The following is a 72089-nucleotide window of genomic DNA, read 5'->3' as shown; positions in this document are numbered from 1 at the left end:
AAGGTTGATAACAATCAATCCAAATATTTGTTATTTGCGACGTAGTCCGAAAACCATTATATAGTATGTATATTATATACATATAGCCAAACAAAATTTTCTGAATTGATTCTCAAAAGATTCTCTAACATAAATTAATCAAGCTAGCTTACGGACCACACTAAATAAGTGGTGGATAAAATCAGCATTGCTGATCAAGACAATACAAAAACATTAGTTTTCTTTCAAGTTTGTTTACCCGAATTGTTTTTACTACTGATAACAGTATTTAAATCAGGGTGGACTCATCGACATTGGCTTCACTGGTGCTTAGTTCTATCATCAACAACACCCGGCACGTTTTCTATATCAAAAAATAGAGTTTCTTGAATAAGGACACTCATAGAAAGCCGCACGTCATACACAATTCCACAACAATCTTTACTCGACGCACTCTTTGGATTGACGTCACAATTTCCTATATTGATTCACAAACGATTTGCTGATATACATAACTTTATCGAGCTAAATGTGGCTTTCTGACCGCACTAAACTCATGGCAGACCAAATCAACATGGCTGATCAAGGCAGTAACAAAGCAGTCGTTATCCAAAAATGGCAAATAGTTTAGAAAAGTTATCACTCCTTAGATGAAATGAGCCAACACAGCGACGGAAGAACCAAATGACTCAGCTTTTCCGAAAGACATATTCTTGTGAATCCGAGAACGTGCACGGCTAACACTGTTATATTCCCTGCACTGTACTAAAATCAGAGTATAGAAGGACTTAGAAGGACATGTTGACTTACCGTTTGTTTAAATCTCATCAGGATATTTTTACTTTAAAGACCAATTGAATTCAAGTAGCTGATTACCAAATGAAATAATTATATAATAAAGTGTTTTTAAAGTACCATTTCAAATTTCACAGATTACAGAGTAGACTCGGTAGACTCAAAATTTTAACAATCGGCTCTCGACAACCTCTTACTCTAGTTAGGAAAGTATTTACATTGCAAGAAAACATTGAGAAGGATTCATTAGCTCTTCCAAGACGCATGAACAGAATTTGAAGAAGAAAAAGAGATTTAAGACTTTATTATTCAGTTATCTTAATTTTATATATAGATTTACAAACGAATTGCGTTGAATATATGTAGATACCAAATTTCGTGAGGGGAATCGTTACGAATATTGGAAATGTCTTACAGTGATTCAGTTTTACCACAAACACAAGCCTACGAGTAGAACAAAGCCTTGAAAGACGGTTGAGAGATCGTTGATGACATGCCTCGTTCTGGACGACCTTCGACCTCTTCAACTAAGGTGAAGGAATTGGTGCTTAAAATCGTCAGACAAATGTTAAAGAGGTGACAAGATAGCTCGACATCTCTCGCGAGTCCGTTCAATTGATTTTGTTGGATATTTTGGGTATAAAGCTGAATCGTCGTGATAAAGCTGAATTGTTTTCAAAAATAGTACCGTACACAGGTCTCTTTGGACATGATGTATCGTGCGAACTCCGATCACACATTCATGGAGAACAATTAGGGGTTTCACATAGTCTCATAAGTTATAAGTTATAACCAACCGAAAACATAGCGTTCAGAGTTGTATTTACGTAAACTTATTTTAGTATGCAATCCAACAACAAATTTTTTAAACTAGTATAAAAATTTATGATCTTACGATGCTTAATGACAAGTTGTGAGTACCCCAAAAATTACTTCCGATTAGATATAGGGTTATGAGTTTTACTTGCAAACAAGTCAACAATCAACGGAATGGAGGGAAAAATAGGCAACACCAAACAAAACCACTCAAAAATCCAACCAACCAAACAAAACCACTCAAAAATCAAGGTGATGCTCATTCTTTTTGTCGATATTCGTTGTTTTGGTATATCTTAAATTTATTTATTCCGGAAGGACAGACGGTCAATAAGAAGTTCTATTTAGCCCTATTGAGGCGTTTACATGAGAACATCCGTTGAAAACTGTAGGAATTGTGATATCCAATATTTGGATTTTACGACATGATAATGCGCCATCGCATCGAGCGACTATTGTTACCGAATTTAAGGCCAAAAGCGCTATGAGGACTATCAGTCAACCACCGTATCACCAGATTTGGCGCCGTGTGAAATTTTCTTGTTCCCCAAACTAATATCGTGGTTCGTGGAACGAGTTTTCAGTCGATAGAAGAGATAAAACGAAATTCAGTGAAGCAGCCGAAGCCCATCCCAAAATGAGCTTATTAAAAGTGTTTCGAGGACTGGAAGAATCGTTGGCATACACATCTGGTTGGGATTACTTTGAAAGCGACAAGTTAAATATTGATGAATAATTAAATATTTTCCGTTTTATTTACAATTTCTGGGTACATTTGTAAGTCTCAAGTTTTAGCATAGACTGTACCGATGTCATTCGAAACTCCTACTCAAGCTGAGTGGCAACACCACACGCGACCAACTGCCGGCGAGGCAAGCAAACAACCTATGCACGCGATTAATTTACGCGCACTTGTTGTTGCTTGTTGATGCTCCATTTATTATTATTATATAACTTTTTTTCCTCACTGTTGTTTGCAATTTATCATAGTTGCAATGGCTATTTACTCGCAGCAATAATTCCTCATCTTGCTTGCTCCAATATGACATAGAATTGCTGCCGCTTAAGAAAACAGCAACAACCTTAAATGACGAGTTGTAAATAAATTAGTTAGTAAAGTTTGAATTGGACTCGTAGTAGCCTGAAACTCCAATTTAATTCATGTCGCATTTATTTATTAGTTTTATTAATAAAATGCTTTAGTGCAAATGTGCAACAATGGATAATTGTGTCAACGGCAGCCCGCAAGGAGATGCAAATGCATATAGACGACAAGCCACGTAGCGCTGAAGCGCGTGTCTGCAATTTGCGCGCCAATTATGTGTCTCTTACAATTACAACTAACGGGTGATTCAAGGAGAGGTACTTTTTTCAATTTTTATGACAGAGCACGCGTAAGTTATGTCAAGTTGTCATGTTATTTTTGTTCAGTATTGTTTGGCATTTATTGATGTAAAACTTACAGCTGAACAACGTTTACGTTTTACGTATTACGAAAATTCGCGTTCTGTAAATAATGTATTTCGCGCGCTTCGCTGAATTTATGTTCAACATAATCGGCCTACTGTGCGTACTATTTCATCTTGAGACGCAGCATTCATTATTAAATAATAGTCGACCGAATAGACCACGGCCGGCACGCAATGAAGAAAATATAGCAGCCACAGCTATGGAACATAATGTATGATGGGGTGCTAAGGAGACACCGCCCGAAAGCTATTAAATTAGTTGCATACGCAGACGACCTTATTGTGGTAGCAGTGGCTAAACACCTCGACGACCTCCGGAGCAAATGCAATGAGTGCATAAACGGTCTGCGCCAATGGTTCTCCTCAATGAGTTTAGAACTGGCTGAGCAAAAGACAGAGAAGTCTTGCTCATAAGTACAAGAAAAGTAAAGGAAAGCATATCTCTCACCATAGGGGAGTGTGAGATTCACTCATAGCCACACCTAAAATATCTGGGAGTAATAGTGGACTCAAGGCACAAATTTAAGGATCACCTAGAGTACACTGCAGGTAAAGCGAATAAAATCCCGAATGCCTTATCAAGAATGATGGCAAATAAAGGCTGCGTGCGTTCCAACCGGCGTTTTTCACTCGCAAAGGTAATGAGATGGGTTATGTTATATGCGGCTCCAATATAGATCCAGGCGCTAGGCATCAAAGCATATGCCAGAGAAATAAACACAGTGCACAGGCTGCGGAGTTATCAGCGCTTTCCGAACAATTTCAAGTAATGCTGCTGAAGTAATAGCCAGTATGATGCCCATTGACATCCAGGGTGCCGAATACGAACGAGTTTACAAATTGCCAGAGTCATCTATAGGAGCCAAAAGAGAAGAGAAAGTGAAAAGCTTAAAGCCGCGGTGGCAAACCTCACTTAGGACGGTGGACCTACAGACTAATACCGGAGATCCATTCCTGGATCGACAGACGACATGGGGACCTGGATTTCCACCTGACCCAAATACTAAGTGGGCATGGGTGCTTTGGCTGCTTTAGAAGCTACCTATACAGATTCCAGCACGACTTTAGTCCGAATTGTCCGACGTATTCAGAGTGCTTAGAAGACTCCGAGCATGTATTCTTTTATTGCCCTCGCTTTTTAGTAGGCTAGGTTTAGCGGATTAAAGTTCCGCACTTCAGCTTTTGATGCTTCCTCCTACTTAAAAAAAAACGAGTGTACACGAAGACCGTGAAGAGTCTATTCGGCGCTCGGGCCTATTAACAGCTCGGGCTGACGTTTGAAACAACTTGCCGTGTTTTACGTCGAGATCTTAAATTGAAAGTGTACAAAATACAGATCGACCTCTTCAAGCGACATCGCATCGCTCTTGAAAAGTTCCAAGAAGTTCCGACGTTTTCGCGCCAAATTTTGTCTAGCGATGAGGTCCATTTCTGACTCAAAAGGTATGTAAAGTAAATAAGCAAAATTGCCACATTTTGGACGAAGAGCGACCTAAAGAGATTCAAGATCTGCCATTTCGTCCGAAAAAAAGGTTTGTTGTGCATTGTAGGTCGGTGGAATCATTGGTCCATATCCATATATTTTAACAAGACGGCGCCAGTTACCACATATCACACAATCAGTAGATTTATTGAGAGAGCACTTTGGTGAGCAGATAATTTCAAGTTTTGGGCCGGTCGATTGGCCACCATCATCGTATGTTATCACAACGTTAGACTTTTTCTTGTGGGGATATGTAAAATCTAAAGTCTATGCGGACAATCTCGATTCGATTCACGCCTTGGAACAAAACATCACTCGTGTCACACAAGTCATCGAAAAGTGAACTCAACGGATGGACCATCTGAGACTTAGCTGCAGCCAACATTTGAGATGATTTTCAAAAAATAAATGCTAAGGAATGTTCATTGTAACAATAATCAACATTCCCCATTAACTTTCAAGTTTCTGTGTTAAAAAAATAGGGAACCTCGAAATAGATCACCCTTTAGATGAGCTATGCACGAAAAACTTCCCAGTTGGAGGTAATTAGACGTGTATATGTCTATTTCTTTTATTTACTACTTTACTCTTTTATTTATTACCTTTGTGGGGTTATACCCACACATTTTTTGGCGAAAGTCTCGCTTTGGATTCACTCACCGAAAGTAGTAAATCTGTCTATAATGAGATGACAAGCCAAACTGAACAAAAGTCAAGCAAACCCACTCCGAAATAAGTATTGCCTCATTGGAAACCACATGTCTTAAAAATCACCCGTTAGTTAAAGATTTTCATATTTCTGGTTAAAGGCTGGACAGTTCAAAATTTTTTCAAGTTATGGAAGCCTTCTGACAATCATTGCGTCAGACAAAATCATTCAAGTATTTATCTCAAACAATAAGCAACCTAACTTACTCCAAACTCTTGAAAAGTTACTAGAATATCACCCAATTTGAGCTTATTGCTCTTCTAGTTAGTACAATTAATAAACAATTTTCTTATTTTTTGCTCAAATGTTGAAATTTCTGCACTTCCTTGCACTTTCCCTCTGCAAAAACAGCATGTTTCTACATGTGCGCAGTGACTATCCTGCCATTGTATGCACCTTTAGAGTAAAAATGCAAATAAAAATCAAAAATCAGCAAACTACCCACTGCATTTGCAAGACACCCCAATTGATTTGTTGCCAGCAAACGACAACCGCAACAACTACAACAACACTAACAAGCTGAAGGCTGCAAATGGGACACCAGCCCAAGCAACATAACCTGATGCTGCCTGTGGACTGCAAACGCTGAGCTTGCGCGTGCAGCCACCAATTTGATCTGGTACCTTTTCATTATGAGTAAAATGTGTGTGAATGTGTGTCGACGGACTATTGCCTTTGTTTTTGCTTTTATAAAAAATAAATACGTGTTGCTAGCGAATTCAGAATCAAGTAGGCCTTGCAATTTTTTGCATTCACTTAATTTCGTTTGATTTTCTTACATTTTTAACCCTTTTTTGAGGTTATGCACGTTTTTTTTGACAATTGTGCATGTTTAAACATGTTTTATTTCTACTTTTTTACAAACTTTTATTTTAATTTTTTTAGTTGTTATGATGTTTGTTGTTTTTATGTTTTGTACGCTTTTTTATTTTTATGATTTTTTGTTATGTTTTTGTGTTTCTTTTATATTTTTTATGTTGCCCTTAACCAAAATGATTTCACAACCTGACGCAATTATTGCATCAGCCCGAAGAAAGGCAACTGCTGACAGCATAAACGTACGATAAGATGGGCATAAGTCTTGCAAGTAGTTATGTGTGTAGATTAATAAACTGCCCAGTAGAGATTTGTGTACGTAATATTAAGAAATCGTCGTGCATAAAAGAATAACTTGTATACACTTGCAACCAGTTGCTACAGAGTATTATAGTTTTGTTCATCTAACGGTTGTACATATCACCTAAAAGTAATCAAGATAGATGTAGGGTTATATATATATAAATGACCAGAGTGACGAGAAAAGTTGAAATCCGATTGACCGTCTGTCCCTCCATCCGTCCGTACAAGCTGTAACTTGAGTAAAAATTGAGATATATTGATGAAACTTGGTATGTAGCCTAGGGCCACATGTGGGAAAAAATTTTGCAAAAGTGGGCATGGCCCCGCCATCTAATAAGCTAATTGTATATATCTCTTAAACCACTAAAGCTACAACAACCAAATTCGCTCAGCACAAATATTACTAGAACTGCTATCCATAGTATGAGAGGATGAAAATCCCGTTCACTCCCCATATAACGGTACAGTTCAAATCTACTAAAGCGCGATAAATCAATAACTAAATGCGCCAGAGACGCAAAAATTTGCCGCCAGGGTGGTAAGACAAGGCTTTATAGGGACCGGGGTAAGACTTGGACGATGGACGGAGCACCGCCCACTTGTTTGTGAAATTTCTTATCTCAGGATTCGACTGACTGATTTCGACAAAATTTGGTATGTGGTATTTTTTTCACATCTTTATGTCACGTTAGGAAAATCAGCGTAATCGGACAACAACCACAGCTATTTCCCATATAGCACACTTTTTAATTCCACCTGATTCGTTCCGTTTCCTGTACACAAATCAAGAAGCAATTAATGTAAGGGGATAAAACTTTGCACGACAAATGTCTTTAGTGTATGCCACCTTAAGATCAAAAATTATTTTAATCCAAAAAAAACTGTTCAAGCCCCTAGGTGCCGAATATTTGGACCTATAGTTGACTTTTGATAGAAAATATCGGTCAATGTGTAAGATGCATAATTGAAATTCTGGGATAGTACTTCTCTGTATGTTAAAAACGGCTTGAATCAGCTCAATACTTCCCTGGGTATATCGACCAATATTTGAGATATCTCAATAAAAATTACAGAGCGTGTTTTACTCACAACAGTGTATATTTGTGCCTAAAATAGATAAATTTTAACGAAAACTTGACTTAACCTCATATAACTAATATCAGGATTTTCAAACATCCGGCTGACTTTACTCTATATGATTAGTTTTGTAGTATCTGAAATGTTAAATCGGCTCGATACTACCCCAACTTCCATATTCTATATTTAATGGTTTTCGTGTTTCTAACAAACCTTATGGGTCTGTCGGTATAGGAGTTATATACTCAGATTGACGTTTTTATTTCCCTGGCTTTGTTTCCTGTAAATTGCAAGAGTATAATACATATCTTCGGTTGCAGCCCAACTTAGCTCTTCATAACTTGTTAAATAATGTATACCAACCTACCATGAACATAGTCTTTAATTTCTCGAAGCGAATTTCGGTTTTTCCAATACTAATTTTCTCTACTAAATTTTTACATTGGAAAATTTCTTTTGGAGATTGCAAGACTTCTTCTTTCAGCAAGTAATATTCAGTCGAAAATATTTATACGAAGTGAGAGTTATAGGCAAAGAAAATATATTTTATGTCTACAGTTTGCAAATTTCTAAGCTTGCGCACCATAAAATGTGAATGATAAACATACTATTTTTTTATCAGTACCTAGTTTGCCTTTTCTATTTGGGATTTGACAGCACTAGTGTTGCAATCTGGAACTTACAATTTTATGGAAAATTTTGACATTTACGATGGTATGCATGCTCAGAACGTTTTGACATACGAGCGCTATTTGCGTCATTTACAGTAATTTAAAATATTCTTTTCGACGAAAAACTGGATTTTTTTTATTAGGGATTTTTTGTTCATAGAAATAGTGTTGTTGTCCGTAGACAAATGCCACCCACACGAAAAAGCTTAAAATCAGAAATGTCAGATTATTCTTAGCAAAGATTTTTAAAGGAAGAATAATCGATAGGTACTAAATAGTCCCTATCAATTCACTCTAGGATATTCCATAAATCCGAAAATACTATCGATTTAACATTATTTGCCTAAGGCGAAATCGGCTGACTAACTATTATACGCTATATTAAAGGAAATATTTTCTCCGTCAGATGATAAAAACATATATTTCTGGATTGAGTTGTTTGCATTTATAAAAAATTTAAAATCTAAACTGCCCAGTTATAATTTTATAAGTCAAAATTTGAGTGAGCTACAATTATTTTTGCACTTTTGTGTATTTATTATAGTTTTATTCTCAGTCAATATGGTTTTGACCAAAGCCAATTGAAACAAGGTATGTTCATTTGAAGTTATTTGTATTTCCTACAGGGCATATTACTAACCAAAAACGAAGGCATGTATAAATTTATGTGTTTGCTTTACTCATATTACTAAATAAATACATTTTTAGCTTAACTTGAAGAAAAGCAAGTCGAGCCTCCTGCGAAAAGTAGCAAGCTATGTTTGCGATTCAATACAAACACACATAGATATATTTGTATACGAAATATAGATGTAATTTATATTGTATTTACTGCCAACTTTGATTTATATATACTTATTTATGTGCATATTATAAAAGAGTCATGAGGAAGTTTAATAGATAAAGGTACATACGCAAATATACTTTTGTAAATTGTTAAAAAATCATACGATCTTGATGATCAATCGACCGGCCAAAACGTGAAATTATGTGCTCAGCGAAGTGTTCTCTCAATAAATCCATTGATTCATACGATGTGCATCAATCAATACGTATTTTCAAGAGCACATGGAGCGAAACGATGTCGCTTGGGTAGGTCGAGCGGTTCCAGTTTTTGCTCAAGCTGTATTCCGTACACTTTCAATTTAAGAACTCGATTTAAAATACGGCAAGTCGTTCCATACGTCAGTCCGAGTTGCTGCGAATGGCGCCGAATCCACTCTCCACGGTCTTCGTGTACACTCTCAGCTTCAGCTGCTATATTTTCTACACTACGTGCTAGATGTGGTCTATTTAGTCGAATAGTATCCAATAATGAATGCTGGATCACAAGATGGGTGATGGTGTTGCGAATAGTACGCTCAGAGACCGATTATGTTGACCATTAGTTGAGAGAAACGTGCAGAAAGTGAATTTTCGTAATAAAGTTGAACGATTTGTAAACTGAACCAAAATAACATGACAGCTTGACACAACTCATGCGTGGTCTGACAAAAAAAGGCTATATAAAAAGGATCTCTATAATGACTTTATGTAAAATAAAGGCTGGAAAATTGCGACTGTATAATACCAAAAAAAGAAACTCACTTGATCAACAATGGCTTGAAAAGAAATTATCAATTTAACAAGTGGATTACAAAGCTTAACCAAAAGTCAAAAACTCTTTCTTTATTAATGTTTGCCGAAGACGCGGGAGACCAGCCAACACCCTGAGTCGAAGCAGAAGCACAGAGAAATGGTTATTCTTGGAGAGAAATTAAATTCATAGCTTTAAATAAAATTTATTACAATTTGTTGATTGAGGCCCTATGTTCCACCTAGGAACTGCTAGAAAATATATATTTAATGAAATTGAGTCTTTCGTTGGTTTCCAACTTGCATCAGCAAATTTAATTGAAGTATTCCGTGAACTTAACAACGAAAACCTGCATATACAGTGTAATAAGGTAGTAATTAGCCATATGTATATGCATGTACATTATGTATTATGTATATCAACAAATTTTGCTTTAGAATATTTTCATTTAAGTTAAGGTTCTTGCATTAACAACAAAATATATTAGTTTCCATATTATTTTAATTATTTCCTGCAGGGTAAGCTATATGTCCACATATGTATTTCTATGCAGAACATACCACCGCATAAACATTTCCATCATATATATCTGATAGATATAAAAATATATATGAGAGTATCATACGACTCGTCGACAGAACGGAAAAATCATATGCGAAAAATATCATTGTCTGCCTGCCCACCTTTTTGCTTACAAAGAAACAAGAAGATACATATATACATCTACATACATACATATATAAATATGTCTATATAATAACACATTCATATACATATATAAATATATCAGTATGTACAACTTCAAGTTGCTTCCCGCCATTTTTGTTCCCAAATCACTGTGATTGCCCTGGCAAGGAACTGGTCTTCCAATAAAATACATATATTTTATCTCTTTTCAACATCTTCCACTCTCTTATAAACATTGAAAAATCTCTTAATTTATGCATTTTTACTCTTTTTTATATTTCACTTTTTATTTTGCTTTTAAAACAACTCTTTGGCACCCACTTATACACCGCAATTCTATGCTCACAAATTGTACTGAGTAGGCAACCCGGTGAGTTGCCCCTACATAGGCGACGGTAGCAAAACAAAACAGGGAAAATAAAAGCAAATTGTGAGAAAAATATAAAAATTAAGAAAAAACAATCAAAAGCAAATAAAAAAAAAAAAGATTTATAAAAAGTAGCAACGCTCACTTCTCCGTTTTGTTTTGCTTCGACATTCGCCACAAGACGACTCGTTTACTTGGACACATATCGACAAAAACTGCCAAGAATTATTTGCTGCCGCTTGGCATATAAATATATACTGTGAAATAGAATAATTATATTTTCAACTTTGGGCTTTCGAGCTCTTTTTAGGGATATTGTTCGAGGCTTATCCCATTTAGACCTCGTTTATTATTATTATTATTATTATTATTTCTCAAAAATGTCTACTTTGCCTACCTTTTTATACGGTACTTATTCTTACTTCTAACTTATTGAAAACTATTTGTTAGGTTATGTAAGCTAATTTCAGCAAAACCACCAACTTGTCCAGCCAGAAACGCTGATCCGTTGTGCCAAAGCTCCTAAATGCTCCACAAAATGCTTTGAACCACAAATTCCTTTTAATTTAAAAACATACTTGTACTTCATCTCTTATTTTCAAACATATTTATTAGATGATCAAATTTTTATTTTTGTACCATGTTCAGACCGAAAATTTAAAAGATTAGATTATATTTAAGCATTTCATAACCCAACAGTGTTCTCACTGCCGTTAGGAAGATCAAAAACAGCTGTTATTGTCATTCAAGAATTCACATCGCTTAATATTTATCAAAAGAAATGATTGTCATATAGTATTTTGAAATAAAAAAACGGTTTTTTTTAATATTTTCCATATAATATAAATAATGGCTGCATTTTTTCATTTGTTAAGTCGATTTTCAGATGAAATTAGATTCATTGCTTTAAAAAAAAATTGTTTGTTTACATTTTTTTGCACTAAATCAGCTTGATAATGTAACAGATTTAAAGTGCTGACAAATTCGCAAAATCAGAGTCGCACAGAGAGATTTAAAAACATTTCAATGAAGTGATTTGGAACTGTCATTTTTGTATGGCGAAATTTTGATAAATTTTTAAGATTAGTGGGATAATCCAAACAGCTTATTTGATTAATGATCAAATTTGGTATTTTAGATTGGTGTTTTCAAATAATGGCTGTGAGAAGTTTTCAAGTTTCAGAACTTATCACGCAAATTTCTTTGTTTTTTTTTTGTGGCAGACAACATCTCTGAAGTGATTTCGAGGCATACTGAAGAGTTGATAGCTCTTAACAAGATGAAAATCTGAGAACCGTTCCGGTTACGCAGACCACACCATCGTGTTTTTTGTCCTCTAATGTCTTCTAATAATGCTTAGAGCTTTTGTATCTCCTTAAAATATATTTAGTCTATATTTAATAATTTATAATAATAATTTATAAATTAATTTTTAAACTTCTGCGCACACTAGACGGTTTAATTTTAAAGTGGTTTCGTCTAAGTTTCTGTAACATTTTTTTTGGAAAAAAACGAAGCGAATATTTTGTGAACCTTAACACTATAGATACAACTTTTGAAGAGCTAAATAAATCTAACCTTTCCTATAATCCCTTCTGACCAGAAATTGCGTTGGGTTTTTTCACAGAAACTTTCATAGTTCAAAAATTCCTAACCTAGATGTATCTGATTCATAAAAAACCCTTTATATAGGGATAAAGATTGAATAAGGATCTAATGTATTATCAGATCAATGTTCGAGTTTCCCAAAAGATAAATATTAGTAAATAATTATCTAACATCTAGTACGATCATAGGCCCGATCGCTCAAAGCGTCAGTCCTTCGAAATAACAATATTTCAACTCGAGAAGTCAATGATACATCCAGAAGTCTCTAACAATCTTCAAAATCATTTCAAGAAATGTTTTTCCAACCCAAAATTGTGAAATATACTATTTTCTTGGCTGGACAAATCCAACTCTCTTTCATTTATATATTTGAATCTTTCCTGCCACCTTTAGAGTTTAATTCCGCGCACTGTATACAAAAGAGCTTTCTTTCGGTATTAAGAAACAAAATCTCAACCAACACTTTTTAAAGAAACAGACAGCAAGAATATGATTCCTTTGCTGCTTTTTACTCTTCTTTCGAGAATATATCGTGATCTTCTGAGCGTGAGCGTACAACTTCTTGAAGAGCGCGGCACAGAAGCAAGAGCGTAGATACCATATATCAGTGCATGGTGTCTTGCATCCTCTTCTAGCATCTTATATATACTGCAAGCGCTTGATGAGCAGGTCTTTGTCATGCTAGCTGCTGAGTGGCTCTTCTAGTTGGCTGATGGCTCAGCTAAATCATCAGCGCTGCAAGTGCATATTTACCTATACATACATGTAGTTTGGTATGTATGCTTGTTTGTATATGTGCTGACAATTACGTGTGTTTGGTTCTGCATTTTCCACCACTGCAGCACACAGATACTAACACTAAACAGCACACGCATTAACGGCCTACCTGTTCGTAGGTGTGTGTGTGTGTGTAGCCTCTTGTTAAACGCACACAAACACCCATGCAGCTATTGCACTTGCGTGTGTGCGTTACTGAGCTGCTGTTCTGGTTTCTAATTGTCGCGCTTACTGCTGCCGCTACGCTCACGCTGCACAAGACTCGTTGCATGCAACTGCAGCCTGCCACTGACTCTTTGATTTCGCTGCTTTATTTACCTTTTTTCGTCGCGCTCTATGCTTTTTTCCATATTTTTTCTTTTGCTTTTTCAATTTTTATTTCAACGTGCGTTTTTTTTTCCTTTGCCTCCAATCGGCTCGTATTGTTGTTGCGCGCGCTCGACTCCCCGCTGTTGTTGTTACTCTCAGCTGCATTATGATTGCGCTGTCGTGCTGTTGCCTGCATCTCTCATTGTTGTTGTTGTTGGTATTTGTTGCTGCTGCGTCAGTGTGTTGTTGTTACACTGACTCTGTGCACTCGCTAATTGTTGTCGTTGTTGCTGGCTGCGTTGGTTCACCAGCTCGCTGGCTGACTGCCTGCTTCTGACTGAATAGCTGGTGTTTTTCGAGCGTTCTGACTGTCTGCATTGGTATGAGTGACAAATGCCGTCGGTCAGATTTGCTCGTGTGTCTGTGAGTAGTTGACGACGTCAACGTCGCCGCTTCGCCGCCGCTAGGAGGAGGTGGCAGAACCTACACTGCGCGCCGACTAAAACAGAAGCACAGTTGATTGAGAACAACGAAGCAAGTAAGACGTGTTTGTTGGTTGGTGGTTAACACTTTAACGCTGGTTTTGTTTTTTGGGAACACTCTGCTGTACGCCAAAACGCCAACCCAACAACGCAACACCAAACGACAATTCACAGTGCAGACGTACGCTCGCGTGGGTGTGTGTGTGTGTTCGTATGTGCGTGTGGTTCAGCAAATAGACGCGAACTTGCAAAAGTTGATTAGTGCCAAAACAACAATAACATTAAAAAAAGTAATAAGTAACACAAAACCAATTGAAAACGTGCTAAATACTTCCAGTTAATTGAACGTAATAACAAAAACCGTTAGAAAATATTGTTTAAAAAATTGTTCGAATTTCGTAATGTTCGAAAAAATTGTAAACAAAACGATTTGTAAGTGACTAAAACTTTTTAAGTGTCAAATTTGCCTGTTGCAGTAAATTTCAAAATACAAAAAGCGAAAAATACCAACAAAGTGCTGTGAAAATTGTAAGTCTAATAGCAAATTAAAATTAAGGAATATATTTAAATACTAAAAGTGCAGAAATAATAAAACACAAACTGCAAAAAATGTTACTTTGCATTTTATGACGAAATTTTCATAAATACTTGGTGAGAAATATAAAAAGTGGCTGTGTTTTGAATTTTAAATTTGTGAAAACTAAAACTATGCAGAAATGAATACAAGAAAAAATTATAATATTGAAAAAAAAAATAAAAAAAGTAATGACGAAAATTCACAGAAAAAATTAAATATTTTTTTTTGCTTACAATTATGTAACATAATATTTTGAAATCTGTTTTATTATTTAAAAAGAAACTGAACTAAAATAAAACTTTTGTTTTTGTAAATTTTAAGCATAAGTATGCAAATAGAAAATTATGATTGAATATAATAATAATAATTTCGAAAAATTATTTGCCCTAAAATTTAAAATTATGTATTGTTTTAATTTTGTTAAGTAATATGAAAAATTATAAAATAATAATAAACTTTCCATTTGAAATTTTCTTTAATAAAAACATATTAAAACAAATTTATTAAAAACATTTGATTGAAAAACAAAATTTTGAATTTCAATTCTCAACTCAACTTAAATATTAAATAAAATTTAACAATTGTTTAAAAAAAAGCTTGCCACAAACTAAGAAATATTGAGTTTTAATTTTTTTTTTAACATTATCTTAAATTATGATAAAAAAAAAAATATTTAAAAAAATAAATTATTTAAAAAAATTATTATTTTTTTTTCATGAATAATAATTTTTTTAACATTCCATAACTTAAATTATGATAAAAAAAATTATTTAAAAAAATTCATTTTTAATTATTTAAAAAAATTAATTTTTAATTTTTTTATAAATAATACTTTTTTTCATTAAAATTTTTTTTTCATTAAAAATGTTTTTTTTTTCATAAATAACAATTTTTTTTCATTAATAATAATCATTTCTTTTTATAAAATAGAAAATATATAATGTTTTTTATTAAATCTGTATCTGAATCAATTTACAACAACCATAAATTAAAAATGGAATTTTAAAAATATATGTATGTATGTATGTATACCTAAAATTTTTTTAACTTTTTAAAATTATTCAATATTTTTGGATATTTCTTTTAATAAAGCTTAATTCAATATATTTGGTTATTTTTTTAATAAAGTAAATATTTCAAATTTGGCAGTAAATCGCAAAAAAAAGGAAAATTTATTAGCAGAAAATAGTTTGTTTAAAAATATGAGGAGTTGTTATTTTTATATAACATTAAATCAATAATATTAAAAAATATAACTTTAATTTTAAAAATATTTGCTTGAATAAAATTTTGGAAAATCAAAAAAAATTGCACACAGTCAAAAATAATTCCTTTGATTTCGCTAAACTTTCCATAACCGAAATTTAGAAGAAATTTTAGAAGAAAATAACGTAAAAATTTGCGCTGATTTTTAATAAAAATATATGTGTTATATTTCGAAAATTATTTAATTAAATTTTACAATTTTTGTAAAATTTTATTTATTATTTTAATATTTTCAAGAGTTAAAAATATTACATTTTGCCAATTCACAAAAAAATTATTATATTTTGCCGCAATTATAAGCAACAAATAAAAAGTAAGTTAGTAATTTAAAGTTTATATAATTTTAGAGTAAAAACGACTTTTTGAGTTCAAGTTTGAGAGCAAAAGGAATTTCACAACTGCACGCAACAATTTCAAACAATTTGCCATAAAGTGTGAGAACGGTGAAAATCATTTCGATTGCAGACAAGTATTAACAAAAGTGCTGAATTATTCAAAATATCAAAATATAAATCTAAAAGTGCTAGAAAAATTATAAAAAATCATAAAACATCGAAACACTGAAACATTGAAAACGCAACATAACTTCACAACAAATACTAAATTGCAAATATAACTAACTGTAAGAGACAATTCTGTTGCGTGCAAGAATAATCCTGTGCGAACGCGATCTCCACACTGCCGCCCACATTGCTGCGCAGGTACGCCGAACAGCAGCAGCAGCAGGTGTGTGTGCGCACTTATGCAAAAACAACAGTAACAACAAAGCGTGAAGAGAGAAAAGTAGCAATAATAGCAAACAAACTCACAACCACAAATCTAAAAAAACAAAACTCAGCCGCAAAAGCGTGCAGCAAAAATCAGGGAAATAAAAAACAAAACAAAAACACGAAATTAAATCACAAAAACTGAAACGATGGCTGTTGTCTTTTATATGCCCGAGGGCGGCGGCGATGACTCTGCATCGTCATCGAGTGGCGGTCACGGCAGTGCGGGCAGCGGCAGCGCTGCTTCGTCGACATCACAATCGCCCAACACAACCACGTCGGCCACACAAACGCCCATGCAGAGTCCGCTACCGCCGCATTTTATGATGGCCTTCTACCAGTATATGAGTAAGTTGCATTTATTTCCTTTTATATCGCATATATCATATTTTTTCTATATTGCAATGAAACATTCTTTATGGAATTGAGGTATTATACTTTTGCTATTACTTATTATTGTTATCAAATATTTGCGCATATACCTAGTATGAATATATAGCACCTAGTAAATGATATGCCTATATATTTATATTTCTGCATATATGCAAAAACTTGCCTGCAGGGTGGGTGTGTCATCAGTTTTATCGATTTTTCTTTCAAATTTACCATTCAAAATAATTCTTCCCATATTTCCTTTTTTTGAAATTATTGCTGTCAACCCCTTCACGGCATAAATAATAACTGAGGCGTTTTACTTAGAAAATTTATTATGGAATTTTCCTTTTGCATAAGTTTGCACAAAGTAGTGATGAAGGAGTCGCATAAAGGACAAAGGCGAACTGATTATATTCAATAACAATTCCTAGAACTTCAGAATTTCCATTTGCATACGTATATTAAATCAGACAGGAGTCGATAGACGGACATTTCCGAGAAACTCAGAATTTCCGTTTCGCTCGAAAAAACCAGTGTTGAAATAGTACATGATATGGCCATTTTTCTGCACCCTAGCTACCGCGCAGTAAGCCTTAAAATAGTGCATCCTTACCATATAGCATAATTTTTGGAAATTACACATAAATAATAGTCTACTTATTGGAGTGAGGTTTTCAAAGCTATGCCAAAGTACAAAAAGTCAAGTTCAAAGAGAGTAGCCTTATAAAAACAATTATTTTTAAGAGCCGTCCTTTAGACTGTCCAACAAAAGGATGTTTGAAAATCGATATTACAAAATTTATACATAAGCACTTTAACAGAATTTTAGGCGTTAACAAAAAGTATCTAAAATATAGGCGCAAAAACCCGAAAGACACCCATTTTCAGGTGCCCTATAGCATACTTTCAGGCTGTTAAACAATAAGATGTTTCTAAAATATAGCTTTTAGCATACTTTTAGGCTGTTAACCAAAAATATTTAAATACTGGACGCCATACACCAAAAAGATGCAAAGTTCGTTTATTTTTACTAAATTTTTTGCACTCAAAATATTTTTAAATAAATGACTAAATTAGATTAAGGCTAATATCATTTGATTTCTATTGCATATATTGAGCAAAGCTTATCTTGATCTTTTCTGGGTATAAACTCTGCTGAGTTTTCCTTCATTTTACAATACAGAAATGTGCCGCCTTGAGATATGCAACGGATTTTTATAAATATTGCATACTTTTACGCGCTCAATATATAAATTAGTTGATATCTTCTGTTGCGAAAGATAAATCTTTGATTAAATTTCTTTCCTCCAGGACTTTCCAGTAAATAATTTTTAATAGCTTTAAAACAGGAAAGTTTGTTTGTTATTTTAGCAGTTTCTTCAATACTATTAACTAAGAAAGGAAAAAATTATTATTTTTTAAATTAAGGCTATAAGAGTTCATATTTTCTTTTTTAGCAATAGGCTCATAGCAAATTTTCGACAAAACGACCGCTTACAGCCCAAAAGTATGCAACAGTACAAAAGTTAAGATATTTAGTTGCATACTTTTAGGATGTTGAAACTTTATTTTACTTATATTTTTGGATTATAGGTAGATTTTTTTTATAAAAATATAATATATGACTATATATTCATATAAACAATCATACCTTTTCTTCAAAAAAAAAGTCCTTGAATTCATTCACTTAGCAAGATTGCAAATATTGCCACCAAACTCTTGAACTGAACAAATATTAACAGAACGCGTTATTAAGAATAGTTACATATGCTTGTATATTTATCGCTCATATGTAACAAATCGTTAAAGTAAATAATTAAACAATAGTAAGCATCGCTGGGCCGTAAGAAATAAATCAATGAGTCATTGCCATTTATTACTTTATTGTTATTGTTATGAGTAGTTACAATGCAGCAATTCAGTCAAGTAGTCGACAAGCGAAAGGTAAATAATAACTACTGCTGTATGTACATGTGTGTACATATGTAGTATGTATGTATGTGTACGAATGATATGAAGTGTAAAACAATGGCAATATTTGAAGTGCTTGAGTGCTTAGCTTTATTGGCAACTTTATTGGAACAGTATCACTTTGCTATAAATTACAACAAATACAGCGCAATTAAATGGATTAAAATTTAATGCAAAGGTACATTATAGCATGAAAGTTAAATGAATGTAGTGCCAGAAACACTTGAGTTTATATGGATCTTTCTTATATAAACTCGGCCTTGAGGAAGTCATAAAATCGTCAAAAAATAGATAATGTTTGTCACAGAATTTCAATTATAGCAAAATTTGCAGCTATAATTAATTTTGTATGGGCTTATGAGTATTTTTTAAATACTTATTGGTAGAAAAATATATATTTTAAGTATATAGGATTATATTTACATAACCACTAATACATGGCAACATCTCAAAATGTACAGCATATTCATACCCAAATCGCAGTCGCAAAAAGCGAATTCAAGCCGCAACGGCTGTTATTGCATAACAAAAATATAAAAGTTATTTCGGCATAGTATTAAGTATGTGTATGCCACATTATGTGTGTTTGAATGCAAATAAGCCAACTCGCGGCTATTAGCCGCTTATGAGCAATTTAACACAATGGGTAGGTCAGCTGGGCGTTGAAATGCTTTCAACTGTCAAACGGTCAATAAACTGTAAATAGTATAAATATATATAAATATATATATGTATAAACGCAGTATATGCATATGGGGTATTCCATACCAAATCGACCACTTTTGAACCCGACCCCATTAGATTTTGCTGAAACTTATCCATCCTTTTCTACCCTTTGAAAAACATTTTTGAGAATTTTTTCAAAATTTTTTGTCCAACTTCAAAAAAAGTTATGAATTTTTCAAAAAAAGGCTTTTTAATTTTCAAATAGCCATAACTTTTGTAGAAATTGACTTTTGGAGACCTTTTTTTTAAATTTTTGTTTTTGAATGAACTTTTTGAAAAAATACAGGAAAAAAATTTAACACACAATAAAAAATAATCGTGTTTTTTTAAGTAAAATCGTCATTTTTTGAACCTCGCCATTTTTTGAAAGTTCGCCATTTTTTTTTGGTTTTTCCTCAAAAAAAACTTCAATTAATTTGACAACTATCCTTGTTAATCCCGGAGTGGGCCGATTTTTTTTATTTTTTTTATTTTTTTCATTTTTGAAAATTTGACAATTTTTTTTAAATAAAATAATAAACTGATTATAAAATTAAAATTTTTTAAATTAAATTTAATTATTCATTAATTTTTTTAAATTTAGTATACTACTTTTTTTAATTTTGTTTTTGATATTTTTAATATTTAATAGCAATTTTTATATATTTTGTTTGTTACGTAAGTAATTTTTATGTACAATATTTTAATTTTATTAAAAATTTTTCTATTAATTTTGTTATAAAAACAATTACTGATATTTATTAACAATTTTTTAATTTTTTTTTATTAAATTTTTTAATTATTTAATTAAAAATTTCCCTCTTAATTTTTTTTATAAAAAATAGTTTATTTCATATATTATATTTAATAACAATTTTTATAATTTTTTTATACGTGAAAAATTTATATATATATATATACGTCTATATTTTCGTATATTATTTTTTATCCTTTTAATTCTAAAAAGTGTTTTTTATTTAACTAAAAATTATTATTTCTTATTGTTCTAACTGCTAAAAGCAGGTTATATTATATTAATAAAAAACCCAAAACAAATTTTCACAAAAATAAACAATGAATATAATAAATAAATGCAATAAACTCAAATGCCTGCATAAAATACATAAGAAACACGCCCAATTTTGCTGTCCGCTTGACCAAGTGACCAGCGTTTTGGCATTATTTCGGCCACAGCAAACGCCCCAAATGTCTGCTGCTGCCACAAACGTTAACGAGATACTGCTTATTTAGACATTTATTACCACACCCGTGCTTTGCATGTGAACAATTTCAATACAGAAAAAATAAACAAAAAATTAAAATAAAAAAAAAGAGAAGACAAAACAACAATACAAAATGAAAGCAAAAAGCATAAAAGCTGAACGATAATTGAAAACGCACAAAAAACGGTAACACAATAATGCCACAGAAAACACGAAATCCAGTTTGGCGCGTGCCACACCGACTCGACCCATAAGTAAAACTTCAAGCGATCGAGTCAATGCAATTGCGCGCAGGCGCATATTTATGCTGTAATATGCGCATACTTATGGGCTTGTATGTGTGCTTATGTGCATATATACTATATACATATATACATATATGAGCTATAGCATAAAATTGACGTTAACGGCGCGCTGCTGAACTTGTTGCACGTTAATGTGGCTGCAGCTAATGATGTTGACTTGGCACGCCCTTGTTTTTTGTTGACCATTTTGGCTTGTTGTGCATAAGGAATTGGGTGGAAGGTTTTAGGCATTAATATTTAAATAAAGTTATGAAAGTAAGACACAAAGAGAAAAAAACATAAAAAAAATATTAAAAACAGAATCAAAAAAATTTTTAATAGCCAATTGAAAATTAAAAAACAACTTTGAGAAATTAAAAAAAAAAAAAATAATATATAAAAAAAAATTTACAAATAAAAAAAAAAAAAAAAAAATTTAAACTTAAAATAATTTAAAAAAAAAAATATTTAAAAAAAAAAAAATAGAATAGAAAGAAAAATATAAAAAAATATAAAAAACAAAAATTTTTTTAATAAACAATTGTAATTGTTCAAAATTAAAATCAACTTTGAGAAATTTAAAAAAAAAATAATATTTAAAAAAATATAAAAAAAAAAAAAAAATTTTAAAACTTAAAATAATTTAAAAAAAAAATTAAAAATTGTCTTAAACAAAAATATTATTAAATTTTTTGATCAATTCCAAACCTAACATTTATTTTCATAACCGCTTCAGCTCATAACCTACAGCTGGTTCGCAAATAATAAAAAAAAAAACACATTTAAACTGCTTACTACAAATAGTTTATATATGCAAAACGCGCACGCGATCACTGCTCTTGTCGCTGTTATAGCCACATTAGTTATCTCCAAGCACATGCACATACATACTTACATATATAAAGCGCTCAAAAGCCAAAGAACTCAACAGACAACATAACTGGTTGCTGAGCTGCCGCTTAAACTGCATTCGATATAAAAAAGACGGTATGAAAAAGTAAAAAAACCACAACAACTACAACAAAAAATTATAAATTTGCGCTAAAAAAATCACAGCAGCACCACATAGTAGAAATGCTTGTGGAAGAGGAAGCTCTGCAACTGCATGCAAGCTGAAACTGGATAAACGGGTTCTTTTACTACGATTGTTTGCAAACCAGCTAAGCGGAGCTTACAGAAATATAGAAACCAAAAAAATAAAAAACTCTACGCTTGTAGCTTGTCACCATCTAGGTGTGCAGTATGTGCGGCTTTTGAAGGTTTTGCATGAGGTAGGTTGGTTATTGATCACAGGATATAGTATATTGAATTATTTGAACTTTATAAAAATCAAACATTTTTCTCTTAAAGATGTAAGTGCGTATAAAAATATTTTGTTGAAAATAACTTTCTTATTTAATAGTTTTTAATGTTTCGTCAAAAAAATAATTTTTGAGTTATGTCACCCTTAGTGAAAGCACTTATCAGATTTTTTTTTAACTTGAACGGCTTTGTGTTAGCAGGCATACATTTCAAGCAATCTATTTTAAACCATAAATGTTTATTCTTAGCACTTTTTGTTAGTATTTATATAAGTTTTCTAAGTAATACTTTTTTCGGGTCATCTTGAAGTCAATGTTGCTCATACGTCATGTAGAGTTCAAATTAGTAAATTTAATTAACCATACAAATGTATGTATGTGTGTTTGAAAATCTAGGTTTTAGATAAACAAAGTAGCTTTGAATATAAATTGGCACTATCTTTGAATTTAAGAAATATTTTTAAATTGTACTTTACTGAATTTTTTAGAGTTTTGTTTAGAATCAGACGTGTTTTTGAAATTTTTTACGGAAAGAAAATTTTTTAAAAATATCAGTTCACACACTTTTTCATTTTTAAATATCAACATTGTTATAGAATGCAGTTTTTGATGGTTTTGAGGAGAATTAAAAAATTATTTCAAAATATAAATTCACATATTTTTCAATTTTAAATACCTACAGCCTGCCTTAAAGCCCAAGCACCAACTAAGCACATACATATTCCCATATAATTTATGTGCACACATATATACATATATTTCCACGCCCGTTGCTAGCAATGCTGAGTCATCAAAGTCAACACCACCAACAAAAAAGGCTAGCATACATAAAAATAGAAATAAAGCAAACACCTATCAAACCACCAAAGGCTCCACCCATCGTCGGGGAGTTGAAACAAAATGCATACGCATACAAAAGCAGCACATACAGTTCATAAACACATAAACTAACACAGACTGAGATTGCGCAAGGGTGGTTACAGCTGCCACCTACCATTGTGTTCACCAACATAATCCCTACATTCCCTCGCTCGAGCAATTCCAGCAAATACTTGCACACAGCTAAGCCTATTCATCCCTAACTCTGCCTTTTTTCATTCCTTTTACTCACCAGCTTGTCTGCTTTGTTTATTTCTTTCTCACTCTCAACTGGTGGCTTTGCTCCACAATTTTTATCTCTAATGGGCTTTGGTGCCCATATTCATAACTCAGCTTAAATGTTTTATGCATCACTCTCACATTGCTGGTATCCCAACTTTTTGCTCCTCTCTGTTTTTAAATGTTTTTATCAGCTTCTACCGGGTAATATGTAGGCCTGCTGGAAACAACCCTTTTTACATGTTTTTGACTTTTGTAATTTTTTGTAGAATTGCGATTTCATTGCTCTTTTTTAGTTTCTCTCATTTTATTATTGCTCTTTACACCTTGTTGTTTGTTTTGTTATTGCTTGTTTTTTACCTAGCAACTATATATATTTTGGGCTTTCCCGCCAGAAACCACAGTCTCAAATATATTTATTTACCATTTGGTATTCCCTTGTGTAGCGCTCGTTATTTTATATGTTCTTCGCTACCAGGTTCGCTCTCTCTCTCCTTTTGTTTACCTAGATGACGCATCACGGCATACCAACCATGCCACAACTTTATAACTTTTGAGTTTAAATACTTGGCTTCGGATAAGGCCCAAGGTTATTTGAAGAAGTACAGACCTAGCGTATAAAGTTAATCATACAATCAGCTGATTAAAGCTTTCATTTCGCGCCGTTTAAGTGCTATCCAAGCTGACATATTTTTTAAGTAACATTTAGGAATTTTATAAGCTTTATTTGAGAGACCCTTTTTTGACTGCATATCCTCAACTTTTCAATCATCTAGTCCTTATGCTAGAGTTCTGTATTTATAAAGAACTTTTGAGTGATTTCTAGCAACCCGACGCCAATCTTCATATGATATGTAGTAGCCATAGAGGCTCTCATGATGCTCCAGAACAGTATTTCATATAAGCTGAGTAAGATCTTCGTATCTCTCCTTGAGTTGGGTTCTCAGTGACATAGGTTACATATAAACTTGAGTAGTATCTTCCCACCTCTCCTTGAGTTAGGTTCTCAGTGAGCCCTAAGGAACCTATAAAGATAAAGAATGTTACTTAATTTCTAGAGAGTTTTTTTTTAAACAAACACATTATTTCGAGACAAATGTTAACATTTTTTCTCTTCTCTAAATATGGAAGCAGGAAGCAAGTTTGCCACATCCGTCATATCTTCCTTAATCCTTACCCATAACTTCAGAGTTTTATAGGAAAACAAAGAAATACATTACCACCCATATATAGACTCCTTTTTTGTTCCACGTTATTACACCAACTCAACTACTAGTTAACGCCCAATTCAGCTAACGGTACTTCAAATTTATTACATACCCTGCCACAATTTGTAAGTCATTTACTAATTCGCAGAGAAATGCTTGACTTTAAGCTTTACTTCCTCACTTATCAAGCTCCCAACATGCGGTATGCATAAATTCTTAGAAATCTTAAAACGTATGCGTGTGAATAACGGTATTTGTAAGTACGTGCCGCATACACATTGTACCGAAACTTCAACTCAAAGTCACACATACTCAGAAACCACTGCGGGCAATTCTTCATACACAGCATTGTTCTTTAAGGATGCTGGCACTTACAACATGCGCCTAGCATATATGCTTCCGTGTTAATGATTCACACATTTACAAGAAATATATATATATACATACAAATATCTATATGTATTTGTAAAGATGACAGGCATCATGTAAAAATTTGCTGCAATCCCAAGCATTGTTACCGGGCAGTGCCGTTGGGGCGCCTAAAACACTCACACATATATTTGGCCCAGCCACCCGCCAACATGCGCTCAACCCCTAAAAGCGCACACCTACTGCGAAAGCCTGACGCTTGACTGTTGTCAGGCGTTCGTTTTGCGGCTGAAAAGTAGGCAGCAAATAATAATAATAAAAAATTTTCTCTACACCTAAAATTTCACTGCCTACATTCCGGCGTGCAAGCACGCTTTCACCGTATTTTGTTTTGCTTTGCACTTTCTTAACATTGCACACCTCGCCAGCGCGCCGCCTGCAGAAGCCGACGCCCCGCATATCGATCCGCCAGGCGTTCGTTTTCTTTCATTTGGCTGTTGCCAACAGCTGTTTTGCCGCGTCCATAATTGCGCCTAAAAGTCTGCAAAGCTGCTTGGCATGCGTGTGTGCGCGCGCGTTATTTTCGCCGGTTTTGTTTTGCTCAGCAACTTCGTCTGCGCTGTTTGGCAAACGGCCGTGAACCTGGTCGACAGGTCGTCGTGTTGCTTGCTGGGTGTGTATCTGGGCGAGCGAAAGCAGGGCGTGCAGCAGCAAGGAGCGCTGACTTATTGCTGTTTCTCTTGCCTCTTTGCTGTCGATGTTGCTGTTTGCTGATTGCCGTTGCTTTTGCGCTGGCTTTTGGCTGTTTGGCTGCTTGCCAGGCGAAAAATGGGCGCGTCAGCAACGAACCGTACAACAAATATGGCGGTCGCGCTGTGCTGCTTAGAAACAGCTGTGCGCCGCTGGTTAGCTGATAAGTGGGCCTTGCCGCAAATGTTTTCAAAACAAATTTGCACTTATTTTTTTTAGCTTTTTGCCTTTCATATTCTTGCGCTCAAAACGCCTATGGCTATACGGCTGTAACTTTTGTAAATACACAACTTTGTTGCTAAACTTTTGTTGCCAAGCTGCCGGCTGCTAGCGTTCTCCACTTCGGCCGCCCGCTTACGCCGCGCCACATCAAAGGCTGTTACAGTTACTGTCTACAGTTCTGCGCTTGTTTGCCAGCAGCTTTTGTGTTGTTGGTTTTGTTGCTTCTGTCGCATTGTTGTTGCAGCGGCTTTGTGTCATTGCCATTGCCATTGAATTTTCTACATGAAAAGCTACGCTGCTGCTGCTGCTGCCGCTACGGCTCTTGTTACCGCTGTATTATATTCCAGTTATACTGCTTTTCACTTGGTTTGTTTTTATACCTTTCCATTTTATGCCTCATTTTCTATTATCGCATCGGCTGGCAACTGCTGTCGTCAACAACTGCGCCTACAGTCCATTGGTGGCAGCCGCAGCAGCATATTATATCACGCCATTTTTTGTTCACTTTGCAATTTTTTATTCTTGGCTGTTTGTTGTTGGCGTTGCAGCTTCATATTCGTTGCGCTTTGCATGTATAATGTGAAATTTGCATTCAGCTGCGCCACAAAATGCGGCAAGTCAACAAGCCGGCAAACTGCAGCAATATATAGATAGTGGTATGTATGTGAGTACATATGTACATATATAAATATTTCAGGTATAAACGTATAAGTATAATGAGACTTTACAGCTAGTGAACGTTGTTACCAAGTACAGCAATTTGTTAGTGCTTTTGTTGTCATCTTGCAGTTTATTCATTACTTTTTGCCGCGCTTGTTACCGTGTTATCGTTCGTGCTTTCCGCTCCCTTTCTTATATATGATTCTCTCTATTTATTGCGTAGTGCATATCAGTAAAGCAATATATACAAAAATATATTATAAATATGTATATGTATATATATGCTTACATACATACATACATACTTATAATAAAAAAAAAAAAAACATTTTTTTAGTCCACAACCATTCATACTTTTATGCACATCGCGACTTAAAAAAATGTTACTTTTATAATATTCATTTTTGTTCCTTAAAAAAAAAAAAAACAAAATGAATTGTTCGGTGAATAGCCCTTTATTGTTGTTGCTAATATAAGCACTTTTTAAGTAGCTTTTATTTTATGAGCTCCCGTCTTGGTAAGAGCTTTGAAATAAATACAAAATAATAGCAAAAAAAAATTAGGAAAATGTAGAAGGCAGGGAATTCCTTAAATAGAAAAAACAAAATTATACGGAAAATTGTATCTAAAATTCTTCAAGGTTAAGCGAAAATGAGTACATTGACCACAAAAAGTTCAACATTTGAAATCTGCCTTTTTGTTTGTTTTCTATACGCTACTTTCATAGAAAAGCAAAATTGCTTTGGAGTTAAACGTATGTTGTCATGATATCGTATAAAAGCTCTGAAAAAGCTTAGAGCACTTATTTTTTTACCACTTTGGTGCTTAAATTAAAATTAAAATTTCAAGAAAGAATAATTTGGTTTAAGGTCACTTAGTATGATAGTTAAAAAAAAGCTTGGCAAAAGCTCTACATATGTTGAAAGTGCTATGAATTTGTGGCAACTTTTTTTCAAAATTTACACTTTCCTCTCAATTTAATTTTTTATGATTTTAAGTATTAATAATCCTATATAAGTTTAGACAGTTAAAAAGTATTGAAAAGCTCTAAAAAGCTCTAGAAAGCTTCCCCACCAGCTTTTTTTCAAAATTTACACTTTCCCTCTATTTAATTTCTTATGATTTTAAGTATTGAAAAGCTCTAAAAAGCTTCTCTACCTGCCTTAGTCCTTATTTCAGTTTCACTTTTGTTTCAATGTTTGGTTTATATGCATCTAACTTTCTTCTAAAATTCGTAAAGACATGTAAATTGTAACTTTATGATAGCTTTACTTGCTTTGGTCTTTCAGATTAAATCAATATTTCTCATTTGTTTTAGATCATCTGAAAATTCTTGAAGAAAGACATTTTATTTTAAATATAGTGCCATTAAAAAACGTTTAAGGAGCTCCGACATTCTTTAAAACCTTTTAGAAATCGTAGAGCTTTCTATGTATTTTTATTCTTAAAACTTTAAGACACCGTAGAGCTTTCTTTGTATTTAAATTTTTCTAGTTTTCTATAAAAGTTTTTTAAACCAAGTTTATATGTGTAACCATTCCGAAAATTAAATAAACAGAAATAAAAAAAATTCTCGGCTAAAGAATAACCCGAGCGACATAAACAGCTTGCAAAAAGCTCAATCGTAATTACTTCGTTATACAAACTTCCTTTAAAAAATTATCTTCAGAGAAATATCTCCTTTGCTAAATTTTTTGTTTCTAACAGCATAAGTACAATTATAAAGGGTGCTTCGTTATAAGCTTTTTTTTTAATTTAATTTGTATACTTATATACATATGTATATAACACTTAAGAGTTATGCTAATATATTACTTAAGAGCACTTTTCAAAGCAGACATGTGTCTATGAATATATGGATGGGTGTGTATACTTTTCAATATAAGTACATACATATATAAAAACCACACCGTAGACATGCCGGCAACACTGCACGAAACCAAACTGTCTACCAAGCAGCCCGTGCAATGTCTTCCACTAGCTAGTGTTTTTGCTGTTATTGTTGGTGTAGCTAAGTCAAGTTGATGACACATGCCACTGGTATTTTTATAAGTTGCACGTGAAGTTGCAAAAGCGCGGCAACTACCGGCATTCCACGGCATTGATGTCACACACTTATACACCTTCACATATATAAATAAACAATGTGTACATAAGTAATTAAGTGTGCACATATGCCCATCAGCAAGTCAGTTGTTGTGCATAGCAGACAACACATGTTTCTTCTGCAGTTTCAAGGGCGCTGCTCCACACTTTTTGATTGCACTGTACCAACATTTGTGCAAAGAATGAATTTAGTTGTGCGAATAAATTAGTCAGCGTGGCATGCTTTTTACTTTGATGTATGCATTGTTATATAATAAATGTAAACAATTAATTATTAATTACACTCATTAATTGTTAATTACAATAATTAATTACAACAATAATTAAATAAAAATTACAATAATTGGAAGAAATTATTTCACAACTTTTTGTTTAAGTTTCTAAGATCTTTTGCTACTTTAATATCTCAAGTGTGGCCTATCTTTGCATATTTAGCGGAACATACCCTGTTTTATTCTATTTTATCTATCAAGTGGCCACTCATTTTTTACTTACCGTTAGTATTATATTTATTTAGTTGTAAAATCTGCAAGTTCGTTATCTCTAAGTTGTAAACATTGACTCATAAACCGCAATAATGCAAGAAATTAAATGCGGAAGGCAAGTTCTCTAAATCCGAAAATAATTAGTCATTTACTATACAAAGCAAAATTGAACAAATTATATACCTATTCGAAATTACAAGGGAAAATAATTTTTTTTCCAAAATTGAAAATTATTTGTAAACAATTTTTGAAAATTCTATAAAAAAATAAGATATTGATCTAAAATTAAAAAAAAAACCATATAAAATACATAAATAAAATTTGTAATATTTCGAAAAAAAATTCCCAACAAATCTTGAGAATTGGTAAAATTTTTGAAATTCTACAAAAATTAGTTCTTTTCAAAACTGAAGATCATTTAAAAAAAATTTTGATCTAAAATTAAACTATATAACATATGCATTTTTGTATATAAAATAAACTTTCAAGTAATTCCAAAACTTAAAATATATAACATAACATTTTTGTACATAAAATAAACTTTCAAGTAATCCGAAAATTCAGCGAAAAAGTTACAAAATATTTTCCAAACACAATTTAGAAAAAAAAATATATTTTTTTTTCAAAACTATGAAAAAAATGTCTTTTGCAAACAAATTTTTGAAAATTTTTGACAATAAAACAAAAATATTTTTTTTAAAACTGAAAATCATTTTAAATACTATAAAAAAGAAATTGAATAAAAAAGATTTTGATCTAAAATTAAACTATATAACATAACATTTTTGTATATGAAATAAACTTTCAAGTAATTCGAAAATTCAGCGAAAAAGTTACAAAATATTTTCCAAACACAATTTAGAAAAAAAAAATATTTTTTTTCAAAACTATGAATCTTTTGCAAACAAATTTTGAAATTCTACAATGAAACAAAAATCTTTTTTTTAACTAAGAATCTTTTTTAAATACTATAAAAAAGAAATTCCATAAAAAAAGATTTTAGTCTAAAATGTAATTATATAACATAACATTTTCATGTATAAAATAAATTTTGCAGTATTTAGAAAATTCTTATTATTTTTAAAGTAAATGTTTTTATTAAAATGTTAAAATTAAGAATTAGTAATGAAAACATAAGCAATTCTTTAAATGTTACTTATTTAAAAAAATTAAGCACGAAAATAAAATTAATAAAAGTAATATAAATAACCAAAATCGCACTAAACTCAGCGCACGTACCAAGCTATATGCATTGAAAAGCCACAAGCTACGCGAAAATTTGCGAATGTTCTCGTATGAATGACTACAAATGGTACCAACAAGTCATATGCTAGATCTCTACTTTGATATATATTTATTTATAAATAATACTATCTATACGATGTATGTGCGTGCTGACTAAACTGCAGCACAATGTAATTGATTCCGCTTTAGCTGGCTTTGATTATCGGCTGTCTGTGGGCGCTGGAAGTTATAAATGCGCCACTACATTGAACTTGACCTTACCCATGGTGGTGTTACGCATCGGCGCTTTGCGACAAAAATAATAATTACAAATATGATTACCAATACGCATAAAGATATGTATGTGTAGAGATAATGCGAAAATAGTTGGTGCTTAATAATAATAATAATTCAATATACACTCGTCTGTATATAAGTCTGTTTGTATTATCGTTCGATCATCGCTAAAATGAAACTGCAACTGCATTGCGGTAGCTGCAACTAATCGCATTATCGCGCGCAAAATGAAGGTGCTAAGCGGCTTACGAACACCATCGCCAACTAGCAGACGAACTAAGCGTTCATAAGCGATAGCAGCCGCGCGCTGCTCATAATTCTATCAAACAGTTTAATATACTATATAATACATATACTAGACGCTTGGCAGTTAGGCGAAATGAACAGCGCGTCAATAGCACAACCGCGCTTCAGCACTCGCCGCCGCTGGGTATAAGCTTGCACTGGGTGCTGCGCTTCTCACGTTTCGCGCGCGCAAAAGTAGCTCATAATGTTTAGCGCATCTAAACGAAGCGTGAATTATATTCAATTAGCTTCTCAGCTTTGTGCCGATTTTTTTTAATTATTTATTTTTTTTATTTCTATTGCTTTGTGTTGTATTATTGCTGTGTGTAGTCGATTTAGTTGTTTTCTTTGGCTCAACGCTTGGCGCGCCATTCAATCAATTATTTGCCGCATTGGCGATCCGCGGATGGATGACTAATGGACAGCAGATAAGACATGATTTATATTAATGAATTGAATTGCAGCGTAAATACTCGTAGACGTGAATAGGCGACGACGCGCGTGTAATTAAAGTTTATATAGTAGCGAGCAGCGCTGATAATAAAAATGTGTCTTTATTAAATAGGTCTTTATTTGAAAGTTTACTCAAAAAATAAAATAAAAGGACTAAAATTATATATATATATTAAGATTCTTAGAAAAATTTAATAATATACGTAATTTTACAATATACGTGAAAATATTTTTTTTTTTTAATTTTTTGAAAAACTTCTAATACTTTCTATTATTAAAAAAATACTTAAATCATTAATTAAATAAATGAAAAAAAATTTATAAGCAATTAGGTAAAGAATAAATCTAAAAATAAGTACTGATCGCCTTATGAATATTAAATAACATTAAACGAATTGAAAAAAAAACCAAAAACATAAATAAAAAATAAAAATATGAACACTGTGAAATTAATATTTCTAACTGTAAACAATAAGTAACGTGAATTGTAAAGAAAACAAAAATTTTTTTTAATTTTTTTTTTAATTAAAAAATAATATATTTAATTATATATTAATATGCGTTTTTTTGGTAAAAAAAACAAATTATATCAAAAAACTATAAATTTTAAAATAATTGCGCATGTTTTGCTAATACATTTTCCACCATTGCTGTCAGCATTCAAACTTCTCGATATCAAATAAAAAAATAAAATTTTTGCCTACATTGGGGCGAAATGAATTTTTTAAAGCAGATACCATAAACTTAAAAATGCTTACATAATACAACACCTCATAGTCTTACTGTTTTAAACCACAATCCAAAATTTATATAGTAAATTCTAAATTTTTGATTTACTCGAATATATTGCACTGCTATTTAAAGGTTTGCCTACATTTTGGCGCAAATTGATAAACTGCTCACTATTTCAACTAAAACAAGTCAAAATATATCTCCTGATGACTGTACGCTATCCATCACTATCAAATCTTGGAAATATCTAACAAGGTGTAATATATTTTAGATTTAAGATGAAAGAGATACCCACTATCTCATTAGAAAATGATAGATATCAGAGGGTGAGGAGCAAAGTAATTTTATGAGCCCGCTTACTTCCACTTTATACTTAACAACCACCAAATACCGCATCTGCTAAACACAAAAACTTAAAAACTACAAAAAATTTTAGAATCCCAACAATTATTTTTTCTATAACCCTCAACGTTAAGGTCATTAGAACACTTACCATCGCACATATTTTTTATAATTTTTGCAATTCTTGTTTATTTTTGTTTCAGTTTTATATATATATTTTTTAATATTTTTATATTTTTTTAAAAAACTTTTATACGCAATTTTGCTCCAACGCACCTAAAGTATTTATGATTTTTTAATTAACTTCTTAATTGTTGCAATTAAAGATCATTTAGTAACAATTTACAGCAAACAAAACGTTGCAAGCAAAAAGCATGTTACCTCTGGGAGTTGAATAAAATGCATAGAAATAAAAAAAGTAGTAAAATAAAAACTTTGAAACTTCATCACATAATTTACAACGCATCTTCGCAATATGAAGTGCAGAAACAAAGCAAAACTGTTATTCTAACAACTTGCAACAATGTTGCTGTTGTTGTTACGACACTCGTCAAGGTTGCAACTTGAAAAAAACAGTACTTAAAATACTTGAGGCTAATAAGTAAGCACAATAGCTACTTACGCATATGTGGAAGACCATATACTCACTTGTACTACAAATACGTGTATATCTGTATATAAAAGAATATTTTATGAACTCATCACATAAGTTCATAATTCTTCACAAGTATTGTATGACTGCACTGACGCATGTGGCAAATGTTTGCCAGTATTTTTTACAAGCTGCAGCGGCTTGTAATTCGCAATTTCTTAGGAAGAATATTATTTCTTATACATAAATACATACATATATGCTTACATATTTTTTATATATAAACATTTATGTACTTCTATATGTCTTCACTGCATTTTCAGCTCTGTAAAATTATCTGCATACCTACATATATGGATCTCTTTATTGCAACTCGGTAGGCGGTACATGCAACCCGTATATTTTTTCGCTTTGTTCTACTCCTTAAATGCTAATTATAGTCGCTTATTATATGCAATGTCATTAATTTTATGAATTTCGTTCTTTTGTGGCAACTGTAGCAATCATATATTTATTAATGTATTGAGCAATAATATATTTATTTCCTTTGTAGCAAGCAACTTAAAGGTAAACAATAAGACAAAATTAGGGCTGCATTACCCCTAGAAAGATAATGCTACTTTACACCAGTAAAAGAATAGCGATACTTTGATGATGTATCCTTTTTTAAATGATTTTAAGAATATCTAAGATTTTAAAATTTTTTAGTTTTTTGACTGAGATCACATATGTATATCAATCATTTTCAGTCTTATGAGGTACGCGTAAAGACTTAAAGACAGACTATAGTTGGTCGCGTTTGAAGTAGCTCAAAATTCAATAAAAATCTAAAAGCGTAAAATAATTAGTACGCCATTTTGACATTATCTTTCTGGAATCATGGACTCATATATGAATAAACGAAGAAAAAACTAAATTTCTTTGATCTTGTTACATTAGCAATGTTGAATTGTATCCAACATATTAATTTTTAGTTAATTAAAAATACTATACAGTAGCAAATATTTTTTCCACCTCATTTTAACAGCAAACAGTACAGCAGAAGTAACTAAAACTACCCAATTTTGTATGATATGTGTATTTGAATTTGGAAAACGTTGCCTACATTTAGGCAAAGTGTTAATAATATTCTCGTACCCACTGAAAATCCAAAATGTCAAATTTTTGGTTTTGCAAATTAAAACAAAATTATTCAAATATTAGTAAGAATATTATACAGCGAACAATTTTTCAAAAAGTGTGGCTTCTATTTTAGCGCACTGAGTTGTATGATTTTCTAAGCTCTATATATTGCTCAGAGAGAGATCTATATAGAGATCAGATCATTGGGTTGCAACTACAAGACAAGATACCTTAAAAATACTAAAATTCAAAACTCAAATTTCAGTAAAAAAGTTTTCTTCTTTATAAAATAATAAATTTTAAAAACTATTTAGCCTGCATTTTTAATTTATTTTATTATATTATGCATATTCTATTTAATATTACTTTGTAGCTAATGTTTTTTTTTAGTAATTTTTTATAAATTTCACACATCTCTGTGCGAAAAACTTTACGTGTGCCATAAAAATCAATGTTTCCTCGAGAAAAAAATTTCTCTCTTTCGATAAGTACATATAAATTTTCGACTATCTTTGTTTTCAGATATTTGTGTGTACATATGTAATTTCATTCTAATAATGAAAGTCGTTAAGATCTCAGAGTTTGAAAAATTTTAGAAAAATTTACATTTTTTTGTGGTTTTAAGCACAAATAATGGTTTAAGACTTAAAATAAGAAATCATGATGATTGCATACAATAAACGTGATCTTTCATAAAAATTACTTATTTTTATATTATACTATATTTTTAATATTTTTATATTATTTACACAAATTTTGAAATTGCTAATTATTTTCTTGCCAAATATTTCTGAAACAATCAAACTCCTTGATTGATAGCAGTGAGTCAGTTGATCGTGCAAATTCAATAAAACTTTCTCTTTTGCTGCCCACACTTCAATTATTGTGAAATGTTTACACCATGTTTAATCATCTGAGCAGAAATATTTACAAACACATTATAGTTACTTAACTTTTCACTTCCTTTGGTAAATAATTTATTCATACACAAGTTCATTTAACTCGGCCTCATAAACACTCATATATGTACATATGTGTATATACGCACTTACTACATATACTTATATATGCAAATTTCACGAAAACTTGTGCCTACCTCAACAGAAAACAAAATATTCCACATATTTTCGTTTTTTATTTCGTGCGCTCATACACACACACATACATGTTTGTATGCTAATTAGCAGTTGTTGCGCAACTGCTTTGCTCGCGTCAGCTGTCTGTAGCGCCAAATCAGCCAAAAATTTGTCATTCATTGTGACGTCACAAGCAAGCGCGATTTAATTGAGTTTATCGACTTTTCAAAGAACCGCACGTTCATGAAACATTTACATGTATGTATGTGCCAGCGCTGACTTGTTCCGTTTTTTACTTGTGATACAAAGCATGACTGCACAAAAAGTATATTGTGAGCAAAATTTTGCATATGAATACATATGAGTGATAAACAAATAAGTGTTTTATAGAACAGCATCAATGTAAGGAATTTAAATAACAGCAATAAATAACACGAAATGTGTAGCGAACAGCAGAAGTGATGTGTATATTTAAATATATATTTGTTGTTGCATATAATTTAAGAGATGAAATTGATGGCTTAGTTTAAAATTTGTTAGATCGGAAAAATATAAATATTATCATTAAACATGTAGCAATAATTTAACAAAAATCTTTTTTACAAATATTTTTTTAAGAAAATTAAGTTTTAAATGTATTTAAATTTTTAACAGAAATATTTATATTTTCATTTTGAAACCCGAATTTTTTTTCTTTATTTATTTAGAAATATATATTTTTAACATTTAACACTTTATGTTTTTTATATTAATATTAAAATATTCATATTAAATTTTGAAATTGAAGAAAAATATATAGAAATTTTATAATTATTAAAAAGTAGATTTTCGAATTTTTGCTTATAAAATAAAGTATATATAAATATTTTTAAAAATTAAATTATTTATATTTTTTCAGAAAAAAATAACATTTTTTTTTAAATATGTGTTAATGCTTCCTAAACTTACAAAATTCAAACATAATTTATATCCAATTTATTATGGTTAAAAAATTAAAAACAAAAATTAAAATGATAAACCAAGTAATTTATATTTAATTTTCATAAAATATTTTTTTCTTTTTAATTTTTTATTAATAAAAATATTTTTTTTTCGTCTTGGAGCATTTTTAAATTGACACAACTTTCTCCTATTAATTTATTTTTCAGTAATAATCGGCCAAATTAGAAAAAATAAATAATTTTAATAAATTAAATATTTATTATATATATGATATAATTTTTAAATTTTTTCTAAATTTAAAACTAATAATTTTTTTTATTTCAAAATGATCAAAAACTTTTTTTTTGCAGAATTTTTTTTTTTTATAAATTTTTAATTAATTTTTAAAAATTTTTAATTAAAATGATTGGAAAATTTTTAATAATTTTTTTTTAATTAAAAACTTATATTGTTTTTTTTTGCAAAATATTACTTTTATAAATATCAATTTAAAAACTATAAAAATAAATTATTTAAATAAAAAAATTATTAAAAATTTTTGAAATAAAAAAAATATTAAAATTAATTATTTATTAAAAAATTTTTAATAGTGTTTTTTTAATTAAAAATTTTAAGCTCTTCTAAGTTTGCGCATCGAAAATTTTAATAATGTTTTTTTAATTAAAAATTTTTTAATAATTAATTAATTTTAATATTTTTTTTATTTCAAAAATTTTTAATAATTTTTCTATTTAAATAATTTATTTTTATAGTTTTTAAATTAATATTTATAAAAATAATATTTTTTTTAATTAAAAATTTTTTAATAAAATTAAATTTTAATAAACAATTTTTTAATAAAATTAAATTTTTAAGACTTTTTTTATTACAAATTTATAAAAACAAATTTTTTTACAAAATTTTAAATTAACAAAATTATGCCACACACAAAAATATAAGTAACAATCATTTCTTTCGCTTTTATAACGCCTTTATTTTATTTCGCAACATGCCTTCATTGCGACTTTTAATTAGCTCACTTTTTCATCCTACACGCCTTTGTAATTAATTAACCGTTATGTGGCGTTAAAGACACTTGTACATCCGGTTTTCAGCGCATTCAGCGTAAGAACGGCTGAGTGCGATGAAAGTTCTTTGTCGCCTTACAACGAAAAACAATGATGAACAGACAGTGGCAACAAGTTGCTGTGCGTAAAACAACAAAAAATTTGCAAGAAAAATCGATTAATAATTAGTTTTTTTATTTTTCTGTGGGAAAGTGACAATTTACAAGGTATTGCGAAATATGGCGAAAGATTCATTGTAATTTTGCTAATGAGAAAAGATTTATTGGGGAACAAGAAGAAGAAAATTTAAAGGAAATGCCTGATGGATTACTAAATGCACAATGTTGCTTAATTTAAAATTTTTTGTAAACATATATATGTACATATGTACGAGTATATTAGAGTGATTAAAAAAAAAAATTTTTTTTTTTCGTTTGGTACTCGGAAAAATAGGTTCCTAGACACCTCTAAGAAAGCCTCTCCAAATATGAGTTTTTAATTGTAACGGGAAGGTCCTCCTACATACAGTTTTCTATTTTTTCTTACTATCAGATAGAAAAATTTATATCTCGCTTCCAACTACTTGAAAAAATATCTTGTCCTTAGATTTTGTTGGAAATGTAATGCTATACAAAAGGACTATTATGATTTTTTCGTAAACCCAAACGTTTAAAAGATATTAACAGTTAAAGTTTGATTATTTTTGGAAAAAGTTTTTTATACTTATGAATTTTATAACTCAATGAAAAAAAATATTATGAATGATGAAAACTTTATTACAGAAAGATAGATACTAAAACTAACGGTAGCTTGATTCAAACTAAATAATTTTTCACAAACTTTTTTGTTGAAAAAATGTACATGTTCATCAAAAATATCATATCCGAAAAATATATTCTTCACTATTATTATTAAAAAAAGTAAAATGTCTAAGCTAACGATATCTTAAATCAAACTAAATGTGTTTTCTTATCTTTATTTTTGTTTAAAAACTTAAAATGTTCGTAAAAATAATGTTTCAAAAACAATCATTAAAAATATAATATTATTTCAAAAAGTAAAATATCAAAACTAACGGTCTTTACATTAGAAATTTTGAAATTTCTCGGAAATTAAATTAACACTTTTCCTGCATTTTAACCTTCGCATTGCGCTACGGCAAACACAACAGTCATTTCCTTGCAACATAACCGTTAGCTTGTAATTAATGCCACACATTTGGCAACGTCCTTGCAACACTTGCTTTGCGCATTTGGACACACATTGAACTTGACGTCTGCCAAAATTGGCAAAAAGTCTATAAAAGTGCTAAAAAATATATATACATATGTATATGATACATCATACATAACTGACCGTTATGGCTATTCGTGGCTGCCTGTTTTACACATTGAAGCGCTTTGTTCTGTATCAAATGATTTTTAGACGCCAATGACCAGCGCCAGAAATGGACAATAGACATGTGTAAATCTGCCTTATATATTATATTTATACATGTGATCTATTATATATATATATATATATATATATATACATATATATATATATATATATATATATATATATATATATATATATATATATATAAAGTCAAACGCTTATTTGTTTGTATCTGTGTGCATCATTTGCGCATGTGGCATTCAGAGTATGCATGCCACACCATAAATGCCAATTTTTGCGATCTTTTCGCACATTCAATTAATACCAAATTTAGTTTGGCGGCAGCGTTTATGACCGTTTAAGCGGTCAATTAACGGTGTCTAATTACATATCAGCGAAAAAAATGTTTTTCCTATATAAAAATCTGAGAACAGCGTCCTTAAGACAGCTTATATAGCAGTTGAAATATATATTCCTATATATCTACTAAAAAAAAACTATATATATAGTATATTATATATATATATATATATATATATATATATACATTTATGTTTCTACATCCATACATACATATATATCTGTATATATACATACATATATCAATATCATTCTAATTCTAATTTGCCACGACATTTTTCTGTTTCAAATATTCTCAGTCCATTTCCCGCATTTCTAAAAATTTACTTGACACCTCCGTATCTGTCTGTCTGTCATTCAGTAGCTAACATAACATGTATCGATCAAGCGCACGCATATCAGTCCGTAGTCGATCTATATGGCAATCACATTGCATCACAGTGTTTTTTGCGCATTTTTTGTTGCAATATCTATGTAGTTATTATTTTATTGTGGTACGAGTATGCTTCATTGTTTTGCCATTTTTGGCTGTGCTACTTTTTAATTTTTCATTTATCGCTGCATACGTTTTTTTCTGCTTTGCCACATTGTTTGTCTGTTTGACACTTAAATGGCAACACTTTTGCTTACTGGCTTGCGGTCATAGTACTTAGTGCCGGCATGCAATCAGTCTGCCTGACCAGTCTACTCACTCGCTCATTCATGCATATAAGTATACATTGAATTGATGTATTGCTTTTGTTGTTTGCTGTCGTAATTTGTCATTTATAGTTATGATCTTGTGGCCAGCTGTGCGCCAAAATCTGTGCGACTGTCCAGCAATACACTGAGATACAAATGTATATATTTCGTTGCATATAGACGATATTTTTTGTCTTCTTTCATTTAATATTTTCGTTGATTTTTAATACACAGTTATACTCGTATGGCTACACTGCTGTCATATGTCATAACTGTACTGTTGGTTGGTTTGACAGTTGACAATTGTGACAGCGTTAGTTGAAGTGGTAACAATACAACACTTGGTGAACTGCAACTGCAACTAACGGTGTATAATTTATTACAATCGCTTGCATGATGGTTGTCATGAAAATTTTCGGGAAAATATAGAGCAAACGCAAATTTTGATTAAAAAATATTTCTCATCGTCATTTACTGTAATTTATTTTTGAATCTATTGCCATACTTTATTCTCGAATTTATTCTGAAGTGAGTTTGAAAAATTCTAGTTTTTTAAAGCATCACGATATTTTTATTTTTAAATTTCTTTCTAACAATATATTTGATATCCGTTAAAACCTTCAACCAAAGCTTGTGAAGTAATGTAACTCACACTATTTTCTCTTATAAATACTGACTCCACTCGGATCCGCGTTTTTATATAGCTTTTATATAGTATATTGATACGCTTTTAACACGATTTGTGAAACTTTCATAATTATGATGAGCTTTCATGTTTAAGAACTTTCATAATTTTGCCAAGCTTTCACTATTTATATCGTCGGGCTTATATATAGCAATGAGGAAGGTAAGGTGGAAAAATATTGACACTTTCTTCTCCACTACTCGGCTTTCACCGCATTAAGGTTGGAACAACTCGGTTCCCGTACTTTTTACGAACCCAATGAATTGGCTGGGACTGATATTATGATAAAATTGTGGCAGCCTCTAGTTTTGTTGCCGATATTTGAAGGACTTTTCGTTTCAAACATAGGGGTTTTGGGCATCATAACAGACGAGCGTCCCTAGCAGTCCAAGTGGTGTTATGCCTTGCTTCACGATAAATCAGCCTATTTATCTAAAATTAGTACATGTATGTATATGCAACTCATAGTAAAATTATTAAATGAGTTTAGCTTACGAGCTCCTTAGCTTATGCAATAAACAAGCTTGGCTTTTGCTGATTTTGTGGAGCTTTTAGAATAATGTTAAGTCTACATAGCTTACAGCTTTCACGTTAATGTTGAAGTTTGAAAGCTTTCATATTTCGATGCACAAACTTAGATGAGCTTTCACGCGTAATGGATTTTTAAACATTTGTAATATATACATACATATGTATATAATATTGAAAATTAAATATTTCTGTGGGATGGCTTATTAAGAAAAATTACCACCTTTACAGTAATAATTATGATAATATCATTGGAAATCTATTGAAAATTAATTAAAACTACTGACAAGCTTTTGTTAAGCACTTCATATGTGCTGTTATAATTTGTATTATGCCTCATAAATATTAATTTTATGATATATTTACTAAACACCAGCGGAAATTATGCAAATTTCGTAGTAAATACTTAATTAAAAATTAAAAAGGCACGTGCCACTTTAAAGGTAATTAATTTAACCAGTTTAAGCTTTATATTATTACTATTACATGTATATTTACTTGAGAGGAAACAATTAATTAAGCAATTAAATAAAATTGTATTCAGCGAGAGCGCAGAATGGTATAAAAAAGAAAAAGACGCGAAGAAAAATTGTTTTAGTTGTAAATTTTAAGAAGAATTAGAAGCAAAACAGAAATTAAATAGTTAAAATTATGAAGATAATAATAAAAAATTAGAACTTGCATTGGTTTTGTTAGAAAAAAAATTTAAGGGCACACCTGCTGTGAAAAACTAAAAAAGTTGAATTTATGAATAAAAAATAAAACTAAAATATCTTCATTTTTCATCTAAGAATATATTTACTCAAATTTTAAATATCCAATAATAAAGTTTCTGAAGAAACTAATTATATATTTTTCGAGTTATACGTGATCTTTGGCTGCGGTATAACAAGGTTCTCCATTGCAGCAACAACCCCAGGCTTCGCCGTAGAAAGAAACTGGCGACATATCTTAAAAAAAGTGAATTTGACCAAATTTTAGTCGATTTTTGACTAGTTGGTTTTTGCAGAAAAACTACGAAAGTGATCAGTTTATTTGTTTGCGAGTAATTCCTTAAGCAGATTTGAAAAATGTCGTTTTGAAAAAAGCGCGTCTGAAGTTAAACTGTTGATGCTATTGAACTGTATGGCCTAACTTTAGAAGGCTTGAAATCAAAATTTATTTCAGATAACGATTTAAAATTGTATTATGTTATTTTCAAAGGAATAACTTGTGAATTTTCATATTTTGTTCATATTTTGTTCTATTTTTTATTTTACACTAGGTGCAAATAATTTTAACTTGTTTAAAATGTGTGAGATATATCAAAACAATATTACCTGGATGTTTGTGCAAGTACATATGTTTGTGCATATAACTAAAGATTAACAGCAAATCGGCTGCCATTAACATGCAGCCACACCTTTATTATTGTACGAGTTCAAAATATGTTTAAAATTGCACCATTTAACCCGCTTCCTCAGTCAGTTATAAAAAGCAGTAAAGCACACTTGCAGCTTTAATCTTCGGTGACACTATTTGACATAAATTTGCTGTTTTTTTTCATAAGCAATATTATATTCTATGGCAATTACCATAAGACTTCACAACATATTCACATATACCACTTATACACTAATATATGTGTACTTATTAATTACTTCATTACAACTTTTTCTTAAATGCGGGTATATTTAAACCAGTATCTTACAGTTGCCGCTCATTATCGTAAGCTTAGCACCACCCGCTTGGCAATTTAAAATGACGCAAAATGCGCTTTTTGCCTTTTTTCTGTTTTCTTACATATTCACAACTATATAATTTATGCTTGCTGTCTTTTGCATTTATTGCTGCAAAGGAACTTACAAGCGCATTGTAACAAAAAAAAAATCGCGCGAAAAAAATATAAATAACACATTTAAGTATAAAAAGCAAAAAAGATTATTGCAAAACTTCAAGGCCAAGCTGTTGCGTCGCAGCTTAGCTTAGCTAGCAGCGCATAACCTCAACGCCAACTGCTGGCTTGGCTGATTACAACTGCTGGCCTGTACGTCTGTCTCGTTACTTTGTCATTCACATGCTCTTTATATTATTTATGCATATGTAAATGTGTGTGTATTTGCAATAAATATTGCAGCGGGTAATTCTTATGCCATAATATGCATTAGCATAAGTATAAAATGATGATAAATTTTAAAGATCGCCGCGCATTTGTAGCATTCATTCGCATCTGCCATGAGCAGTCGTGAAGATAGTAGTTATATGTGTTAATGCAGGTACATACATGGCGTATGCGCAACTATTATTAGATTAAAGTTGTGATGGCGCATGAAGCGGAACATTGCATTAAATTTATAATTGTTTCAATGTGAGTGTGTGTGTGTGTGTGTGTGCGCGCGTACGTGATTACTTGATTAAAGTTTTGCATGAGAAAATGCGTCTTATAATTTCTGCTGATATTTAACTGTCATTCATTTAGTCATAAATGTAGGAGTGACTTACCAAAGGAGTTAATTAAATTGGAAAATTAATAAAGGATAATCTCAATAAAGTTTCAACAATATAAATGATATTGCTAATTGTCGACTACCTTTACGCTTATGCTCACTGTAAGTCTTATCTAGCTGCAGTTTCTATAAATTAATTTTAGTCATTAATTATAATTAAATCTAAATGATTTATCAACTGAATATCAGACTTAATCGGTGACTAAATAATCAAATAATCATCTTTGAAAGTTTGTTTTCATAAACCAAATATTTTTATACGTAAAAAATAAATTTTACGAATTTTATTTTTACTCAACTGATCATAGCTGAACTAATCAATCGATTATAATTCAAATAATTCACTGTTTTTACATTTTTAAGAGTTTAATTGACTATTTTTAAAATCATAATTTTTTTAAATTTCTTAGCATGCAAGTTCCAAACATCTATTAATCAACTGGCACCCGTGTAAGCAAATATTCAAACTCAAAGCATTGATTGGTGAAATAAAATAAAAATTAAATTAATTTGAATTAATCAATGACTTAATTTAAATATAACTAACATTCAAGATGAATGTAGGCAATTACATTAGTATAAAATTAATAAAAAATACTCAAAGTTTTGGTTAGTACTATTTAATTTATAGTAAGTCACTTCACTTTAACGTAGCTCAATTAAACAAATGATTTTGATTCTTTTTAATTCTTTTGGAATTTATATCTATTCAATTCACGTCTAAAATATGATTTAACTATTTTTTTTTTAATTAAGTAAGTAAATTAAATTAATCACATGACTAAACGATTTTTTTTAATAGAAGAAATTAGTTCGGGAAAAAAGCAAATTGTTTAATGTAAGAGTTTACTTCAATAAAGTTTATTAGTGACATACAAATTAAAATATGACTAAAAATTAATCCTTAAAATTAATACAATCAATTAAACTAGTATAAAATTTATAAAAATGATGACGTTTTTTATTAGACCTAATTCCTTTATTATGTGAATTGAAATTAAGATTATACTTAAATGAATGCAATTTAATATTTAAATATTTAACAATTCGTACGCCCTTCTGCTCTTTTTTCTCATCCTCTTTGTCCTTTTCATTATCTCAAATCACAAGCAGCAACCAATTTCCGCCAAAAGGTGCTCCAAAGAAGCAACTACTACAACAACATACACCCAACAACTTATCAAAGCATCCAAAAGAGTCAACAAAAAGTAACGTCTATGCCTCATAGTCTGCCTCGAAATGACGCATTCACTGCATAAAACAATAAAAATCGGAAATTATGTTGAAAATTGCCATAAAGTTGACATGATTTGCGAAAATTCAGTATAAACTGTTGTAATTGCTTTTTAATTAGTTCAAACAACCGAACATTAAACAATGACAACAACACTACTTGAAACTGTAAATATATGCATGTTCCTAATAAATTGAAAAGTTAAAAAAAATTAACAATGAATTACAACAACACGCAGCTATTAAGAAAATCTTATAGTATTTATGTGATAAAAATATTCTTGCTAATTACAACAATAACATATGTACACCAGAAAAAACTCTAGCGCGCATACCGCAAAAATAAATTCCGAGGCGGCAAGTTTATCTTTGAAGTCAGTTGCGGCTGAGAAAATATTTGTGGCTGTCACTTTTCTTTAACAGTGATTACAGTCCGACTGTTTTATTTAGATACTATAATACAGTGACTATGCTGGGTTAGAGTGGTACAGTCCTTTGGCTGTAAACCAAGTGTTTAAGTAATTATTTATAATATTTTAAGGACTACAGCTTTCAACAAAGTATTTCAGAGAGACTTACGATGCGGAGAATTTTCTACATCTTTAATTTTTTATATCTCTCGTAGTTAGTGAAATCAAAAATTGTATTCCAAAGTTATTTGAATTCTCAAAGCATACAAATATATCATAGAAATATGACACAATAGAACACCCTCGAGTATTTTAGACATATCATATAAGATTAAAGTTTCCGTGACTTAACAAAAATACCTTTAAGTGTTCTATGTAGCATCTCATATGGAATCGGAGAGATTTTCTTCGATTAATTGCCTCAAAATCGTGATGATTTACTCTTGCTGGACTATATAAAAGAATGTTTTCGAAAATTTTGGCTTTTTGATAATTTTAGTCGACACTGGAGTACTCTGAGATCATGTTATCGTGAACATATACATATATATATATATATAAATATATTGGGTTGTCAAAAAAAACTTGCGGTATTTTTATTGATTTTTTTTTTTTTTTTGAAATTGAAATGAATTTTTGATGAATCATGCCCAGCTCTTGACCGATGCTACGGCTGCCATTTTTGTCTTTATCCAAGAAATCTATACTAACCTACCTAGGCCTACCTTGAATTCTAGTTCCAAAATAGTCACCCAATGATTTCTTTGTTACGATTTCTTCCTACAATTTTGAAGCTTCTCATAAATTGCTTTAAGCTTCACAACGAACTTAATTTTACTTCTAGTAAAGGTGCAAATTTTATATTAAATAAATTAATTTTTCTCATTTGTAGTTTTTACCAAATATACAAGTTTTGAAGTCTGTTGAAAATACTTGAATATTATTTTGAAAAGTGAAAAGCTTTAAGTAATTTTTTTCTACAAAAGTCAGCTCAGTATTATGCTCTTCGCTAAATTTTTAGTTTCTAGCTCATCTTATCATTATTATGATTCAAAAAATTTGGTCCTGCCATTTTCAATCTCATTCCGCCCTAATTTCACTTTTTTCATTTCATATTCATTTCTTTTTCTCAAGTTTTTCCTTTCTCAAGCCAGCTGTTTCCATCGCCTCTCTTTCTTCCAATGTAATCAAATTTGATATAATCATCATTTATAGGTTTTTCATATTTTTTGCTCATTTTATCGTATTTTTTTACAATTTTATCTATTGTTGTAATTATTCCAACAATTTCATTTTCATGCTTCATTAGAAAACACCGCATATACCGCACTCCTAACAACGACAGCAACAACTTTACTACCACTACAACAACAGTAAAAAATTCAACAAAAAATCGCTAACTCATATCTAATATTGTTCTAATGCCATTTTAAATGCCAACAACGCTGCAGTTCAAATATTCAAATAGCAATGCATGTTGTTGTTGTTATTACTTTATTACTACCATTATTGCGCTACAGCTTCACGAGCTGCAAAAAAAATGCATTGTAAAATAGCAAATGACAGCAAATCCACCAAGTGTTATGCTGTAATGAAATTAATGATGCTACTACATTTCAAGGTTAGCGACGACAGCTGCCCGGCTGCTTAAGCTTGCGCGCCCGCCAGCCAAACGGCCAATCGAACGAGCGATTCACGTGCGCCAGCTTGCTAGCGGCTAATGGCAACAAATGCTTATACATCATTGTCAGCGCGTGATAGCAAAAAATAGCGAAACAACAACAGCAGACGAAATCAGCAGCATATATTACGATGGCAGCAAGCGTGTTTCAAATGTTACTTACCAACAACAATAAGAACGAAATTAGTTACCAACTTTTTTTCTTCTTTTTTATTAATAAAAAATAATTTTTCTTCTTCTTCTTTTACTCATTCTTCTCGCTGTTAAGGAGTGGCACGCTGCACAGTTCGTGCCAATGCCTGCAGCCACAACGAACAATCATGCGAGTTGCCTCCGAAAATGTTAATAACAACAAATTTACGCTCCATTAGCTTTTGCTGTCTGCGGCAAAGCGTCTGTTCATAATGAAATTAAACATTTGAACAGCTGAGCGCAAGGTTTGCACAGCTTTTTCTCTGCTCCCCTCCTTTTAAACGTTTCTCATTTAGCGGCGACTGCTGTTGCTATTTTTCAAGTTGTTTTGCCAATTACGTACATAGCTGTAACTGTTAGCTTGTCTTGTTGCGGCTATCAATGTACGCGTGAGATCAAGGATAGTGGGTCAAATGTGCAGAATTGCGCCACTGTTTTGGAGGCTGCCACGAATTATTGGCGGTAGCGGTTAATGGCGCATTGATTTCGTTTTTTGGTTTGGCTATCGGTTACAAATTTTGCGAAAAATTAATATTTTGAACAAAAATCGAAACTTAAATATTTGGAAAAAATATTGAAACAAAAATATTTTTAAGAAAAAAATTATACAAAAATATTATTAAGAAAAAAATTATACAAAAATATTATTAAAAAAAAATATATGAAAATAATCGGAATTGGTTCGGAATCCAGCAATTATATGAACTTCCCTAATCACCCGAATCACCAGAATCCACAAAATCGCTCTAAAAGCTATTAGTACGACAAAGAAAGTTCAAGCACACGTCCATATATCGATAATTTGTCGCTAATAAATGATCAAAAATCGATAAAATAATAATTCTTTTATAGCAAGTTTAGCAACTCAAAGGTTAATGTGCCATTTAAATTCAAAGAAGAACGAATTACTTATAAAACAATCAAAGCTTAGTTAATAAGCAAAACAGCATAACTCAAAATACATCGCAATATGCAAAGTGGCAAGTTGTGTTTGCATTTATTAGCCGTGCATTCGCATAAATCTAACATGTGTGCTCGCTTGCCTCTAATCACTTACATTTATCATATATGCAAATATATTTCCACGTATATTTTTGCGCTTAGCTGTTATATGCCACTTCCACATACTTTACAGAATAGTTTGTATAATTCATGCAAATTATATGCAATTTTTATTGGCACCTTTTGCATGTTTTATTTCTGCTTTATTTGCACCTTTTAAATGCCTTCTTCTGCTTGATTGATTTTATGATTTCGCGTTTGCATTAAAACGCTTTAAATGCATTAAGAGCTGGGCTGCTTACATTTCATATAATGTTGTTGTTGCATTTATGCGTTCAATTCAACATGCCGACGCCATGGCTGCACATGTGCAATATTTGCAGAAATAAATTTTCAACTTTATATAAGTGTATATGATCGCTTGATCTCAGGTGTCTTATGATTTTTACACTGAGTTGCAGCTTATTTGCTGATGGCGTGTATAAAAAAATAACCAATTTGTTAGTTTTGCAATTTTATACTATTTATTGTGGCGTAGTATAAAATTTAAGCGGCGTTTTATCGAAAATGTGGGTGGTTACAGTGACGGAAACGTCGGACAGGTGGTGCCAGAAGAATGTTCTCACAATTTTAATTTTCTGGGGTAATTTAATCTTGAGTTTGGAATAAATTATTAACTTGTATTATGGTATAACATTTGTAAAATTTTTTTTGTTAACTTAACGAAAGATCTAAAAACTTAACGATACTTTGTTTTGACTTATCAGATTAAAAAATATCATTTTGGGATTAAATTATTAAATTTTATTATAGTGTACGTCTTTTGACAATTTTCTAAAATTTTAGGAAGAAATAGAAAACTTAACGAAACGTTTTTAATGTTTATTCGGCTAAAAACTATTACGTACAAATCTATTACTACTATATACCTATAAAAGTGGCTTCTAGATATTGTTTCTAAACTTCTTTGTAAAACTTAACGAAGAAACCAACAACTTAACGAAACTTTTTTGTTGCTTATTTGGCTAAAAGCTATAACATACACTTCAGAAATATGCAAGTGGCTTCAAAATATTGTCTATAAACTGCTTTGTAAAACTTAACGAAAAAACTAAAAACTTAACGAAACTTATTTAAAACATTTTTACTAAAAACGACAACAAAGTATACAAAACTTAAGTTATTGTAAAATTAATATTTTCAAAACTCTTCGTTACTTTTACAATTGAACGAAGATTTTGTGAAACTACAAAATATTTCTGAACATAACGACAAAAACTAATACATAAATATAAATAATACAAAAAAACGAATAAATCAAATTATTTGTAGCTCTATAAATCATGACTAAGAACTTTATATCCAAACAACAAATTTTTCGCCAAGTGCGACAAAATAACTATTTTTTCTTTACTAAGTAATTTCAACTAAATACTTACATATCCAACAAATTTCTTCTACTTCCAGATGCTACCGCCTTCCAGTATCCCCCACCAGCCAGTCCATGCTGTCAAGTGCACAGTCCCTCACCATACACAGGTAGCGGCAGCGGCGGCGGTGGTGGTGCCGGTGTCGGCAATGGCGAAGTTTTTTTCCCACTCAGTCTTAGTACACCACGTACCCCACGTACCAGTGTCAGTTATGCTGCTGGTGAAGAGAATACCTTCTTTCGTCATCACAACATCAGTGGCGGTTGCAGCAGCGCATCACACCTACAACCACCGCAATCGGCACCACCAATGCCGTCGAGTAGTCACAATGGTGCACATAGTCAACCAGCGCCACAACAACAATACCAACAATATACATATCCATACTATCAATATACACCACCGCCGACACCGCTCACCGCCAATGCGAGCACCTGCACCGGCAATGTTTTCGGGGCGACGGAAGCGACAACGCACCAACGCGGTTGTGTAGCAACAGCGTCGACATCAACATCGACGACATCATGTGGTATGGGCGGGCATTCGCGTTTGCATCGCAGCCTCTCAGATGCGCAGAAGCGGTAAGTGGGAAAAAGGAAAACTTAGAAATTTATTTATGTGAAGCGTAGAAGTTGCAAGCTAGATTTTTATTTATTTTAGAGGTGATTTGAATTGTATGAAAACATTTAATAACGTTTTCGAAAATCAAAAAAAGTTTCTAAATCATAAATTTCGAACCTAAAAAAACGTTACAAGATTAAATAAATATTTGAGTTTTCGAAAGAAAGTGTTTGAAACTTAACGAAAGTTTTCAAAACTTAACGAAGTTGTTGTTGTACTTGACGCCTGTTGCGCAAATTTTGTATTTACCTAAGAAATACTAAAAAGTATAAGAAAGTTTTTAAATTTTAACGAAAGTTTTCAAAACTTAACGAAGTATAATATTTAACTAATAAATGCTAAAATGTTTTTATCCATGGTAGAGTAAATTATTAACTTTAATTGTTCTTAAAAAAATTATTTTCAAGCATGCAAACTTTTCAAATAATATAATTTAATACAAAAAATTATTCGAAAAGCACTTCAATTGACCATAGCTGCCTTCAAAACATTAAATAATTTCAGATAAACTTGTCTCATTTGATTTCCCAAACTTAACGAAAGTTTTCGAAACTGAACGAAAGTTTTCGAAACTTAACGAAAGTTTTCGAAACTTAACGAAAGTTTTCGAAACTTAACGAAAGCGCAAAAAAATATTTTCTAAGTTTTGAAAATGTTTCCTAAACTTGAAATTTTTTTCATTATTAAACGAAAACAGATTACAACGATATTCTGTTACTATGAATTTTAACGAAACTTAACTTTCATTTTGAACATTATAAATAAACAATAAACAAATTGAGTATAACTCATTAGCGTCGACATTATACCGAATTTTCATTTCAATCAATTACAATAAAATACACTCTCTTATCGCCCTGCAACGCCTACTTTATACAGTAGTGCGATGTGCTTAGCAAAGTGTCAACTATAAGCGTATAGCGCCGCTGATTTCGATCATATAGTATACATACATACATATGTATGAATGCTTAAGAAAGCATATGCTGTGGGGTAAGCGGAGCAAACGTAATGTGATTGCGCGCGCGATCAACGACCGACAGCAGCTCCCGCAACACATTAACGCGCCATTTAGATTGCGAAATCTCACTTTTGTTGCCTGCTGCTTATACGCTAAAAATATCAATTCCCATGACATGTTTTCACGCACCGCGCATATTGTGCGCTATCAGTTGGTTGGCAACGCCAATGGCGACGACGAATGTACAAGCCCCCAGCTTCCCAAACAGCAAGCGCTTACTATACATATCAACATACTCAACGATCTTTTGCTGTCAAGATAATCCCTACAATTAAAGACCGCTACGTAGCTCGCTTTCAGCTACAGCTTGCAGACTTACAAGCGTAATTGCGTCGATCGGCATGTCTCGATCATAGCGCCTTATGTTATCGCTAACACATATATTTCTTTTATCGCCATGAGAATGAGCACAATTCACAGCTGGTCACTTGTGCCGCTCTTTCACCTCCCACACACACATGACCGCTACTTATTCTTCGTTGATTCTACAAATTATGTATTGTGATAAAAACGCGCAAGAATTTTTCACAAGTAAGCAGCATGATTTTCACTTTCATGCTATTTGATAAATGTAGACTGATTTCTTATAATTCACAGCGTTCGTTCCTTGTAAAAATCTTTGTTGTCACATGTGTCTTATTTTAATGAATGTAATAAATTTTTTATTATTTATTCATATAGCTCTCGTCGTACATCAACCACCAACGATGATGAACGCGAATATCATAGCGAACACGAGACCAGCTGGGATGAGTTCGATGACCGTTATGATAATTTTACAGCCGGCCGTGAACGTTTGCAGGAATTTAATGGACGAATACCGCCACGAAAGAAGAAAAAGGATGTGCCAAAATCAAAGTACGAGAAGAAGGTGAGAGAAAGTGTAAGTCACTAACTGAATTTTATAACAAATTTTAAATAATTTAAATAATGGTTGCCATCCTCTATGCGTTGCAAGTTGATCTTATCCAAATAATATGATTTTCATATTAAATAATTCAAAAGATAGTTTTTTAATTTGCTTAAAGATTTTAAATATTGTATAGGCAGATTATTTTACTCATAAGAAAAAATATGTAAAGTAAGGATCAGCAAATGTTTTTTAAATATAACGCACGATTCAACCAAAGTTTTTAAGGTAGAGCGATGGTTTTCAATGCTTTATAAATGTCTATCGCAGCTTTCCAAAAGTTTTTTTAATCTTATTGAACGATTTCATAAAATTAATGTATAGTACATATATAAACTTATCGAATGGTTTTGAGGTTACACAAAAGTGTTTAAAACAAGGTGAAAGTTTCTGAATGTTAACTAAGGTTATAAGAATTCAAAAATAACATAAATTTTAGCCTACCGAAAGGTTTTGAAGTTAAATAGTGTTCAAAACTATATATTACGAAAGTTGTGAAAACTTAATGACGAATTTGAAAACTTAACGAATATTTTTCTTTGATACATAATAAATATTTTCAGAAGCTTTTGAAAGCTCCATAACAGAATATAAGGTTTTTGAATACTTGATGACAGTTACAATAATGTTTAGAAACTTTTCGAAATTTCAATAGAATCCTAAGAACCTTGAACATTCTTGATTTTAGGTATATGATATGGTAGGTGCTATATGTTATTTCCGCATAAGTTTGTGAGTAATCTATGAAATATCGGTAACCTATATTGTATACTCTTATTATTAAGAATGAAAAAAAAACAAATCCTCTAAAATGTAGTGATTACTATATAACTTATGCCGACTAGCTTGTAATATTCTTAAAATAACCCACTAAGTGCAACATTACTCATCTTCACCACACAACATTCCTTGATAGCGGCAGCGAATTCTCACTTAAACCTTACAACAAAACAGTGTGTAAATGAGTGAATAATTAACAAAGAATGTCTTCTTCAAAAAAATATTTTTATTTAAAAAAACCTTTTTCAAAAAATGCCTCCCATCGCTTTGTAAACACAAATGTGCCGCCTATAACCACAGGTGTTCTTCATAGTTTAAGACGTAAATTGCGCCATAGTGCAGAGCGTGCAAAAAAGCAAAAACATAAAATAGTAGAATACTGTAGAATAAAAATTTCAATATGACACAGTTCATTCATTTATAGACGCACATAAAGGAAGCTTTCGAAACTCTTTGTTTTCGAAACACTTGTGGGGCCGCATGCGAAAGCCAAACGTACATTGGACGACAAATTAAAAAACTACCGCAAAGAAGTAGGTGTGTGTATGTGAATATACATATACATGTTTGTATATATGGACAGCGTAACAATTTTATTACGCTGCAGTAACTACAATAAATGCAAAATGCAATCTAAGTCGCTGGCGAGCCAATGATAGGCATGCGGGCCAATGGACACCAGCGCAGTGCAGTGGTGCCATCAAGCACACGTACGCCGAACACGCGCTGCCTGCCTGTCGATAAATGGACAGAGGGTGAGGAGCGTAGCTGCAGTGTGTTGTCACTAAAAGCTAGCAGGTTTCTAGGCGCTTACCGTCAGTAGCGGCAAAGCGTGGCAAAACCTTTTTCTACGACATAGTTTTGTTGTAATTTATATATATTTTTTGTAACTTTTTGTGTATTTTTGCTGTTAGTACAGTTTGCTGATTTTATTGACGTCGCAAAGCTGCGCAATTAAATTTTATCGCAAAAAATACGAATTTTATTGTCACTTGAAACCGCCACACCGGCTGCCCAGCTGAGTGCGCCTGCCCGTTATGCCTTTGTCGTCGCGCTGGCTGCTCGCTTTAGTTTCGCGCATTTTTTTTATACTTTTTTATGCGGATTTCTAAGCAACAGCAAAGCGGAAAATGCAAATCCAGGCGGTTTTTATGAGCGCTTTGTTCTGCGATTTATTTTGCCTCAATTTAATGCACTTTAATTTAATAATTTTTGCAGCGTTTTTGCAAGTTTACCGTAATTTATTTGTTGTTTTGTATGACACATTTTAATTGTGATAACAAATTTTTTGATTTTCGCAAATTTTTCTTTTTGCTGTCAGCAACTTTTGTGTGACTGACGCATGCTGCCGCTAGGCGCACAGCTGTCATTGTAATTAATTTTATTGCTTCCTAAGTATTTATGTAGGTGCAGGCATTGTTGCTGGCACGAGTAGTGTATACATATGTATGAACATGCATCCATCTGTATGGTGTATAGTTTTTATTGCACTTTTTCCCCAGCGCTTGCGTTGAAATGTAATTTTCTGCCTTGCTTTTGTATGTTAATGACCTTTTCTAGTTGTTTACTGAAGCGCGTAATTACAGTTTCAAATTTCAGTTGCATTTATCATGGTGAGATTCTTTTTTCTTGCATTTTTTTAGCAGGCGGTTTTAAAGCTGTGTGATAGGTTCTGTTTAAGAAGTAAAATATCAGGCTGCATTTAGTTCGTGTGTTGTTTAAAAACTACAGGAAAATACAATTTAAATGAAATTAAATTATAAAAGCGTCTAAAGATGAATACAGATAAGATAAGTGAAGATAGACTTTTTTCAGATTTATTTTAAAAATTTGTACGAAAAACGATTAAGATAGAGGAAGCCAAATTTTTGTTTAATTCTCTTCAGAATTTTAATCGATTTTTTTTAAGAAGTCAGCCCAGACAAGAACCCAGAAGAAAATGGCACCCTTTTGATAGTTTAGTCCGGAAGTAAAGAATTTATTCGAATTTTAATAACAATAAAATATAAATAAATAAAGATTTTTTTTTAATTTTCTTCAGCTTATCAATAGGTTTTTGTGTAAGAAGTTAGCAAAGTCAAGAACCCAGAGAAAAATTATACAATTTTGATAGTTTCTTCCGAAAGGAAAAGGGTAGAATAATCGAATTGTTCTCTTTCAAACATGTACGTATGTATAGCTTTAACATTGAAATTTCTGACACAAGCTGGCGGCTACTGGATTAATTTTCCGCGTCTCAGTTTTCCGGAGGGTTTCTAAGGGGAACATTAATTAAATTAAACAAGGCATCTTTACCTGCATATACTTGCCAATAAAATACGTATGCTTTTGGTTTTAAAGATATTTTTCTCGAAATGGCGGTCTCGTAAGGAAAATATAAATTGTTTACCGGGAAAATTAGCAGCAAAAAATCATAAAAAATAACAAATAATATAAAAACAAGAAAAAACGTTAACTTCGACTGCACCGAAGCTAATATACCCTTCACAGGTGCATTTCTTTTAGTAACTATGTATTCAGTTTATATGGAAGCTATATGCTATAATAATCCGATCTGAACAATTTTTTCGCAGATAACATTATTATCTTAAGCAGTAATCCGTGTCAAATTTCGTGAAGATACCACGTCAAATGCGAAAGTTTTCCATACAAGCCCTTGATTCCGATCGTTCGGTTTGTATGACAGCTATATGCTATACTAAGCCGATCTGAACAATTTCTTCGGATATTACATTTTTGCCTTTGAAAATAATCTATACCAAATCTCGTGAATATATTTTGTCAAATGCAAAAGTTGGGAATAAATAATTATGTAATCTCATTCATATATTTGTGGAACTTAGATTTATAAAAAGTCCAAATAATGCTTACTTGAATAAATCCGAAGAAATTTAAAATTGTAATGAAAATTAGTTTTCAATGCGATTTTGTAACCTTTTTGGCAGTAAAGCCTTCGAAACGGGTTTACAAAGAGTAAGACACAAGACAAAATCAAGCAACTGAACGCCTTAAAATATGCAACACATTTGATTTTTTCACTTTTGGTAAACAGTGTGTTGTATTCGCGCAAAAACTACTTACGTTAAAATGAAAGCTTAAAAAACTGTACATACTTCGTTAGGAATAAAATAGTCCACTAGAGGAAAAAGCTTTATTTTTTAATTATATTCAATGAGGAAGGATAGTACCTGACCTTCATCCTAACTTTTTCTCATTTTACGATCTTTTTCATTCAAAATTAATTTCACTCAGATATTATTGGTTTAAAATTTCACGCTACGTACTCTTTGTCATCAACACTTTTGCCACCAAATATTCGTACGACTTCTGTCGAAAAAAAAGAAATTGAAACAAGTGTTCGAAATGCCTTTCTTTTTCCAAACAATTAAACTGTGAATAACGCCAGAAATTATGAAAATTTATGTCCAAAAAGATGACACACTTCATTTGCATATATGCAAGTAAAATCTAACCCACCCTTACCCATCTCAAATGGAATTGAAATACAAAACAAGTGGGCAATCAAGCGAAAAAGTAATCAAATAATAAATCTATAATTCTGCTTCTGAAAAAATCGCAAACCAACTGACCGCAATTGTAATGAAACATTCGTTTATTTATTTATGCACCACAGTGACCCCACTGAAACACACACTCTTATACAAGTACATATGTATTTGCATTCAAGTGCCTGTCCACAAAATATTTATATGACCACTAGTGGACTGACAGTGGCATTGATAGCAATTTTCGGCACATTTTTGCTGTAATTATAAGCGCATTTGTTACATTTACCAAATGCCAGTGGTGCGGACATAAAAATTATTTATTGATGACCACATAAATACATATACATACATAAGTATGTACGTACAACATGCATACTTAAGTGCTGCCTTAACGTTGAAGTACACGTGTAAATTGGCCTTTGGGGAGGATTTTATGCGCCGCCGATGAACATCGTTGGCAGTTTGACCCGAAACAAAATAGAGATTAGATGTGCACATACACTTACATATATAAGTATACACAAATGTACACACATATATGTAAATGTGCAAATCTAGAGCATTTAAGCGGCCAAGAACTCTGCCAGGTGTTCTGAGTTCGCATGCGGGGGCTGTTATTGAAATTATCTATATGTGTGTTTGTAAATGCGTTCAGCGGCAAAGTGTTACAATAATGCATTTAATAGCCTATTAAGTGCTATTGAGATTAGAACTTTGCTAGATTTTTTTGATTTACTTGCACTAGCGAATAAATGGGCAATGCTGTTTTAATGCCAGAAGTTTTCGGACTTCAGTATAATACGTATGTATGTATGTATGTATATGGGGTGTTATTCAATGAGATTATGGAGAGCATAAAAATCCACTTGATTATGAAACTCATTGATTGCCTCTTTTATTAGTTATATGAGTATTCAGATACATCATTCAGTTTGGTTATATTGTAATGAGGAACAAAGCAATGTAAACTAGTTCGGTTCTAGTTGCATTTGAACCAGTTTTAAACTAGTTCGGTTCAGTTGAATTTGAACCAGTTTTAAACTAGTTCGGTTCTAGTTGCATTTGAACCAGTTTTAAACTAGTTCGGTTCTAGTTGCATTTGAACCAGTTTTAAACTAGTTCGGTTCTAGTTGCATTTGAACCAGTTTTAAACTAGTTCGGTTCTAGTGTATTTTTAACCACTTATAAACTAGTTCATTTATAGTAATTTTCAAACCAGTTGTAAACTTGTTCGAGTACAGCGCACCACTATATGAAAGAGTTCTTACACATACATATATTCTTTCCATTGATTTTTTTTTCGTTAGCCAAGAACTTCGGCATGATATGTACAATTTCACAAGTGAAGTCAGTTTTCTGCTCATTAGTACCATTACAATAAAAGTAGTCTACGATTGGTTCCCACTTCGTTAGTAGTCGATAGAAAGTTGAACCATAATATACCTAAAGTATTCCAGAATTGGCTTTATATTTCGGTTTCCAAAGTGTTGGGATTCATTACAATATTTTGCAATATGTTCTTGCCGCACACTTCTCGAACAGAAAACAACAGTGTCAATGCGTAATTGAAAATATTTGCTAATTAAAATTTACTTGATATACATTTGTATATTTACTAGTTAAAATTTCCTCGATATTTCGTCTTGCCTTTCCACCTATTTGTCGTACTTCAAACCATTTGCGAGTGTTATGAACCTTCTAAGCCGCCTCGGAGTATATTTTAAAGAAGCCTTTTCTTTGTAATAGAAATATTCGTGCTCAAAATACTCTCCGAGATTTGCTATAACCTGTTGAGTGGCAATCGCTAATGAAGAAATAAGAAGAAGTCGCTATTAGCAATTATCGAATAGGTAGTGGCTATAAAAAGATATGAAAGAATTACTAAGGTTTGCTTTGGTGAGTGAAGTATGTAGAGTATTTGGGGGGTGATATATGTATGTCCAATAAATTATAAAAAACCTGAAACCACATCATCGAATTTTTTGAGGATTAACTCAATCACAAGATCCTTGAATAACACCATAGAAACCACTTGCGAACGTGTAAGTTTAGATTATCTGGGGCTCGTATCTATTTTCTTCGAAAACGAGTGTATCACAGAATGTCTCCGACATATGTAAATATATAAGCTTTCCTAATTAAGAAAACATATAACTTCCAAAAACACATTATCTCACATCGCAGTGAGTTATCTGTCGTCATGTCAAGGTTATCGTAATTATTGGTAGGTTAGGATTAAGGATGAAAAAATATACACCAACAAGTACCTATCTTAAATTATGGGATAATTTCTGTCGCATATTATTTAGAGACTATGTTATCTATTTAATGTAATTTCTAAAACATAAAAACATAAAACATATATTCAAACCAAAAAATTATAATTTCCTCTCTTCTTTCTGCTTGCAGCCATTCAAGGGCTTTATCTGGCCCACTGTCGTCACAGTCATCGTTGTTGCAATCGGTTGTGGCTTCCTTGTTACGCGATGAGTGCACCAAAAGTGAAGTTCCAGCGGCAACAGCCTCAGCAATACTTACAATTTAAAAAGCAAGCAGCAGTGAAGCAATGCAAAAACAAATAATTATTTACACTTAAAAAAAAGAAACAAAAATAATAAATTTTGAGAAAAACTTTAAAAACAAAGCCACAAATGAAAAGTGTTAAAGTGTGCGGAAAGCAGAATGCTTTTTGTTTTCAAGGCAATAAAGGAGTACGAGAGAGAAATATTTAAAGGTGAAGAAATTTTCGCCAGGAAAGTGGAACGTGAAAGTGTTTAAAGAAGCGTGGAACGAGGCAAAGTTACGCCCCGCCAGTTTTGAGAGGACCCAGTAGTGAGCGGCTTGAGAAAGAAATCTTTTCGAGAGTGGAAACGTGTAATAGTTTTCAAATTTCAACAATTTGCGGATCGACTACCGAAAAGGCTCCTCAAACTGCTACAATGAGAGCGAAAGAGAAAGAGAAGAAAGAAGGAAAGATATGGCGTCAAAGCAAGAGAGATAGGATAGCAAGCAAAGCGCACCGTGTGCGACAACGAAACCGAATTTTTAATCAACGAAGCTTTTCTTACACACTACAAACTCAAAACGAAATCAAAGTCGAAACAAAAACGTAATGAAAGCGAACAATTAACATTTTTTAACACAAGCAAAGCATATTTTTGTACAATGTAGGCATTTATAGTAGATATACATATGTACACTTACGAGTATTTGACTAAAAATCTCTGCCGTATTTGGACGTGGAAATTTCGCATACTACTGCCGTTAAGTGTAAGCTACTTTGTGCTTAAACAAAATATTTTTCTACCGACAATTTTGTACGTTTTATATTCTAAATGTGTAACAGATAAGACTGTTCGACATTGAAAGGCAGCATTTGTACTAAACACAATTTAAAAGTAAAGAAATCTAAGACAAAAAAGCAGCAATTTTATAAAAAAAAATATTTGATAACTAAACATTTTCTAAAATTTTGAAAAGAAATCGCACAGACTAACAGTAAATTAAACAAAAATCAAAAACAAGAATTCAATGCTAAACTTTTGTTTCATACTAACAGCTGAAAAATTGCTAATTTGGCGTACTGAAGGTACACATTTTTTTTTCCAAAATGGATGCGCATATTTTTGATAAACATATTTAAGAACTTTTACAAAATTACAAAATACCTTTTTCATAAAAAAAACTTAAGAAAAACAGCAAATTACAAAGCAATAAACTAACATGGAAATAATAATTCGGGTTTCCGAAAGCGTAAAAGAACTAGGCGCAATATTTTTGATAAATTTTATAAATATTTTTGTAACCGCATACAAGTATATGTATGTATGAGAGTAACTAGAATACCGACAAGTTTTGCTAAGAAGTTTACAATTTGATAAGAACATAAAATCAAAAGCATAAAATTAATGAATATAAAAATTTTGGAGTTATTTTTTATAATTAAAAACCATAATACTAAATTTGAAAAAAAAAATTTAAATTAAGAGTAAGACAATTTTGCAGAAATATTACAAATAAATAAATACAACAGCAGAATAATTGAACAAAAAATAATATTACTAATTAAAAAGCAATATTTTTGAATATTAAAACAGTAATTGGATATTGGATGACTAATAGGTTCTTTTAAAAACAGCATAACACAAAACTTGTGAAAAGTTACGGAATGTTTTCAATTCAATATTTTGCATTTCAAATGGTAGCTTAAAAATAATTTAAAAAATAATATTTTGAGGAATATTAAAAAAATCCATGAAACTTGGAATAAGTAGTTGTACTTAAAAAAAAAATTAAATCAAGTCTTTTTCATTATTTTGCAAACAAATTTTCTCTGCCACCTCTCCAGTAAATACATCAAAATTCAAAAAAAATAAAAAAAAAAATATATTAAAATGCTTACCACAAATTTTTGAATACAATTTTGAAAATTTAATTATTTTTATATGATGTATTTAAAAAATATTAAAAACTAATAATTTAAAAAAATGCGGCTGTTTATTTTTTTAAACAAAATATGCCAAATAAACTAAAATTAAAATTACTGTAGAGTAAAATCTTTTGAAATTAAAAAAAGCTAATTCAAAGCTAAATTAAAAGTTCACAATATGCTAAATTTTTTAAATATTAAGAGTTTTTTAAGAAAATGAAAGCTTTAAATCGGTTATTTCTTACAAAAAAAATTTTAAAACAAAAAAAAATTGTTTCGTATTTTCCTACGCATTTAACATTAAGAAAGCTTACTTAATCACTTAGCCTAAAAATAATATTTTCTGTCACTCTCCCTCCCACTTAAACGGCTCTATGACATGGTTAACTGACCTTCTTCACATTAGCCTGTATTTTTGGACTATATAATAGTTATTCGGCAGTTTTTTTTCTTTCTCTTAAAATATTCAACTTTAGTTCTACTTATATCAGCTCATAAAAGTTAGAAAATGCTGACACTTTATACAAATCTTCAAGCTTTCACACAATCGCCGCCAAGCTTTCATTTCTCTCAAAGCTAGCTAGCTAAAGTAAAATAAAATGAATAAAATAAAGTAAATAATATATAATAATATATAATACAAAAAAGTATAATCAACGGTGATATTTTCTACAAAAATGTAAAGACAGTTTTGGAAAATGAAATACATACATATGTCATTATGATTATAATTAAGTGCAAGGTGCTAAAATTTAAACACTAAAATAATATTAAAAGAAAAAAAAAGAAATTTAACCAAATTAAAAAAATTATAAATTAATAAAATTTCTAAATTGTATAGAAATAACTTAAAAAAATAATAATTTTCAAATAATAATAAAAAAGCAAAAAAACTCTACGAAAATAAAAAAGAACAGAAAAAAACTATTCTAAACAAACTTACAATAACTGCTCCCAAACTGCAAACAAAAATCGAAGTCTTCGCTGTAATTAAAATTACAAATAAATTGTATTGCAATAAAAAAAATGTTTTATGTAAAAAAAAATTACAAAAAATATATAGACGTGTAAATAAAAAACTGCGTTTGAAACATAACATAAATGCTTTAAACTATATAGAAATTATATAAAAACATACTTACAGATATAAAATAATTTTTAGTTAATTTTTTGCTTAGCTCTAATTGTGCGCAGAATTCTGCTTAGTTATAATTTTGAAAGCCATTTTTGTGATGTTTTTATTTACGTACTTTTTTTGTGAAGGAAAAGGAAACTATAAAGCGAAATTTATTATTTTTTGCTTCTTGCAGCAAAAAAAATGTGAATAAAAAGTTAGTAAAATAATAATTAAGAAACAAGTTAAGTGCATTAAATTAAAGTAAATATTAATATAAATATATAAATACAAACACAAGAAATATTTTGTTTGAAAATGGAAATAAACAAAACGTAAAAACAAAAAAAAAAATTAAGACATATATACTAAATAAATTAAAATAATTAAGTTTAAGTTGTAACTTGCAGTAATAATTTTCAAATTGGTCTCAAAACACCTTTTTTGTTTTTATTTGCATAAATTGCTTAAGTACACTGGAAATATTTGAGAATATTCGTATATGTTGAAATTTAGAATAGCTTATGAGTTGTTTGTTAAAATTTTCTAATTAGTCAAAAAAACTTTCAAAAGAAGTTACTTATTTCAGCATTTAATTTTAATTAATATTCACAAAGCTTTAAAGATTTCAAAAGATGTTACTTATTTCAGCATTTAATTTTAATTAATATTTACAAAGCTTTAAAGATTTCACTATGTTAGAAAAGCTAAAGTTCACAGAACTTTTATAAAGCTTTTATTTTCCATCAAAAAGATTAAATTTTGAAACTACCAAGAGCTTCCCTAGCAGTTCACTAGCACTATTTTAGCTTTTAAAGCTCTTCTCTTTCAAATCTTTCATTTTACAAAACCTAATTGAAATTCTATAAAAATAAGTATAAAAGATTTAGCAGAACTTCTTGCTTATTTATATTAATCTGATATTTTCTGAAATAATCAATAGCTTTTCCCTAGTGTTCGAAAGCACAAAAGCACAAGTTTAGCTTCTACAGCGTTTGCTGAAGCTTTCACTTATCAAATCATTTATTAAAATTAGTACGAAATATTACGCTAAACTGCTTCATTAGGTTTTAGTAACACTACTCTGGTCTTTTCTGAAATAAGAGTTCAAAAGCACTGCTTCTCATAAGAGTTTAAAAGCACTATTTTAGTTTCTGCAGCCTTTGCTGAAGCTTTCACTTATAACATCTTTTTCATATATTTCAAATAACTAAACAGGAATAGAAAGCTCTGCTTATCACTCATTTTAAAAAGCTCTCAATAAATTCTTTGAAGCTTCCGCTCAACAGACATCCTTTACATCTGAAGTTCTTAAAAATTATTATTTTTTACAACTTTATAACATGAAGATCTACAACAATTATTTTCTTAAAACTTATACTTTATATTGCATTTGAAAAACACAAAACATTCGGTAACAATGAAAGCTTGTTTTGAATTTTTCGCTGATTGTGAAGCAGTAAAACTTAAAAAACAAATACTTTCTGATCTCAAATATACAGAAAATATACGAAATTCACACAAACTGGATCTCGCATGTCAAAGTAAATGAATTGAAAGAAATTTATGCAACACACTTTTGGACTCAAGTGTACGTTTTCTTTAAGTTACACAATAGTTTATATTTTCTTTGTGAAAATTCCCAGACGCTCATTACTTCAAGTTCATTTGAGATTTTATTACAAATACAACAGAGTAAAAGCCTAAATAACAAAATCTCTTGAAAAAGCAAACTTAAAGAAAGCTCATTTTTGCAGTAGTTTTGACATAATTTTTCATAAAAGCATAAAAATGAATCGGTAAGCATGAAAAGCAAAGTATTATTTTACTTAGCACAATATAATTATAATAAATTTTAATACACCAGTAATTAATTTTTATAGCAAATATTGTGAATTTAATTTGCCGGTCAAGCTTAGCAAATCTGTACAGCAATTTATGCAAACAAATAAAAATCGAATAAAAATAATTGTTTAAATAATAAACATAAAATTTATATCTTAAAACAATTCCCAAAAATCACAATGATCTCAAGATGAAAAATATATAATAAATTATAATTTTCTATACATAAATTTGTATTTTGCATATAAAATCTATAATAGCTACAGTTAAGTTAGTGTAATAAAATTTGCGCAACTTGAACAATGACAAATGCCACCCAAACCGTAAAAATCATTAGGTAAGGAAACAACAAGAACACCAGCATTATTACAACAACCACCAATTCCAATTCTTCAATGGAATTAAACCGCAGTTATAAGTTAAAGTTTTGTTTAATGCTTAAATTAAATATTCACCCTTAATTTTAAATTTTTAAACTTTTAAAAGCTTCGTTAAGTCTCAAAGCTATGAAAAGTTTAAAATTGTGTTAAAGAAACACACAGTAAAGGCAGGTGATTGCAAAAATTTCTTGTCATTAGACGATTTTTCGCTATTATATAATTATTAATTAATTGCTAGTTGAATTGGACGATATATATGTACATAGTAAATAGTTGTAATTTCTCAAGTTTACGTAAAAATATGTGCCTAGTTGTAATTTTATTTTTTACAATATTATTTTGCCCTTAATAATATTAAATCACACTTGTTGTGTGAAGTTTTTGTAAATAGCGGGACAAAACTTTTATTATAGATGTACAGATAACATACACTCATTTTTTGTAGTATAATTTCAAATTTCACATAAAATACTTTTTGAATTCGAGTACATTTTTCGAGAGTTTCCATACATGCTCTAAAACTATAAATCACCTTTAAAAGCTTTCAAATTGCACTATCATAAAATAGTAATCTCTGGATTCAAACACTTTTTGTAAGTTATAAGTCTCACGATATATTTCAAAATCACTCAGTTTACAGAAAAAGTCTTCACCAAGCTTAAAGAGTAATCTTTCTTAACAAAAAACTCTGCGCCATACGTCCGAAAAGCGCAGTGAAAGCTCTTCATAAATTGTAGAAACTGTAGCACATAAACTAATTTAAATTTTGGAACTTAAAGTATAAAAACTTGTTAAGCCAGTAATCTGCAGCTGAAAGCTTTACAAAACTAAAATTTTTAATTTGATAATACAATAGCTACACTCTTGTTGTAAAGCTCTCACTAAATACATAGGAAGCTCTCTAAACTCTTCAGTAAGTGAAATACATACATATGTATACTTGTAATCATTTCAGACATATTTACTTTACTCTCAGCACATACTCGATTCAAACAATTTTACTCAATAAGCAAAATATTTTTGAATAATATTCTCATAATAATCCAACAACAATAGACACATATTTTCAAAAACCGGAAGAAAATAATCAACAAACAACAAAAGCAAAAAATACGAAACGATCCGAAACCAAACGAATAAAATTTTAATTGAACGATTTGTAAATTTTTAACAAATGAGCCACGTAAATCCGAAACAGTTTTGAAGTTTCAACAAATATTACAAATTTCATATATTTTTGCGTTGAACGGTCACCTACTGTTACTTGAGTTTGACGTGCGCTCATTTCTAATAGTTTTCACAATGATCTCGGTATATTTTGTACTCACCCAACTAAGGGAACTTTCAAAGCGTTACTGAAAGTAATGAAAAAAGTTAGTTTTTGAAATATTTCGTTTAATTAGAGCAATGTTGCCAGTTTTCACAAGCTCGCAGTTGTGATTTGGTGTGAGATTTGGTTATCATGCACTGTTGCCAATTTTATTGATATCGTTTTCATTACTTCCCCAGTTTAATGGCGCTGTTTGAACGCCCCTGGAGTGAGTGTCCAAAAAAGCATACACTTAAAAATTTCTGCTAATATTTAGTAACATTTTTAGCCAGTTAGTTGAAGTTGCATTTAAATAAATAAAAAATATTTGTATTGTATTTTTTTTTAATTTAATATTCATAAAATAATTTTTACGTTGTCATCAATTGCCATCAATATGCTCATTCTCATTTTATAGTTAATAAAGAAAGTCATGCATTCGCGCAAATTGCCAAACAAAGCCACAAAAAAATTAACAATACACTACATTTAAAGAAATATATCGTAATCTAAAATGCAAAATAACGTATGATCAAAAAATTCGAAATTGAGTCATTCATTGGTTACGAGCCACTACTTCAAATTCTGTACATATAAATAAATATCTCCAACATTTTACGGTTCTGCTAGCAGATATAACCAACTTTTAACCAATATTTATATTTTTGTTTCACTCATGTTCCATTTTACAACGAATTTCATTCTTCCCCCAGTAAATTTCCGAAAATGTTGTTACGTTATTTTGCAGTTTAGGTGACGATATGGTTTTTATGTATATATAATTAGAAATGAACAGACATATAGATCTATGTTAATGAACTACTTAAGTATAAGCTAAGTAATTTTGTAAATTGCGCAAAATTTTTCTGGGTAAAAAAGTTTAGTTTAATTTTTCTGTAGATAATAACAAGGAAATATATTTAACTGACTCACTTTCGCTATTTACCGCACACTACCGCAATTCGCTTTTGCTTTTGCGTTGTTGCCAAATTTCCACGTCAGGTGCTGCCAAGTTACATATTTACATTAAACGTAAATACACTAAAAGTATATAAAAAAAAGATGCATAAAATATGATTCTCTAGCTACGACTTTTCGCTTTAAAATTTTTTTTGTACTACTTTATGTTAAAATTTTTTTGTTAAAAAATTTATTAAAATTCAATTTTTTGTAGTGTATATAAATTACTTGTATGCCTTACTTAGCTGCATTGCTTTTAAAATTGTTTCCAATATTTGCTAACACAAATTTGATTTGTTTATTTTTTCATTTGCTTTAATTATATTTGTAAAATAAAATATATTTTTTAGTCTATAAACAGTTGAAAAGATGTTATGAAATTAATGATTTTTATAATATTTAAAAATGTGAATTTAAATGTATATGAAATTCATTTACATGAAATTAAATAGGAAATATGTATACAAAATAAATAATATAAAAACACCAGAACTATAAAAAAGTATATTATAAATATGCATTTAAGTATATTGAATAAAAATCATTATTATGATCTCATGAATGTTTATCGAAATACAACATATATATATATTAAATATAATTATAAAGAAATTTATACAAATAAATAAAAAACAATCTCAAAGTTGGAGCAATAAGTTTATTTTATTTATTTTGGAATATTCGTACTGTCTGTACAAGGCTGAAAAGGTTAAAAGTTACTGTGAATAGTAATACGGGAAAAAATTATTTGAAATCATGAGGAAATGAAGGAACAAAGGGGTATACTGGACTCACTCATGTATTAACTGCTGGGGTAGAAACACTTTTTAGCAATTCATCAAGAACTGCTCTTTCTCATAACGGCTTTCATCGGGCTTTCCGGTGAACTGCGGTCTACTCTATTGAGGGCACTTAATGCCATTATATACGCCGGTATATACCATTTAATACACCTGTATTACTGCAAAGACCGCTTTAAAATTTAGAGAAGCTGGGTATATGAAGGAGTTCAAACAGGCTCACGCTGAAATTCTTTTCTCCTTCAATTGCATTCCTAAAACCATGGACCAATGCATTTCAGAAGCTATGCCTGCGGGCTATTTCTCATACTCACGAGAGATATGTGGACTCAGAGACGTCAAAGATAGAGCCTTAGCCACAGCCTTAGGCTAACGGACCACTCTAATGTTTTTCGGTCAGATGTGGCTGCTTTAAGGTAGTACTCGTAGTAGATTTACTACTGCGAAGTGCCGCTTCATTCAGGAAGAAGCACTCACTCCGAAAGCAGCGCGATGATATTAGCATTGACCTCGCAAACTATACGCTCAAAGTCAATCAAGAAGTGTCTTTCCCCACTAGACATAGCATCATGCCAATTCATCATCGGACTCATTTGGGTGGTCATAGCAGAATCGCTGAGAACTGCAAAGCCAATGTGCTAGCAAGAACGTAAGAAATTTACTGAACTGCTTGACACTAGCAAAGTTCATCTTGCAGAAGTCTTAGGAGTGTTTTCTAAACATTCTCCAATAGGAATACATGCTGTAACACTAAAAATCCAGGCTAATGAAAATGATCAAATTTGTATGGAAAAAGGTGAGGTGGAAACATTCAGGCAGTTCCAACTCCATTGTACAGCCTTTACAAAACTGAGGCCTAAACTGTCATTGACAGCCTCAACAAAATTTTGACTTTCGATATTTATGAGTATTTATGATAAATTTTTATAGGAGCTCTAGTTACCACAAAGATACGGCGTTATAACCTTTTTATCATAACGGATATAATCAGCAAGATTACATATATGGATATAAAGGATTTTGTGAGCAGAAAACTCATCGAGTTTTCTCCACTATAATGAGCCCTCTCATTCTGGCATAATTTTGTCTGACTTTATGGCCAAACGCAAACAAGAGTCATCGCCCAGACACGATTCGTCAGATTTAGCTCACGGTAATTTTTTTTTTAAATTGAAAAATCTGCTTCGGGGATCGCGCCAGGGGTCAATTGATGCATTTAAAAGTGATTCATTGAAAGCACTAAAAGTCATCTTACCTTGGGCTTTGAATTATAATTGTTATTTTGAAGGCTTAAACACGGTATTCACACTTTAATTCAAAATTCTTACCGGAACTACGTAATTATATCAAGTTTTGTAAATATGAAGTAGATTAACACTTGTGTAACCTAGAAAACTCTGTACATAGTTCGCCATGTTGCCGTCGTTTAACTCCGTCTGCGTCAAATATACTAAGTCTATACCAGGACTCAAGAGATGTTGCTAAAATTTCTTAGAAATTCACTCGAAACCCCTTGGTTAGTCTGAGACTGAATGTACTGAAATGCTTCATCTTTTTTTTAAGATCGATCTCAATAAAACAGATGCAAACTAACAGAATAAAACCTAAAGTCACCGCTTAGCCTATAAATACTTTAGATTTTTTAATCTGTAACATTTTTTGTTCCTTTAAATCAAATATCCGAAACTCCATGTAGAGTCATCTATAGGCGATGGATAATTCATCAATTTGTGGCTTGTTTCTACTGCGCGGGCGGCATGCTAAATATATGGCTGAATTTTTGAGTTTTTCGTGAAAATATCACCCAAGTAAAGGAATGTACTACAAGTCTTCAGATTCTTTCGAGCAAGTGATGGCTTTTATGGAAAACCTTTACCGTCTAAAATGATAAACGGAGTATTGTCATTACAACTTCAACTACTTTTATTATAAAAATATTTTTATGATTTATATTTTTCTACAAAAGGATACGGATCTTTTTTTTAATATTAAAGCAGTCAACCTATTCGATTACCAACCCAATAATTACAACAATAACAGGTTAACGAAAACTCGAAGATATTTATGAAAATACTATAAAAGCAGAAAATTGGTGAAGCAAAATTTATAGAAAACCAATTAAATGGGCATTTCCAGTACCGGAAAATGGTGTGGAAACATGCAATGGGTTAACACGAGCGCTTCACACAAGTGCATGTTAACACGAAAACATTACACGAATGCGAAGAAAATAAACCAAATTGTTGAACACAAATTGGGCAATTATGGCGCAAAATCGTAAGTGGCAAAAGGACACGACCAGCGGGAGAAATAATAGTGCACAGCACAGGGATTAGATGTGCCGAAATCGATATGGCTTGCATGCCGTGACTTATTATGTTTACGCTTACGTTTGCGGAGTTATGATTTTCCAGCAGCAATTATGTGCACACAAAACATAAATAGAGTTCAGGAAAGTAAAATAAGTATTAAAAGTGCCAGCAAAAGTATAATGACCAGGCTATAGGTATATGCCTAGAAGCCTAAGGCCATGGATTGAAGGTGAAAGTGTAATATGAGTCGCAACCCGCTGTCAAAGGATATGCAATGCCCGTACACACACACACACACGCTCACATGCATATTAGAAGAGTTAAGGGTGAGCAGGTCGGTAGCTCCTTCAGCCGTGTTGTGTTGTTATATTTTTTCTCAACTAGCAAAGGAAATGGCGGCGTTACCTTGCGTTATTAGCGCAAATTATGCCGTGATTATGTTAGCGCTTCGTGCTATTTACAGTTATGCTGCCCTCGAGCATTTTGTGTGATCTGGCAGCATATGTAAGTGGTTATTATTAAGATTTGTATTCTTTGTGCGCTTGTGCTTTCGGCTTTGACATGTTTGCGGTCGCTGCGCTGATTAAATTGTCATAATTGCCTTTTTGCGGAAATTGTAGCGTGAACACGCGCACGCCCTCACCCTCTTCCGCACCAAACGGATGTCATGTGATATGAGTTTCATGGCATTTTATTTTGCTAAGGCTTAGGTTCGCACAAAAAACATATAAATGGTGTGGTGTTTTGCTGTGTGGCATAGAATTTCAATTGAATTGTGGTTAGTTGTCAAATAATAATTTCATATTTCTTACTATTTAAGGTTTAAGCGGGTGCTGCAATTAAATTAACCCATCAAACGCGTGCGTTCTCGTGTCTCCTTGCTGAATATACAATTAAGTATATCTACATGCCATTGTTGGTTGTACGTGGGTGCATTAAAAAGTAAACAGACGCGGAAGTTCTCATATGGAAATTAGGTATTTACATGTTTTATGAAATTTTTGTCACCGCAACACTCTTTCTGAACGCCCAAAGCGAAAAACAGCTTGAGAAAGCAATATCTACTAGGGGAAATTTATTATAAACTTGAGCAAAAATGTGTTATGAAAATGGACAATTTTTGAACAAAATTGTAAATATATTTGTTAATACTTAAATTTTTAAGCCTCTGGTTGGTCTGCTTCTTTCTTTCCTCTGCGGGTCGCTCGATACCAGACAAGGTTTTAGACAGAGTTCTCCCCTAACCATAATGGTAGAAAATGTGATTCACACCGCTATTGCAAACCGCAGTGGCACTGTCTACACTAACAGTATAATAAAACTGGGGTACGCAGATCATATTGACATCGTAGGCTTTAATAACAAAGCCGTTATCACAACCTATTCCAACCTATTCCAACCTAGAAAAAGAAAAATAAAAGCTACAAATTTGAAAATCTTAATCTCTTTCTATATCTCGGAAACAGTCTAAATTCCACCAATAATCTAAAACTGGAAATAAAGCGCAAAATATTCCTTGACAACTGGAGCTACTTATGGATCAGTAGGTAATTGAAAGGCCGATCCCTCTCTCGACGAACAAAAATTACGCTCTATAAATATTTCATTATTTCCGTCCTATTAAACGGTGTATAAATAAGGATGTTGATGAACCGAGATGAGAAAGCACTTGGAGCCGTCCGCGTGAGCGATGAATACCGAAAAAGATGAAACCGCAAACAGTCTGAGCTCTAGGCGACATGTACTACTGTGATCAAATTGAAAGGTGAATTTTTAATTTATACTTCACGTGTTTTTCGAATCGGTAAATTTTTTTTTCTGTAAGTTGGTAGTACTGTTAGTGACATCTATGCTAAATTTCACGTCAAAATATTCATTAGTATTTGAAATACGCGTCGTTTTGTGAGGCTCTAAATGTGAATTCTTCCATTTTTACTATGTCTGAATTTATTCAACAAAGAAGTGTGCTAATGCACCATCTCATACTGCATTGGTTACTCTTGATCATTTCGCCACATGCAATATCGTGCCGCAACCAACGCATTTGCCTGATTTAACTTCGTGTAACTTCTGGCTATTCAGCAAATTCCCATGACCACTGCGGGGACAATTAAGTATATAAAAGCTGAATTGAAGAAGTCTCTGATCTGATCACGACGGAGGGCTTTCCAAGTGCTATGATGACTGGAAAATTCGTTGGCATAATTGTATTGCAGCAGTAAAGGTGATTAATTTGAAGGAAATGAAATGAACAAAATTCACCTTTAAATTTCACAGTAGTATATAGTTAAGCGCATAAAAAAAACATTAAATGCGCTGGTTAGATGATGCTAAAGCTACAGGAAAGCTCCTTCGATTCGAGTTCCATATTTGAACATTGAAGGCAGGGCGCCCATGCATACAATAGAAATAGCCACTGTCTGACGTGACCTCGCAAAGCATAAAAAGGAAGAGGAAAAGTTATGTGTTATAGGCCTAGATCAACCCACGATTGTACAGCCAACGAAGAAAGAAAAAAAGAAAGAAGAGGTTGGTCGGTTTCAAAGTACAATAGATGTGATTCGGGTGTACTCAGTGAAATCTAAATTACTCTTCTTGGGAGATATTTTGTATATACAGACGAAAACTG

General features: G+C 31.5%; 1 protein-coding gene across 2 annotated transcripts; it reads left to right on the top strand.

Annotated features, from left to right (window-relative positions):
* The first annotated feature begins 13972 nt into the window (after nucleotides 1-13972).
* On the top strand, nucleotides 13973-60600 carry LOC126762418 (cell death protein hid). Of its 2 annotated transcripts, none has more exons than XM_050479139.1 (5): nucleotides 13973-14452; nucleotides 16115-16882; nucleotides 49508-50051; nucleotides 51794-51983; nucleotides 58721-60600. In XM_050479139.1, exons 2-5 carry the CDS (start codon nucleotides 16684-16686, stop codon nucleotides 58799-58801), a joined length of 1014 nt encoding a protein of 337 aa, XP_050335096.1. In that variant the 5' UTR covers nucleotides 13973-14452; nucleotides 16115-16683; the 3' UTR covers nucleotides 58802-60600. The 2 variants fall into 2 exon arrangements, with proteins under 2 accessions (XP_050335096.1, XP_050335095.1); XM_050479138.1 differs by having other exon boundaries at nucleotides 51794-51995.
* Nucleotides 60601-72089: the final 11489 nt, after the last annotated feature.

Source organism: Bactrocera neohumeralis, chromosome 6, assembly GCF_024586455.1.
Source record: "Bactrocera neohumeralis isolate Rockhampton chromosome 6, APGP_CSIRO_Bneo_wtdbg2-racon-allhic-juicebox.fasta_v2, whole genome shotgun sequence".
Lineage (NCBI taxonomy): Eukaryota > Metazoa > Arthropoda > Insecta > Diptera > Tephritidae > Bactrocera > Bactrocera neohumeralis.
Note: the sequence above shows the minus strand (reverse complement) of the source record. Positions and strands in the feature narration are given on the sequence as shown.

Excerpts from the sequence above, each read along its gene's own strand:
- LOC126762418 (XM_050479138.1), top strand. The coding sequence starts at position 16,684 with ATGGCTGTTGTCTTTTATATGCCCGAGGGCGGCGGCGATGACTCTGCA. Across the intron at positions 16,883-49,507 it reads GGCCTTCTACCAGTATATGA|ATGCTACCGCCTTCCAGTAT; the intron begins GTAAGTTGCATT and ends TTCTACTTCCAG. Across the intron at positions 51,996-58,720 it reads AGAAGAAGGTGAGAGAAAGT|CCATTCAAGGGCTTTATCTG; the intron begins GTAAGTCACTAA and ends TTCTGCTTGCAG.